General features: G+C 44.1%; 16 protein-coding genes across 16 annotated transcripts in view; 8 read left to right on the top strand and 8 right to left on the bottom strand.

Moving 5' to 3' along the window:
• Window positions 1-5,944: 5,944 nt before the first annotated feature.
• Window positions 5,945-6,854, bottom strand: SERLADRAFT_366534 (uncharacterized protein; the record flags this gene model as incomplete). The annotated part of the gene is made up of 4 exons (XM_007315005.1): window positions 5,945-6,235; window positions 6,280-6,534; window positions 6,595-6,752; window positions 6,806-6,854. The coding sequence occupies 4 exons, from the start codon at window positions 6,852-6,854 to the stop codon at window positions 5,945-5,947; spliced, it is 753 nt and encodes a 250-aa protein (XP_007315067.1).
• A 286-nt stretch (window positions 6,855-7,140) lies between these two features.
• SERLADRAFT_459725 (uncharacterized protein) lies at window positions 7,141-7,771 on the bottom strand (the record flags this gene model as incomplete). Its single annotated transcript, XM_007315006.1, has 3 exons — window positions 7,141-7,496; window positions 7,551-7,706; window positions 7,757-7,771. Coding segments are annotated over 2 exons (474 nt in total), but the record flags the coding sequence as incomplete, so codon positions are not given.
• Window positions 7,772-8,742: 971 nt separating this feature from the next.
• Window positions 8,743-9,815, top strand: SERLADRAFT_406248 (uncharacterized protein; the record flags this gene model as incomplete). The annotated part of the gene is made up of 4 exons (XM_007315007.1): window positions 8,743-9,033; window positions 9,099-9,221; window positions 9,275-9,709; window positions 9,741-9,815. The coding sequence occupies 4 exons, from the start codon at window positions 8,743-8,745 to the stop codon at window positions 9,813-9,815; spliced, it is 924 nt and encodes a 307-aa protein (XP_007315069.1).
• A 5,624-nt stretch (window positions 9,816-15,439) lies between these two features.
• Window positions 15,440-16,752, top strand: SERLADRAFT_459727 (uncharacterized protein; the record flags this gene model as incomplete). Its single annotated transcript, XM_007315008.1, has 1 exon — window positions 15,440-16,752. The coding sequence occupies one exon, from the start codon at window positions 15,812-15,814 to the stop codon at window positions 16,199-16,201; it is 390 nt and encodes a 129-aa protein (XP_007315070.1).
• A 166-nt stretch (window positions 16,753-16,918) lies between these two features.
• Window positions 16,919-19,238, top strand: SERLADRAFT_459734 (uncharacterized protein; the record flags this gene model as incomplete). The annotated part of the gene is made up of 6 exons (XM_007315009.1): window positions 16,919-17,476; window positions 17,536-17,576; window positions 17,653-18,000; window positions 18,063-18,274; window positions 18,422-18,475; window positions 18,556-19,238. 6 exons carry the CDS (start codon window positions 17,229-17,231, stop codon window positions 18,634-18,636), a joined length of 984 nt encoding a protein of 327 aa, XP_007315071.1.
• A 1,505-nt stretch (window positions 19,239-20,743) lies between these two features.
• SERLADRAFT_459738 (uncharacterized protein) lies at window positions 20,744-21,402 on the bottom strand (the record flags this gene model as incomplete). Its single annotated transcript, XM_007315010.1, has 2 exons — window positions 20,744-20,920; window positions 20,977-21,402. One exon carries the CDS (start codon window positions 21,324-21,326, stop codon window positions 21,039-21,041), a length of 288 nt encoding a protein of 95 aa, XP_007315072.1.
• Window positions 21,403-22,227: 825 nt separating this feature from the next.
• SERLADRAFT_459739 (uncharacterized protein) lies at window positions 22,228-23,556 on the bottom strand (the record flags this gene model as incomplete). Its single annotated transcript, XM_007315011.1, has 3 exons — window positions 22,228-22,662; window positions 22,721-23,183; window positions 23,233-23,556. The coding sequence occupies one exon, from the start codon at window positions 23,110-23,112 to the stop codon at window positions 22,768-22,770; it is 345 nt and encodes a 114-aa protein (XP_007315073.1).
• Window positions 23,557-25,150: 1,594 nt separating this feature from the next.
• SERLADRAFT_459745 (uncharacterized protein) lies at window positions 25,151-27,067 on the bottom strand (the record flags this gene model as incomplete). The annotated part of the gene is made up of 9 exons (XM_007315012.1): window positions 25,151-25,565; window positions 25,621-25,689; window positions 25,743-25,990; window positions 26,049-26,146; window positions 26,205-26,444; window positions 26,504-26,567; window positions 26,616-26,700; window positions 26,764-26,819; window positions 26,870-27,067. The coding sequence occupies 7 exons, from the start codon at window positions 26,917-26,919 to the stop codon at window positions 25,876-25,878; spliced, it is 708 nt and encodes a 235-aa protein (XP_007315074.1).
• A 23,256-nt stretch (window positions 27,068-50,323) lies between these two features.
• On the bottom strand, window positions 50,324-51,891 carry SERLADRAFT_366542 (uncharacterized protein; the record flags this gene model as incomplete). The annotated part of the gene is made up of 6 exons (XM_007315013.1): window positions 50,324-50,684; window positions 50,729-50,902; window positions 50,954-51,057; window positions 51,107-51,170; window positions 51,387-51,575; window positions 51,797-51,891. The coding sequence occupies 6 exons, from the start codon at window positions 51,889-51,891 to the stop codon at window positions 50,324-50,326; spliced, it is 987 nt and encodes a 328-aa protein (XP_007315075.1).
• Window positions 51,892-54,123: 2,232 nt separating this feature from the next.
• Window positions 54,124-54,680, top strand: SERLADRAFT_459747 (uncharacterized protein; the record flags this gene model as incomplete). The annotated part of the gene is made up of 2 exons (XM_007315014.1): window positions 54,124-54,210; window positions 54,265-54,680. A coding segment is annotated over one exon (330 nt), but the record flags the coding sequence as incomplete, so codon positions are not given.
• A 2,833-nt stretch (window positions 54,681-57,513) lies between these two features.
• On the top strand, window positions 57,514-57,972 carry SERLADRAFT_338139 (uncharacterized protein; the record flags this gene model as incomplete). Its single annotated transcript, XM_007315015.1, has 1 exon — window positions 57,514-57,972. A coding segment is annotated over one exon (459 nt), but the record flags the coding sequence as incomplete, so codon positions are not given.
• Window positions 57,973-62,670: 4,698 nt separating this feature from the next.
• On the bottom strand, window positions 62,671-63,384 carry SERLADRAFT_459750 (uncharacterized protein; the record flags this gene model as incomplete). Its single annotated transcript, XM_007315016.1, has 3 exons — window positions 62,671-62,934; window positions 62,986-63,123; window positions 63,153-63,384. 3 exons carry the CDS (start codon window positions 63,279-63,281, stop codon window positions 62,812-62,814), a joined length of 390 nt encoding a protein of 129 aa, XP_007315078.1.
• Window positions 63,385-63,572: 188 nt separating this feature from the next.
• SERLADRAFT_381091 (uncharacterized protein) lies at window positions 63,573-63,917 on the bottom strand (the record flags this gene model as incomplete). The annotated part of the gene is made up of 2 exons (XM_007315017.1): window positions 63,573-63,794; window positions 63,859-63,917. The coding sequence occupies one exon, from the start codon at window positions 63,759-63,761 to the stop codon at window positions 63,582-63,584; it is 180 nt and encodes a 59-aa protein (XP_007315079.1).
• Window positions 63,918-63,963: 46 nt separating this feature from the next.
• Window positions 63,964-64,240, top strand: SERLADRAFT_366545 (uncharacterized protein; the record flags this gene model as incomplete). Its single annotated transcript, XM_007315018.1, has 2 exons — window positions 63,964-64,143; window positions 64,193-64,240. 2 exons carry the CDS (start codon window positions 63,964-63,966, stop codon window positions 64,238-64,240), a joined length of 228 nt encoding a protein of 75 aa, XP_007315080.1.
• Window positions 64,241-66,656: 2,416 nt separating this feature from the next.
• SERLADRAFT_413586 (uncharacterized protein) lies at window positions 66,657-68,698 on the top strand (the record flags this gene model as incomplete). The annotated part of the gene is made up of 1 exon (XM_007315019.1): window positions 66,657-68,698. The coding sequence occupies one exon, from the start codon at window positions 66,657-66,659 to the stop codon at window positions 68,583-68,585; it is 1,929 nt and encodes a 642-aa protein (XP_007315081.1).
• Window positions 68,699-69,375: 677 nt separating this feature from the next.
• SERLADRAFT_434779 (uncharacterized protein) overlaps window positions 69,376-70,207 on the top strand; it is a gene marked incomplete at both ends in the record, with an annotated part of 1,689 nt that continues 857 nt past the window's right edge. Inside the window, one exon of the mRNA XM_007315020.1 lies at window positions 69,376-70,207. This exon is cut by the window's right edge and continues 857 nt beyond it. Within this exon, the coding sequence (XP_007315082.1) occupies window positions 69,376-70,207 (832 nt within the window).

Below are 70,207 nucleotides of genomic sequence, written 5' to 3' on the forward strand. Positions count from 1 at the left end.
GTTCTGTTGCAGCATTGGCAGGCTTGTTTGCCCATGGTTCTATGTTCTTCAAGGCATGTTCCAGTTACGTGAAATTAGCCAGATACTTGTTACCTCACTGCACGGTCACATTTGCAGGCCTCATTGTGTTTGTTTGGCTTTATTTGGCTCCGTATTGTTGCCTGGTTTGTGCCACATGATCCCAGGCTTATATCCTGATTCGGTTATGGGAATAGCTTGCCATATACTTCTGTCATTTGACTATTATATGGTTGCGGATGAGTTGCGGAGGTTCTGCTGTCTGAACTGTCTGAACCTTTGATTACAAGTGGTAATCCAAGGATCTAATAGCTAGATAATAGCTCTCACTCTCACATGCTCTGTCCACGGGTGCAAAGTTGTAGCTGTACATGTAAACCCAGACTCAGAGCATCACAAACTGGAGTATGCTTTTTGACTGATAAACAGACAACTGAGACTTTTGTTTCTCTACTGTTTATTTCATTACAGTCTGTGTATTAGGAGTCATAGATAATAGCCCTTGCATGTTTGTTCCGCGGGTGTGGAGCAGTGGCTGCACATTTGAAGTCAGACTTGAAGCTTCAAAAAGCAGAGCACACTTTTTGACCTGTAGATACATGAATAAGATTTTTTTTGTTCTATTGTTTATTCTGTCAGAGTGCTTGTACTAGGAGTTGTAGATAATGGCCCTCGGATGCTTCTCCTCTCTTCCGCGGGTGGTGGCTGCACAAATAAACATTGGACTTGAAGCTTCAAAAACCGGAGCACACTTATTGACTAATAAACCTTGTTGAATGTGTCTGCGGGCGAGTACAGTTATTGGGAAACAACATGCTTAACTGGGCAACAACACCCATATTGGGCCACAACACTGAGAAATAGGCAATATTTTTCAGGAATAGACAACCCAATTGGGTGACAACATCCCTAATTGGGCAATAACAGCCTGTTTGGAAACCGAGTGGGATTCGAAGGATAAAAGAGCTAGCAATGAAATAAGTAGTTCATGGTAGAAATAGAAGGTTGCACTTGAGCGCAACCTATGATTAGGAAGTATGCTACAATTGTGTTCAGAGCTGAAGACGACTGAGAGAGAAGACATGGTCAAAAGAGAAGGTTGCGCTCGGGAAAGAATGTTGCGCTTGGGAATAATGCCTTTTAAGGCAGTTGCGCTCAAGCGCAATATGGTTGTTCACCCTGAACTACTGGAAGTAGATTATTAGGCGCTAAGATGTTGATGTGATCGGAGTAAGGGTGAGTTTGTTACAATACACAATTTTTGGACCTTTAATTTTCATTCTCCTCTTCAACTTTCTTTTGTAGTTTTCACACCCTATGCCATGTGGCACTTCCCATTACTGTTCAAACTCCACTTCCCACGCTGTGCTGCCTTTTCTATTTTTAGATACAAGTATTTCACGCAGTGGAGCTGGTCGCACGGGCTGTGCCCCATGACATCATCAGCCACTGCCTCCATCAACTATACAGTATACATGTACAAACAAACCTGTAGTAGTATATATACCCCAATAAATCAAGGAGACTCCTCAGCAAGTCCTCCTGTTGTTTACCCACAACTAACTTGGTCCTATCTTAAGGGTAACCACTCCCCTCACTACCTTTATAGCTTTGTCTGAGTTGTGCGCCAGAGTACCAAAACTTTGGTTGTTACAGTTCACAGCAAATAACAAGAAAAGGACTATGCAGACGGTGTTGAGACAACGATGATGGGGATGATAAGTGTGAGGCAACAATAAACTATAACAAAAACAAAACCTGTCTCCTACTGCACTTGCAGGGAGTAAGGGGTTCAATGAGCCTGGTTATCGACAGATGCTAGAGAATATAGCAAGTAGAGGATGTAGGAGTAGAACTCAGAGGTTTCTGATAAGAGGTAAAGCGGGTAATTCAAGTAATAGAAAACTAAAGAACTATACATGAGATGTGCAAGGTTTTTATAGCTATCCATCCGTCCCTCAGACCAGAAGGGGAATAAACAAAAAGTGGTCTAAGGAATAAATCGACCAATAATAAAAAGGAATACTATTGTATGACTTTGAATAATTAATCAGCAGGTGAAAGAGTTGTACTAATAATAGGTGTTGTCACGCATCTTCAGGAACCATATCCTCATGATGAGGTACGATCCTGACTAAAGTGTCTATTAGTATATCCAGGCACTGATGGGGCTTGGAGCTGGTTGGCAAGATACCTACTACCAGCCTTTACCCATTGTGCTGGCTAGCTGGGAGTGATACCCAGTCTCTGATCTGCGATATAATATGGTAACAATGATTGAGAAAGCCTGTGAGGGCTATGAGCAGTAGAATAGCAAATAATACCTCTAGCCCTAGAGCCAGAGGTGTAACGGGGAAAGTGTTTGAAAACCAAGACATAGAGAAAATAAAAATGGTCCTTACAATAAGGTGTGAGAATATTTGCGAGGAGTTTTTGGGCAGGTTTGAGGCAGGGCTAGTGAGAAAGTTGGAGTTAGAATTTACAGGAGCAGCCAGCAGATGTGCACAGACCAGTCGACACATAGTGTTGTTTTGTAGTTCTACATGTTAGTTTTGGTGATTCTGCACCTAGTTGTGCTATCTATTTTCCCTTCTTTCTAAATCACTTTCCTCTTTATTCTTTTTGCTCTATTGTTCAGTATTCACTGAGCATTCTATAATTTCGCCTTTGTGGCTGATTTGTTTACCTTTCTTTACAAAACTTCGGACTAGTATTGCAGAGTCCAGTATTCCTATTCTTTAGTTACTCATACTAGACTCTAGGTACTATACACATTCTGTACTCTCTGATAATATAGTTACTCATACTGGACTCTAGTTTTGTCCCTGTTAGCTCTCAGCAAGAGGCTAGACACTTCCCAGAAGTTCTCAATTGAACACTATATGGTAGTTCTATAGCACAGAGAGTATACAATTAAACTATGAACTGACAAGGAAAAAAAATGGTCCAAATTTGACAGTTTTTGAGTGAAATGTTGCGCTCGTCATTGTCAACAATGAGCATGCTTGTATAGGTAATGATAGAGACATTGAACACGGTGCAAGCAAAGCATGAGAAGGTATTACTTAAGTCTCAGTTAGGGTTAGGACCATATTGTCAACCTACAGTCTACTCTTGAGTGCTGCAGCTAGGATTGAGCCGCCTAATTAGTGAGGAGGTCACGCTACAGCCCATTTACTAATTAGTAAGGTTTTTGGTGTCACATAGGTGTAAGTCATACAGTCAAATTATAGTATTTTTGGATTACCTTGTCTGCGCCATTTTTTTTTGTTGTGCCCTAGAAATATTATATAATCAGCTGAATTACCAAAAAAGGACCGGAAATAGGAATCCTGGATTCCATCGATAGTGATGATATGTGGTCAACCACGAAGAAGGTTGGGAGAAGGGCAGACTGAGCCAAACTGAACCTGGTTTGCTTTCCAGTGAGAGAGGCTTTGTTCGGATATGTCAAGGATCTCGCAGATGTCGGAGGGTATGTACTGATGTTCGATGAGCCAGAGGGCTTGCTCTTTGATGTCTTTGCTGATAGCACAATACACCATGACAGTAAGTACAAAGATTGTTATAGATGGAATCCGGGATTCCTATTGCCTGTCCTTTTTTGGTAAATTAGCTGATTATATAATATTTCTAGGGCGCAACAAAAAAATATGGGGCAGGCGACACAGACCCGGCTGTTCAAACGCTCACGGTCTACCACTTTAGGATGTATACAGCATTTAGCCACATTGCATTCACAGCTGGCTGGAATTAATTCAGAGATATGGTTCCTAGAGACTATCTCATTGTATTTCAAAAAAATTACCACCACCAAAAATTGAACCAAAGGCCTTGTGGTCAGTCAATATTTTGAGTAGACAACTAAACCACTGAGCCACAAGATGAATAAAAATTACATTCAAGGTATTTAAATAAATGTATAAAAGTACCTGTATAGTGTGTACAAACTATACAAGTGGATTATTATGGTTTAGAGAAACTATACCTACTTGTTGGTTATGATATGGTTTTATACCACTATATTATTTTTTACCAATATGGTTTGAAGAAACTATATCTGAAATAGTATCTGACAACTATACAATAATATGATTTTAGGTGACTATATTGTGTGAAATGGTTTTTGTGCACTATTTTATTATTATGGTTTTGAGAAACCATATAAGTAGTATGGTGCTATAATACTGTTTGGATATGGTGTGGGGAAACTATATTGCTACACTTTTTCACAAAATTATTACAAGTCCATTAAAACTAGACAACTTTATAGGCTTATAGCATATAATTTTTAGACAATGTATATAGTGGTAATAGTACAGTGGTTAAATCTGGTTGTCTTGCTCTTACAATACCATGAGGCCTTAAGTTTAAATCCTGTGTTTGTATTTTTATATATTTTTATTTTAGTTTAGTTTTCTGCAACCATATTGATATAGTAATATATAACCATAACATTTGCAATGGTATATCAAAACCATACTGAAAAAACATGTATAGTGTTTATAAACCGTTTATCATAGTACAGTTTTATGCAACCATATTACCCAAATAGAATATATTCTATTTATTGAAGTATAGTCTTGTGAAACCATATAATCTAAATATGATATGGTTCTGATACACTGTCTACTAAAGTATGGTCCTATGAAACTATAGTATGTATTATAGTATAGTTTTAATATACTGTTTACTGAAGTATGGTCCCATATAACCATATTACTATACTACAGTACAGTTCTGACATACTGTTTCCTAAGGTATAGTCCTATATGATCATAGTAGTAATCTTACAGTATGGTTTTAATATACTATATACTAAAATATGGTCTTATACGACCATATTACTGTACTATGGTTTAGTTCTGATACACTGTTTACTAAGGTATGGTCTTGTATGACCATAGTAGTATGTTATAGTATGGTTTCACTATACTGTTTACTGAAGTACAGTCCCATACACCTATATTACTTTACTGTAGTATAGTTTTGATACTCTGTTTCCATGGTATAGTCTTGGAAAACCAAATTGTTACATTACAGTATAGTTCTAGTAAATTATTTATATAAGTACAGTTTTGTGCAACTATATCATTACTTTTGGATATAGTTTATATAGCCCATATCAGGTAGCATTCATATGGTGTGTATAAGCCAAAATATATAATTTGGTTTGTCTGAACCATATGAATTAATTCCAGTGGGCTGTGAACAATATCTGGCTTTAGTCTGTATACCATTTACAGTGTGGGAATGTGAGCGTTTGAACGGCATGCCATGTGTAGGCTATCCAAAAAAAATGGCGCAGACAAGGTTATTCCGAAAACGCTGTAATGCCTAAAGTCCATTTTGGAAGTGACGGTTGCCATATATAGGCATAAATACTACCCATAACTTGTACTGCTTATTTCTCATGATTGGAACCACCAATTTTCACGAAACAAAGCTCATTAGTCTTGTAGTATAGTACACTATCATATAGAAGCCTTCCCAGAACAAAAGAATATGGCATACAATTACCCAAAGTGGCTTCCATGGGTCCCTGACTTCCGAGCTGGAAGCTGAGCGCGAGGTCAATTTATTTTGAAGGGGCCGATGAACTTTATTACAATTTTTTATCATTGTTCATTTATTTCACGGGGTGTGACTATGATCAGAAATTGCTGAGTAAAGATTGAGAGTCAGGATCAATGTAGCAGCAAGAAATATTGTTATCGGTCATGTACACGCCACGTAATGGAATACAGTGTAAGCTACAAGTACAGGGCAACATGGACACCTAATCACGGGAAAATCTCCACCTCGTTAGCATCAATGGCACTCTCCATTGCCAAGCGCGCGGCTTCTGGTGGTCGGTAGAGCCCAACTACAAAAACTGTATAGAATATTGAAATCTCCGGTGTGCCTGTAGATGCGCGAGCTAGACCTAACGCCTCCTCTTTTCCTGCATTGTTGGTGATGTTTGAACCTCTGAGTTTGATCTTTTGCGTGTCAGGAATCTATCTAAGGGGCAAAGAATAACATTGCTCGCATCTTCGTGTGCATATGCATTGTGCACATTTAACAGATTCTTCGCAGTCTCCCTATGAACGCTTTCCAGGGTATCTTCAAATTTGATGGTCATAATTGATTCCTCCGCCGTCCAATAGCTTTCTTGCAGGTGAGACGCAAATTGGCGAAGAAATTTACTAATGGGCTTGCATGTCTTCGCGACCATCTTGCATTCATCCCTCCATGCCATGAGAATTGGGTGAAGAAAACCAGACGCGAGCTCTGGCCAAGAACACCGGGAAAGATTGCTTGAAGTGTGTTCCGCTGGTTACCCGGGTCAACAGTGGGATGGTTCTGGTCAGTATAATAAAAGATGACCCATAACAAGATCCACCACACAGATTCTATGTCATGCAACCCATTCATCCGAAAAGGAGGAGTGCTAAGAAGCTTTTCACCGTAGCCCCACGTTATAAACAGGTAACACTTAGCATCTACTTCCACCGCCATGAAATGGGGAGTGCCCTGCCAATTGGCAATCAGTGGGTGAAATCAAATTGAATGTTATCGTCGGATTAATCTCACTGTTCGCACGTCATGAGACTTATCAGAATAGATACATTTTGCATATTCGAAATCAGCGAGTTTGCCAGTGCACTGATTGTTGTTATTGGTGATCCATAATGCATTGCCAATGCTGACATCACGATGCACCCAGCCTACTTTATGCATGTAATATAGGGCTGATTCTGGCATAAGCAAACGAATGCAAGAGAGAAAAGAGGAAGGAGCCAACCTTTAAGCGTGTCTTTTAAACAACAAATGATATTTGCTAGGCTGGTCATATCCTTAAGGGTAACGCCCACATCCTCAAAGACGGTGCGAGAGTGAATTCTGCGTGGGATGGAACTATTATCATTTAGCGCAGGGACATGTAATATGGGCCTGGCGCTAAGTGGTATATGTCCGTCGCTGGGTGAATGCTGCTGTGAGGAGAGGTCCATGCTGCTATCAATGGTGAACCACTGAAAAGTGCAGCTGGCCCCACCCTCCATGGGGTCAAAGGTTGAATCGCAGATATCACCAATTGAAACATCTTCGTAGGCTAGAACTTTCAAGAAATATTTCTCCGCTTCTGCTGCTTCATTTGCAAACTCTTGCCAAATAGCCAGCAGAATCTGCTCTAATATGGCGCCCTCTGTATCACGGTCAAAATCTCTCCACGAGTCTTTTAAAGCAACCTTCTTTCCAGTATCGTTATCGCGTGCCTCATATACGCAAGTTCCACGGCCAACCATAGAGTCAGCGCCATAAGTCGCTATTGGCCGTGTCGTGGTAAACGTCATGAGCCGATCCTTGTGATGAAGAGAGAACCTGTAACGGGTTTCATCCTGGATCGAGATGCGCTCAATAGTGGGATCCCATCCAAGACCCACGTCAGTGATGGATCCAAATGAGTAAAAGAGGGAGATGACATTGTCGAAGTCCTAAGGGTTAACAACAGTGAGTGCCGAGACATACACCATAATACATCGACGCACACTGAGGAAGTCGATAGGCTCAGTAACCACAAGGAAAGCACGATTGCTCAACCACAGTCTCAGGTTCGTGTTCTCAATCGTGATACCATATGCAAAATGACGACACGGGTCCTCTCGCATTATGTTATGGAGGTTCCAGATTATCTTCTGTTCGTTCTAAGAAAAAAGTTGGAGAGTTGGCGTGGAAAAGGATACTTCTGACTTACATCCCTGATGTCCCCTGGATCTAGTCTCTTCTTGAACTCGGCGGGTACAGCAACGTCAAACCAGTGGACCTTGTCCTCTGCGGGCAGCTTGGCAGTTTTTGTTTTGATTAACTTAAGGTACCCATCGGGACGGGAGGTATTTTTTCGATCTGAGTTTGGCATGGTATATCCGTTGTTGTGATAGCGTACTAGATCACTCGAAGTTCCCCTCAAGATCCCATTGATGATATCACCCAGAGGACGAAATATGACTTCTTTGAACTTGTCAGACTTGGCGGGTTCAATGTCAAAGCCCTTCCATTGTTGAGCTGCTACTCTATCGATAACAACTCCATTTCGAATGATAATTCCGTCTTCCTCCAATTTTGCACGTACTCGAGCAACTTCTTCTTGAGGAACACTTGCTTTGAGACGATTGAATGGAAGTTTGGAGACCTTCCTCAAGTCACAGAGAACAGCGGTGCGAGACAAGTTAAGGTCTCCCGTACGGTAATCACTCTGCGTAGTATAGCGGGTGACGGGATCTGTGTCTGGCAAAATTGACAATGGCTTTGTGGGGGGTGTCTTGGGATCAACTGTGGTGGCGGACATTGGAGAGCTCAAAAGTGCTCGACTCTTCTGAAGGAGAGGAGGTCTTGTCGCACAAACCACCACTCTGTCAACGTTTCTCTCACGGTCATGTGCCCCTTTCATCGTAACCCACCTGAGTCACACCACTTATCTACCATATTAGTAACGTAGCTGTGAATGTTCCTGTATAAATGCTTTAGAGTCCATATGGGAATCATTTTCCGAGCGCTTTAGCGAGAAATTCTGTTTTTCAATTTTCATGCCAGCGTGCCACAACGCCACCCATTGGCACTCAGACCAATACCGCCATCTACCTCACCATGCCCCAGACCCATCTCATGAAGAGGAAGCTATCTTCACAGTCAACAATCCAGGACCTCCATCTTAAGCACAAACGACTTTGACGCTCACTGAAAATGCAGCCTATTCTCCCCCAATCTGGCCCTGAAGGAGCTTATATCAGCTTTGCAATCAATAATGCCCCTCCAGCAGCCGCAGATGCATCTGATACCTCGTCAAGCAGGGCTATGTGGCCAGACAAGGACCAGGCCCTGCCCATAGATTATATTATAAAGAACTGGAAAGAAGTATGCCCAGGCCAAACTTTCCAGAAAGACTTTTGGAACAAGGTAGTAGCATATTTAGCGCCGCACCACACAGTAGGTGCACCCAAAACAAGGAAGCATTGTAGTGAAAAATGGGGAAGGGTGAGTCCAATGCACAGTCTGAACACTTCCAAGGTAATGTGCCCATCATGATTTTTATCCCGTAGATCAAAACTACGTACAAAAGCCTTGAAGGACTGATCAACCACGGATCTGGTATGCATTATGACTCGTCAACGGGTCTCACAATCACAGCGGAAAGCGAGACCCAGTGGAATGATTCCGTTAAGGTATGCAGACTACATAGTGATCACCTGGGTGAGTCAACTTACACGGATGCTAGCAATATCCACTGGTAGCACCCTTTAAGACGAAGGGGTGGGCACTGTTTGACAGGCTCACACCATTACTGGCCGGTGCTGGCGCACAAGGTGCCCATGCTTTCCGTACACCTCAGGTAATAACAACGGGAGCAGCCATTTCTGTCACCTCGGCTCCTGCTTCAACCACCATCATTGCACATCTGTCAGGCAAATCTGCTGATTCAAATATTACTGCACATGTAGCACCCGGAACACCATTGAGTACTCCATCTGGTAGCACTGCGGGGCCTGCTATACTGTCCAATACACCTAATGTTGTCGGAGGCTGGCTTGGTGACCTCCCTTCACCCTCCTCCATTCTACCCCCTTCCTCCTCATCTGTACGGTCGGGCATGTCAGTTTCTTCGAAGGGGAGCAAGGGAAAGCGTAAAGACCGTCAGCCAGACACCGTTTTGGTCAGCATAAGCCCTGTTACTACAAGTACAGGCACTGGCCTGGACACCTCTAGCGCCATGTCCATCTCAAGCCAGGCATCCACAAATCCTCGCATCCTCGCCATAAATAGACTCTCTGGAGTACTCGACAACCATCTCACAAACATTGTCCCCGCCATCTTGGATATACGTGATGCTGTGAAGAAAGAGCAGCAAGTGCTTGACCACTGTCATGCACCAAAGTTGATTGGTAGCATGGACAGGTGTCAATAACGAAGCAAATATTCAAAAAGACTCGCCTTTGCGCCACACAGGCACAGTGCCACATGGAATAGTAATTAATATTGCCTTTTTCAAACTTGTGGCTGATCAGCACCACCTCTATTAGGCAATCCAGTCATGCTCACCTTTGCTTTTCCATTCAGTACTTTCGGCATTTCGGCATTTCGGCAAATTTTTGCATCGCCACTGGCTACACATTGCATTGTGCCCTCGCTTTTGTCGTTTCCCTTACTCCCCTTCCTTTGCCTAGCCCCACCATGGGCCCCTTCCTCTCCTTTTTATTCTCACCTGACGGTCGTTTCTGGATCCCCATTCTAATCCACTTTTTTGTCACCTCCACCCTCCTCCTCCTCATCTTATTTGCACCCCCACCATTTCTGATGTCACCACTTCCTATCCGCTTCCGTCGCCAATCCATTGACTACCACGTGCCACTGCTGATATCAGCAAAGCCCCAGCAGCCGGTCCAAATAGGGCAACAGGTCCATCTTCATGATATCGATCTGCCATCATATACTATCAAAACATCGGTCGCTCGTCTTGCCTGGTTAGAGCGTGGGTGGGTAGTTTTTGAGCTGGAGAAGGTTCATCCCCTTGTGTCACCCATGTTCATTGCTGTCCCATTCACTTGGGTACACTTATCTTTTGTCCATCGTCTTCGCTACAGCTACACCTACCACACGCTGCCTGGGACTCACTTGTTCCAAATTGGAACTACTCCTCTCCCTCCCTCGTTTGATCAGGTGGTCCAACACAACCAGTCCATTGGTAAGGCCATGGAACTGTCGGATTTGGACTAGGTGGTGGACTGGTGGCTCCAGTTTCTTTTTTTTTCAGCAGAACATTCATTTACAGTGCAATTATTTTTGATTTTTGAATCATTTTTATGGACACATATTTTTTAGAATGCCTGACTGACAATAAAGGAACTGTGTTGATACTGATAGTGTTTTGCCTTGCCCTTTTTTTACTGCATCTTCCCATGACATCATGATTTTCCTGCTCTCTTTTTGCTATTGGACTTTATTTTATGGCTGTACAAACCTGTGACATTACTTACACAGCATTCATTGTTCTATCCCTTTCTTTTCTTTATTTTGACAATTTTATCCTGTACTACCTATGCAGGATTCATCAGTGTACATTCCTTCCTTCATGTTCTTTCTCATTCTTTTTGCACAGCTATATTGTGCATAGCCTACCTTTCTTTTACTATATAAACCCCTGTACTTTACCTTGTAAAATAGCAACAAGAACTCCAATCCAGACTTCTTCTAAAATTTCAAGTTCACTACTGTGCTACTTGTGATCCAGTGTGGTCACAACACTTCCCACTGCTACCACTGTTAACTGCTGTCATTGTCATCCCTTTTGATTAGAGTCCTTTTTAGCACTACAGTTTGTGTGTCAGGAGCCTGCTATCACTGGGAACCTCGTTATCTCATCATTCTCAAACCTACCTTGTGCTACAATTAGCAAGGTAGTGCTTGTCTATTCTTGTCACAAAGCCCCTATCTTCTATAATTCAACTATCCCTCCTCCTCAAAACCCACACCCAGACATCTCTGGGTTTTACTTTGAAGGATTGTCATACATACCACCCCACGAACAACCAGAGCACCCACTGTTCTAGGAGGCAAAGCCCATAAACAAGTTCCGTGGAATCTGGGAGGATTGTGTGTTAGTTTGTTTCTGTGTGTGGTTTTCTAACAACAGTTCTCATCATTGACAAAGACTATGGGGATGTGGATATGGATAATAATTTCCCAGTTGCCTTGGGACCACAGGATACTAGGTTCTTTCCATTTGCATCAGAAACAGACTGGCGAGTCGCCTGTTGGGTGATCCAGGATGGAATAGGTCACAAATTATTTGACTGTTTGTTAGCTATTCCAGGGTGACAAAACCGGATAAACCTAGTCTCTGCTGAAGCAGCCATTGTTCTCCATGGAGCATAGCCATCACTCCATGGAGTAACCATTGTTCTCTTAGGAGCACAATTGTACTCCTAGGAGTCATTATACTGTAGCGAGTAGCACCTCCGACTATAAGTAGTAGGGGGTTTAGTATAGGAATACCTCAGTCGTTTCTATAGCTTCTCGGGCAGCGGCTGAGGTATGTTACATTACATTTATTAAAGATCACCTTAAACTAACATCTATTGTAGTTTCACTTAGATAAATAATAAAGTGGTTTCTATAGCCTCTCGGGCAGCTGCTGAGTTTCACTTAGTTTTATTATATACCACATCATTTTGTTTTGGTTCCGTCTTCACTTATATACGCTGTCGTTGTCAGGCAGACACCTCAGATCTTCTGTCAAAGTCTAAGGTAAGACACTTTTATGATTAAACCTATGAGTACTTAGCTTATGCCTCATTTCCAGTTTACTTACTAGGTACATTCTATATCAGATCTTCTGTTGAGTTTACTTACTAGATCAAACCCGAACAATTTCAGAACGGGATAAGAAGCTAACCAGTTTTGTGAACCAGGACATAAATTGCTATGAGCAACATCGTTCTAAATCGTCCTTGTGGGTGCAATATAAAATCGCATCCTTCTAAAACTGCCCCCAGCAACTGCTCTCGAAATACAAGAGTGATGTAATAGACAAGTCGAGGGAGACTCACAAATTTCAAAATGCAAAACAAGGGTGACAGAGGACAACGTGGCAACAATGATGACCTTCCGTGTTTTCCTCTGGTTTGTATCATGTAAAAAAAACCAAGCTGATGCACCAAAGCCATAACCAAATAAAAAGACCACAAGAAAATACAAACTCTTCTGCTCTATATTGCAGTTGTCCGAAGAACAAGTATTGCTAAAATACGGACAAATGTCAATGAATTTCGTTAAACCAGTTATGGGGTAAACTTCTGTGCCAACAACACCTGTAATGCCGAGCACTGTATGCGACTGTGAGCATAAACACTCCAGGCACAAGGTAACTCTAGACATGTATACCTTCAAAAGCATAAAATATCATCCTACATGCCTGTATAGTAGCATATAACGTGATCATGAGAAGAGGTAGTGGTTGGAAACTCACCGGGGACATGTTGAGGCCAAAATTATCTAGAGAAATGTTAGCTAGGTACATGAGTTTCACATAAACATTGACTACGCACAAACCATGTTCGCAATAATCACAACAAACATATAGTGCCGAGACAATAGGTACAGAAATTGAATAATATTCCAACGTAACTTGCATTTCCAAATTAGCTCGACTTAGGATAGCATTTTGGTAAACCAGACGTCAGACAGAGAAGTATAAAATCCTCACCTCCCATTCCAAAGTATTGATACAATCCAAGATCTATGGTATGGATATCTAGTGCAATTGACTTTCTGAAGATTGGTATGGTCCTTGATTTCAGGTTTCGCTTTAGCATTGATAGACGTACCATTAGCATATTAAACGGAATGAAATTGATGAATTGCCTTGTAAATCCATCTCTAAAAACAACCATGCTTACACGAACTAACTGGACTTGAAAAACCACAAAGGTCATGGAGGACATCATAAGGATGTTTGTGCCAGCCATTCCCAGGGAGAAAAAGTTTTCGGCAACACTTTCATTTAGGTTTAGTCTTTATAGGCTAGGCAACGAAAAGGATTGCTGCAAGATAGCCAGTTACAGTGGTGTTTCCCGTGCCCGGGTACCCATACAGCAACCATAGGAAGTACACTGTGTTTTTAATATATATCTAGTTACAACGAGAAACTCAGCTTTCGGGGAAAAGACTGAGACTATATTCGGATCCTACCTAGTTACAACGAGAAACTAGGTGTACAAGTAAGTAAAAGGTCTGTCAAGGTAGGTATATGCTCACCTCAGCTTTCGGGGAAAAGACTGAGGTGTGCTACGGTTGCTACGAAGATTTATAAAGGGAAAACAGAAGTAAACCTTAAGGTGAAATTGTCTCCATCAGAGCGCACGGGCCAGCTGATCTACAGCTCTTTCCTAGTTTGGCGCCCGCACCTTGTTCCTCTTCGTACAAGGCTTGTTCTCTCAAGCTTCTTGTGTCTTCTTCCTCCAACACGCTGAACCCCTCCAGCCAATGTATCTTGGGTCTGCAACACGGAGTAAACGAATGAAGACACTGGAAAAAGTAGGAGTACTGGGAAACATAAAAAAGCCGACCTACCTGATGATCCTGTAACCAGTGCCATATTCACAACCAGGAGTGTGAAGACTCGGAGACATGGTTTATTAGACATTCATGGTCATCTATGTGCAAAACTAAGACTGAGTAATTGAGGCTCTGTATTTAGCCCCTTGGTACATACCAGTGCTCCATATTATGCTGTAGACAATACACGTGCTGACATCGGGGTCAAATAGTCGCCACCGTTGATTGCGCGGGACAGTGCAGGAGAAGGGAGACTTGAAGGCGAGCAGGGTGTTTTCTTAATGATCCCGAGTGATGACCTCTCCGCAAACGTATTAGAGCCATGTTCACAGCCAGGTATGTGAAAAATTAAATTGACATGTTGAGAAAGATGATTGCAGAATGATGCGTGTGATCTCTACAGAAAAGTTTAACAGCAAATCAAGGTGCAGGATTGACAGCTACCATCATACACAAAGCTGATACTGAATAAGCGAGGCCTCACGTTCAGTCTTGTTGGCTATCTTGGGTCCTACTAAGTGCAGTAGGAAGCGGTACATAACCATTGACCCACACCGTGCTGTAGACAACACACGACACACTGACGTAGGGGTGGATCAATTACAAGCCTTGATGGTGCGGGACAGTGCAGAGGAAAGGAAAGGTGAGTAAGGCGTTAGTTGCCGAAACACGAGCGGTATCGTCAGCCTGGTAGCTTCTTGAATGAATAGACCAGACTCTTACGTTGAAACATGTATACTGAGATCGCTTTTCCAAGGTTTTTTTAGGATTACACACACTCCCACTTATCTCCCATGGTAAACCATATCTGTGGTGACGTGCTTGGCTTGCAGGACCATCCTTCCTGATGTAACTCGGACCACTTCCTCGCCTGAGTCGTCTGGCAAGTATCATAAAGAGCATTCGGTTCGGAACCTTTGCCATCAGAAGGGGAACCGAAAAGTATCCATTCCAACGATTATGGCTGAATTTCCGCAACCCTCATACAAAATTAACACAAGCATCGCGGACCTTCACTGATATTATATGAATGTTTGTTGATGAGTCTGCATCCGAGTAAAATTGACGTATTTTCACCTTTCCCTTCCACGCCCGCTCACCACTTTCATTAAGTTTGAAGCTATGACACGCGTGTCCAGTACTTCTCGTCTCGTAGGAGGCCTTCAACTTCTCTCCTTATGCGCCCTCCTCGTCGTGCCGACTGGTGCACTGCCCAATCCCCTCCCCTCGCCTACTATCACGCCAGCACCAGCAAGTCCAACACTCCCCACCATTCCCTACAACATAGGCCCACTCCGCCAATCTATCGTACCCATCCTCGGCATCGACCCATCCAGCGGTGACCTGGAGGTTGGCGGGATTGGAGGGCATGATTTGCCTGGTGTGATCTACGAGCATGGAAATGGGGACGCTGAGATCGGGAAGGGAGGACTGAGGCAGGTGTGTTTGACTCAGACGTGGGAGATTGCGGTGAGTGATTGATATTTTCTGGTGAAAATCGGTCAGGAAGATGATGATGAATTGCCGTGATGTTGTGACCAGTCTATTAGCTTGGCGTATGGCCTAGAAATTGGGAGTGGGTGTACGCCTAGTGCGGTACCTACGCTGTAGACAATGAAATGTTGGGTGGTAGGAGCGGAAGAAAAAGTGACTGGCTGGGTGATTGGAGGGTAACCCAAGAGGACAGAAAGATCTTACCAAAATGACGGTTAGGTATCTCGAAAACTCGTTCATTGCCATACTTATCTGTGAATTTACTAAGCCTTATAAACTAACGAGTAAACATGGGATCACCATGAGTCTTGTATCACAATGCATAACACATACAAGCCCTCTGAGAATCGGCACTGGCGGTGAGCTCAAATCTCTGTTTTATTCCTCCAGTGAAAGCCTGAACCTGTGTGAACGGTCTCCATATGAACCAAGGGCTACAAGTTCAGGGCGGCACCTGCGTTGGTATGCCACGATGCATTTTGAGTGGTCGACATATATTGCAGTGGTCGGACAAGAAATCGACTGTGTATTGCCGAATGTTTTACTGCACTGGTGGACACTGGATGTATGCATCGGAAATGTTGTCCAGTTGTTGTAACGAGAACTCGAGATGGCTGGACAAACCAAGTAGAATGTATAGTGGATTAGCATACCTATGATGTAGACCGTGATACATAAAGGCGATGGCAACACCAATAAAGTTGTGATGAGAAGATAGATAAGGTCGCTGTGGGTTTTTATTAACCATGAGTGAAAGTGGAAGATCGAATTTCTTCATTCTGAAAGAGAAATCCTATCGCCCATTGTCATTCGTCAGGTCTGGAACTTTGAAAGTTGCACAAACTCCAGTGACACATTTATCCAGGTTTGAAGCCGCGATAACATCGAGCGACTGATTCGAATGACATCTGAGAGTAATGTATGACTGTCCTCGTTCATATATGACAGAGGGTATGGATGCTGCGCCCTTGGATTCTACGTGGCGCGCCTAGCACAAGACGACCCCAGGATGCCGTGATCACCGCAAAAGAGAACATTGGCAAGTAATTTAACGAAGCAACGTTTCGAGGGTGCGATATGGATGGAGATCGCCGAGCACCACTTCGTCGTCGTCGTCGTCGTGCTTGTCATGGTCGCGGGGCAAGTGTCGAGTTGTTCTGATGGGCCGAATCGAGGCAATATAAGAGTGGTGCTCACGTGAGGCCTAGACCTGCGCCATAGCCAAATTCGCACTCCAAAGGGTCCGTCGTTATCGTTTCTGCTGCTGCGGACGGTCAGTGGACAGCATCAATCAACCTGTTCAAACCTCGCTGGAAAACAAAGTGGCGCTAGACATACGGAGAAGTCTGTTGCTACAAGCTGTACACTAGCAGTCTGTCAGTCTTCTTTCACGTCTCTCTCTCTGGCGCTGACACTGACTGTACAAAACCCATTTTCATATCTTTTTCTCTTTTAGTACCCGTGCAATCCCGTGCCTTGCCTCTCCTTTCCCTTCCGACTTTCATATCTCTCAGCTTGATTAGCATCCTTTTTATAACATCTCTCGCCGTCATTCCCTGCGACGGTGACAACGACACATATCACCCTGTCCTCACCACCCCGCATACCCATACCCACATATCACAATGCCCGCAATTTGGCAACGCCATCCCCGCTACTTCCTCATCATCGTCATCATCGTCTCTGCTACCTTCTTCCTCCTCAGCCCTTACCAATCCTCCCTCCAAACCGACCCCGCACTATATGCAGCTACCATTCGCGACGACAGCCTTCCCGCTCGTGTCGAGCGTGCTGAACGGGTTTATACAAGGATGACGGACGATCGTCGGGAGTTGATCAAGAAGCATGGTCCTACGCCTGCTGATATCCTCATGTGCGTCCTTCCCCAGGCTGATAATGTTACTCCTTTGGCGTACCTTCGACTCTCCCCAGGTTTCCCCCAGACAAAGATCCATGGCCCGCATACACCGTTTGTAAGTCCATCATCCCCTCTTTTTTTCTACCTACCGCACTCCTCTCCTTAACACTTCTTACATTCAACTTTAAAAGGGAGTTTTTTCCCCGCCTCTTTCCAATGCCCCCACGAGGTCGAACGCATCGGCTCTCTCGGTGACGGCGGAAAATGGACCTGTGGTCTCTCGCGGCTTGCCCAAAAGCCAGACTGCATCATTTATACTTTTGGCATGAACTATGAGACCTCTTTTGAAGCCGAGGTCCTCGCGCGCACGCGGCACTGCCAAGTCTGGGGGTACGACTACCGTTCCAACTCGTTCGGCGCACACATCAAAAATAATTATCGCGCCCATTTCTACAGCTTCGGATTGGCGAGCTTCGATGCACATGGTCCGGGAGATACGAACAAGTTGTATACGCTGAAGAGTCTTATGGAAGCTAATAGTGAAATTTTTGTCTTGTTTTATTTTTTTTTATCAACTGATTGTGTGATGTCTGTATTCTAGAGCACACGCAGATTGATGTCCTCAAAATCGATGTCGAAGGCTGGGAATTCGAGGTATTGACGCAGATCCTCGCGCCCTACATCGCATCCGGCGAGCCTCTCCCCTTTGGTCAGCTTCATCTTGAGATACACACTTGGGAGAAGAAGTTTGCTGATGTGCTCACATGGTGGGAGATGTTGGAGCGCGCAGGACTGAGGCCGTTCTCCACGGAGGTGGGTACTTGCTTTCCTAAAGGATTGTATTTTGGGGTCCTTTTAGAGGACGTTTTATTTTTTGGATAGCGGTCACTTTTTTTTTTCTTTTCTGGGGAGGTTGTTGGTGTCTTCTATTGGTCTCAAACTAATATCGTCTCCCAACAGCCCAACTTGGTATACCAGAACTATAATAAGGATAGAGACACAGACCTGGCAGAGGTATGTCCCTTTCCCACTTTTCCTTTTTGTTATCGCATTTTACTTACTTACTCTACCCACCCGCTCCTTCAAACTCGCAGTATTCCTTCCTCAACGTCAAAGGCTCTAATATCTTCATATCCGACCCGCCAATATTGTCTCTAGACTCGGATGTACTATAACATTAGTGTTAGTGTCATGTCGCGCGTAACCAGTACATATGGTGATATGGTGACTATTTGAGGGCGTGGCATGGCCTAACTTGGGGTAGCCTGAGGGCTGGTTGTAAACAGCAATGAGAATGTGGAGATGTGAGGTGGAATGGGCATCACGTATCTTAAGTTTGGGAGCCAGAGGCTGCATATAGTACACAAGATGCTGGGACCCATACCATCACACAGCAAAAAATCTTCATTTCTTCCGTCTTGTCCCCGTTCCTCCCTATCTATACACGTGTCTAGCTAGATTTTCTTCGTTACATGGGTATACTAAAACAGTATTATTGGGGATGATAGCAATGGTGACATACTGGTATTGAAGGAAGGTGTGATTATTTGTAATGAATGAATGAGTAGACTGAGGGGGGTCATCGATGCGCCCCTATCGACTACATGTATGTGCGTATACTTCGCGAAGAGTGCATACTTGATGCTGAATACACGGATTCCAACGTATCGACCTCCAGCAGCTAATGAGATAAACAGGTTCCAACAACAGCAAAAAATATATGTATACGTGCTTACTTGCGTACTTGACAGAAATAAATAACCTACTGCAGACCTCCGAGTCAAGGTCCAGTGTCGCCGACGTCATAATCTAAGCGGACTTTGAAATGTGAATATATTCGATGAATATAAGAAGTGCGATGTCTAACTTCCTTCATTTTCCCCCGCCTCATAACAAGCGCACTTCAGTCTTGCGATGGGGGTATCGGAGCATATTGAAATCTTGCGCTGGGGCTGTGGTAGATGGGAGGCTTCGACCTTCCATGCACGCTTCAAGGATTACTGCAGAGTTTATGGTTAGGATTCGCGCATTATCTCCCATGAATAGTGATGAGGGCACTCAGGTACGCTCATGTGTTTAACTCTCACAGATTCAAAGGCTGATTAGCTCTCTTCGTTGGCCTCATTCACATGTGTAGTTTAATCTGACTAGTATTTGCTCTCGATTGCCAGTCTTCCAAGTTTTCTTCGTGCATAAAGATCTATTATTCAGGGCTCATAACCTGTTGATCAGGTTATGGACCTTGAATAATCGTTTTTCAACGCATTAATCGCCTCTCTGTTGTAAAGAAGTGGTGAAAATTAAGGTGCGCTCATATGCCCAACCTCCCACAGATAGTTTATTTCATCAACATCTCCGTGGGTATCACTCATGTGTTAGTTGAGTAAAATCAATCGTCAGTGTCAGGATTTTCCCTGCATTTACGACACCGATTATACAGGGCTCATAACCTATGGTTGGGTTATGGACCTTGAATAACCGGTCTTGTGAAACATCGCGTTATGCTCATAGAAATTCACGATCACATTACGAGCATACTGGCTCGGCAATGGCTTATTGTGAAATTTAGGTATACGAAGGGAATAAACCTCCATGCTCCGTCACCTCTTTACAACCGAGGCAGCCAGATATTTGACAATGAGACACTGCAAGGCAGATATGCATAATCTTCACAAATATATATCGACTCATTTTAACCTTGTCATGATCTTCTTCCATGACAAGTGTTAGTCAACTAGCGTTTGCTCTCGATGGTTTCCAAAGTCTATTTGTCCATACAAACTGTAGATTTTTCCAATGCACATATCGTGTCGTGTTGATAGAAAATTATGATTATGATAACATTGCAACTACACATATTGGTGGCGACTTTTGGGTATAGGAAATGAATGTCAGTGTGATCATTTATTGTTTTATCTTGCTAGTGCAAGCTGTCCATTGCCATTTGTTATTTACAGGGATCGTCTGAAGTAGGAGGACACTTCTATTTGATGTCCCTACAAATACTTCATATATTATCTGAGGCTTAAAAAGATTCAGTGGTATGCATAATATCATCCTATCGTCCACAAGTCACAAAGGTTATGTTGCGTTAGTAGAATGCCTCCCACGTTTTTAGTGAGTCGATGATACAATATGAGAGAGCTCCCATACATACGGATCCCGATACAGTCTTGCTAATAAATATGCTAAATTCTTGTTGTAGACAAGGAAGACTGATCCGATCACACAGAATAGAACAGAGAATCCCCATGAAATACGGCATGATAGAACAAAATTTATGTATGAACGTTCGATTACAACATAAATAAAATCCTCACATTGGTACCACTCCATAACCACCACTTATTCTAAGCTAGGTATGTGTAGCACTGGAAGCCTAGAAAGTGTGGATGATGGAAACAAGCATAATGATAGCATTAAAGTTAAAACATTCGAACGAATCAAATAGGAGGAGATCTGCGCGAATAGAATATTGTTGGTAGCAGCTTGCTTCAAGAGTGACTGAAACGTACCATAACTCCGATAATAATACCTGACATCGTGATCATATACTGCTCCATAAATCACCAATCCCTCAACTTCGACGCTTTGGTAAGGAGGGAGTGCCTCCCATATACCCATAAGACGACGTTAAATTCGCAAATGCTTGTTCATAATCTTTAGGCTGTGGATTCGAGTGTGGCTGAGACGAAGGCGCTGGAGCTGCCGGGCTGGCAGTTTTGGGGCTGTTACTCTGGTCTTTCTGTTTACGCTTTTGTTTCTGTTTCTGACTCGATAACAAGGGCGTGGTAGATGACACAGTGTTTGTGGATTGCAAGGAAGTGGTGGAGGGATGTACGCCAGAGGAAACGTTGTTATTCATGGTATCAGGTGTGTTGTATGGGAGCTCTAGGGGATTGTGTTCAGAATGAGTCGAGAATGGATGATTATCCCGGATAGAGTCTGCGTACATGAAGTTGTTACCTTTATATACTCGGCAAATAAATTGAGAGCAACTAGTAGTCCGGAACGAACCAACTAATCAGTTGACGATGGCGATGATCCGCTGTAAGAGTACGACTGCGCTGCAGTAGGGTTCTAACTTACAAATAGGATTCCATATGACTCGACCCAATATCATGCCTAAGATTAGTTTTGATACTTATGTGTCTCTTTTCCTGAAGAGCCTGCAGTAAGAAAAATAGATCTGCTTGACATCGTATGATAGTAACTGTCATACGATCCATGGAAGGAAAGTATTTCACCACATACCATTGTCACAGCCCCGTTATTCTCTGTGAGGAGAAAAACAAGGGGTATTAAAACTCAGCGAAGTGAACATACGCGCTCACTTTCAACTCCAGCGGCGACGGATTCGGGGGAATCGAGTCATATTCTATTTTTTTTGTCTGACTCGAGCTGGATCACAAGGTAGAACGACCTTATCATGCTGCGCAGCGCTGAGGAGACTTGAAAGAAGATTGTAACTCCATTCCCGTGCCTCGATTTCACAGGATGGGCACTGGGTTTGATGGAGAAATGCAGCTGTGCAGGCGGAACCGCCTGCACAGAATCCGAGTCAGCCTTTTGAAGTGCTGGTACCTGCTGAAGTAAAAGAGCAATTTTGAGATATTATCTTGTGGTGAGGATACCAATACAATAGATCAAGTGTCATAGCAACTGGGTTTAACGGACTTTGGACTAGTGGTAGGCCATAGTTCTCGTGGATACGTGTTCAGTGGTTTGAAGTGCATATTTCGACTCAAAAGCCTACCACCCTGAGTGCTGGTAACCTGTATCATATATAAAACGACACTTAGAATACGAATTGGAGGTATGCATATAATTATAGTATTTGTAAAACACCGACAAGGCGACTCATTGAAGACCAAAAATGTATTAGGATTAATCATAGACAGGTAGAGCATCCTACGGTAACAGCCAAGAATGTATGGTAACTATTATGTTCTCTAGACAGCAAGTATGATATAAAAATCACTAAGGAGAAAACATCATAGAACATGGAAGCAGCGAAAGATAGACTTCTTGTAAATTTTTCAGTCAACAACCACTGTTTTTGACACTGTGAATCGATTAAGGTGCGAGGAATAGACAAGAATACGGCCAATGAGAAGTCGAAGAGGTCTGTACACGTTGAGTGACCTTATCCTCAGCAATAACAAGTAGCATGATGTCGAATATCTTGTCAATGATACTACCTGAATAAGGAGATTGGTTTAGGATTTCACTAGACACAGATGAGCTGCCGTGACACACCATTGTTGAGATATTTGATAAATTCCATTTTCGTCTATAAATCCGAGTCACAGCTTACGGGAAGCATTATTTGGGCCTCCACCAAAGCCATATGATGACGACAGCTGGGCAAATGCGCCCTCGTAGTTTTTGGAAGGCGATGAAGGGTCCGTCACGGGCAAGGGTTTTAATTGCGAAGGCGATGGTTTTGCCGACGATCTGCGCTGCAGCCACTTTGGCCACTTCTGTGCAGAAGTAAAGATTGGAGTTGGAGTATGACCATTTACACCGTAGGTTGACTGGAGCTGTTCGAAAGCAGACTGGAAGTCTTTTGGCGGTTGGGATGATGTAAGAGGCGCAGTTGATGAGAAGGTGGTTGTGGAGTGTAGTGATGTGGTAGATGAGTTCTGCATAGTGGTGGTGGTTCTGCGGTTATTAGTAGGTAGCCTGAGTTTGGTGAGTACGATTTATATATGTTTTCAAACTAGTACCTGACATCAGCTCATACACACACAGCCATCTTTGAAACTCACCCTGTGAATATGTTGGCATCGTTAAGGAGCCATCAAGTGTGGCTGTATTTGCGGAGGCAATGCGCATAGTTGTCTGAATGACTCGAGAGCCGACCATACATAGAAACTGTGCTGCGACTTTGATGGTGATGATATCATGTCTTGGAATTGCAAGTTAATCAGAACTTCACACTGTGAAACAGGACCAAAGTATGATGTGTTGCTGGGGTTGTGTTTTTGAAAGTGTAGAAAATACCAAAAAATACAATAGGAACTCTCCCTCGTAGCACTGCTCTGTTTCCTTGTTGCAAAAGCGATACGACCGTCACGGGGATCGCATCGATCATGATGCAACGATATTCTTGGTCGTGGAGATTGGTCACGCACATTTTTCAAAGTCAGCGAATGGACCGTCTGACTCAACTCGAGCATCCGAGTCTATCTCTTCATTTGCCTATGCCAGTAGGCAAAAATACCTTCTTCATTCCCTATAGGGAGGTCGAGCGATTGTGATCAAACCACTTGGAAGATAGTTCGGTTTCATCCAGCACCAAGCGTAGCCAGTCCCAGCTTCGAGAAAATACTCTTCATGAATGATTTATGATTCGGTCCTTCTGGAATTGAGACAACCCATGTCGAGCCATAACAGTTTTCAATTGCACTTTGTGGTATTGCACAACACGTTATTATTGTATCGAGGTAGTCCAAGTTCAATTCTTCAAACCATTATGCCTTCGATGGACCCTAATTATTGGGAATTTTCAGCTCTTGTTGCTAGATTGCAAGCATGGTTGGTGGCTAACCTTGCATCCATACCATATCAATTCCGGTGGATTGGGTCATATTTTTATTTTGTGGTCACATAATGTCGTCATTGATCTCGGTTTCTGAGTGGCTATTGAACTGAGCAAAGTCTTCACGAATTGCTATGCTACTCTTGGCTCTGGCTTATGGGCTGGTGCTTATCATGAACGAGGTTGCCTTCGGATGGTTTCCATGTGGCTATAACTTGTAGCCTGACATATAGCTGTGCACAATGTTCGGCTTTATATCTTGTACCCTGATAGTGGTAAACAACGGGTTAACCTGAGATAGATGCTTGCTTCTCGACACAGTTTTGGTGCTAGGAATAGCATTATCTGGAGTAGCGTTGAGATAGCGAGAACGGATCCGGATCAGCTGCGTATGGGCCTTCACCTCGTGACATGTTTTCCTTCTTGTTATGGAGTTTTGATTTGTTTCTATACCATTAGTTGCAAGTGTAATCGTGGGTCACACCATCTTCGTCTCTTTAGAATGGTATATTCGAGTGGTAGAAGGAAAGGTTTGACGATGCGCATGTGCCATGGTAATTTTCGAATAACAAATGTAGCCGTCCACCATTGAGCGAGAGAATTTTCGAAGGCGCCCGGAGCATGGCGCCCCCATCCAGGGTCATCTCCAGACAAGATACACTTTGCTCCGTCGGGACCGTATTGACCGCATAGTCCATCGTAAAAGATGTACTGGTCAGGAAGAAAATGCGTTTGAGACGCTACTACGGTCGACGTACGCCCTTGCTGTGTGCCATGTTGCCTATCCCGCCTAGAGAATCCAGGAAAACAAGGGGAATCTTGTACCAAATGGAGAGTCTTATCTTGCATGGCAACGTGACAACGATTCAAGCCCTTTTAATAACTTGATGTTGCAGACGCGATTGGTTGTGTTTAAAGTCATGGGGTGGTGGTAGGTGCCTACAGTGTTCGGTGTGTCGTCTGGATTACGGTTCCGCCTTTTGATAACCAGTTAATTTCCGTAGGTATATAAAGCGGACGCTGTATGGAAAACAAGATGGAAGTATGAAAAGAGGAGAAGGGGATTCCAGTTCAACTGATTCAACTCCGACTAGTATTTGATGTAGTTTGTGTCGCGTCGGCGTCAGGTGACTTTGATATTTCCTGGATGCGATGTGACGAAACGAGACCTCTGATCAAGGTTCACATTTTCGATACGTCCAAAGCACTGGGGATGGGCTCGACGTTAGAACCCCCGTATTACGTGTTAGTCTCCCAATCATCACTTCACAGCAGCAGCCCAGGGCCAGTTTCAAGCACTCTAGGCCATCCAGTCGTCGAATACCACTATACCGACGACTCACCACTCTTTCTACTACCGCAGTCTTCCGACGAACATGTTATAATCCTTAACCACGATACTACCCCAGACACCACACCGACAGTCAGAAGCATATCTCAGAGCTTCGCTGTTGGGAATTTCAAGGTTTCTGATGCACCTGGAGCTGGTGCTGATACGGAGGAATCAAGTGGAAATGACAAGATGTATGTTTTGGATGTGATTAGTACTAGTGATCAGAAGTGAGTGCTTTTGTTTGGGAGCTAGGTGGTATCTAGGTTGAAGCTTTGTATTCAGGAACATGCTCGAGTCTTCAAATGGTAGCTTGCAGAACCCACAGGCCGCTCTTGCTAAGTTCAAGCAGAGGTACGTCAAGGAATACATGACCTTCTCTCGTTTCATCTTGAATATTTTTCCAGAAATACGGTGTTGCGTCGTGTTCTCAATGAACACAATATTTGACATTTGATCATTGAGCGGGTATCATTTTGTCCAGCTGTATTCTATAGTACCTGCATGTTATATTGTACTTAATCATGAGAAAGCACATCGTCATCTTCTCTTATTGGCTTTGCTGCGATTTCGGGGCTGAGGAGATGTACCCGCCTGTAGTCGAGCCACTGAAGAACTCTTTGGTTCTTCGTCAGAATTAAGAAGCATAGACAACCTATGCGATGAAATATATGAACATAGAAATTTCTTGAGCAATTCGATGGCTTGCTTACTCCGATTTCTTGTGACCATTCTGCCCAGAGTTAGAATTGCCGTTGAGACTCGCATGACGATCCTTAACCTCTTCAAGCATCTGGGGATCCAAGGTTTTCTGCAAGAAACGACCATGTATTAAATGAAAGTATCGTGCACGAGAGAGAGCAACGTACTAAGAGATATGGCATGCCGAGCATCATAACTCCTGTGAGCACCGCAATCAGCATCATAGGGTTCTGGAACATTCCCATCAGGTTGAAAGACTCGTGTGGGACGAAATATTTGTATTTGTGTCGTGCCATGAAAGTAACAGGATAGGGAAGCGTTACGGATGATTGTGAAACCAAAGGAGTGCCCAGGACGTACGACCAGACTTTCGGCGGCGAATCTAAGTCGGAAACCTCTAGACGCAACTTGTAGTGTAAAGAATATGGGTCAACAACCAAAAAAAAAATTATGACGAGTTACGCACTTGGTCGAATATATAATCATGAGAGGATACAGATAGCACGTATGTTCCTGGTACGACGTCCCGCCTGGCGAAAGTTTAGTTTCCGGTATGGTGGAATGAGTGTAAAACACACATCAGAAATGTCCCATTCTGCGTGACAGTAGCAGATAGCCTACCGGCGTCCAGAAGTACTTTGGAAGCACCAAGTGCGCCGAAATCTGAAGATGGGTAAGCCTTTCAACAGTTCAAAATCCAACTGTGGTTTCAAGAGCACTACGTACTGGGACACAAGTCATTCCACTGTATTCTTCCATGTACGTCTAGCGCAGAAACCACACTGCAATATGATTGGCGTGAACAATATGCGGTTGTAATGTTTGGATATACCTTGTTATTGCCAGTAGGAGACAGACTAGTAACGTTGCAGTGCGAGCCATGGCGAACTCTTTTATATTGCTGTCGAACCGTTGAGAAGACTGCCTTGTACTTCTCAAATTAATTCGCAAAAAGAAAGGGCAGAAAGTCAAAAGTGCTGAGGGGGTGTCGATACTGTTTTTTCAGATGTCGACTCAGAGCTGACGCTGTGCCTACAAAACTGGCCACGTGTCGCGGCGTTACAGTCAGGTGCTTGTTAGCAGAACAATTTTATTGTATCAATGTTTCGATGAGTCCACTCGGACGTCTGCCCTTTATCGAGGCAATAGTCTTCCAAAGAAGAACTTGAACACAGGTATGAGTCGCTCAGACTACTCTTGAAATCGAAGCTTGAAACCCAGTGAATGGTTTTTACTGATTATAACTTCCGGAAGATTGCTTTCATGCGCCGCTGGCAGTACTCACCTATCCCGGGCCCACATCGTCGTGTGGATAATATCTCTTGCGTCAAAAATATCTCAAAAAACACCATAGTACACCAATACATCTTCCAGCATGTAATCTGGTATATAATTTTGTCTGGATGCTATGGCTTGGAAACGATTCCATTTGGTTTGTTGTGTCATGGATTTAATGTTGACAGTAGGTCAACTAGTCTTGAAATCTATAATGAACATTGCGTTCTTGAGCTTGGGGGCCCTCTTCCGTCGCGGGGCAGTTGCTTTTTTCGGCACTCCTGATGGAGCCTTCTTCTTTCGATGCATGGTGTCTGGCACTGGAAGAGGAGTAGGAGCAGCTGGCACTGGAGGAGGAGGATGAGAAGCTGGCACTGAAGGAGGAGACAGCGGTTGTGTGTCTTGATGTGGCTGAGATGGTGGAAGATGTCTTTTCAGATTTGGGCGATTCGCTTCACCCAGGAGCCCCACAAAGTTATCAGTAAAGGGTGGGGGCCGATTGCCTGTTTTCTGCACGGATTTGTTGCCGTCTGATGATGCAACTGGTTGTTCTGATTGAATCAATTTGTTTGCTTTAGTGGGAGATGGTGAAGGTGGGATCAGATTTGACCTTGCATGCTCAGTTTTTGTAAATGGATTATTAGTGTGTAGAAAAAGCGATCAAACATCGGTTCCAAATTGGGCCAATGTTGTTTGTGCCTGGAAGGCCTGAAATTGGATTTCATTAACATGAGATCGCAACAGTGTTCCGCCACGTCATGAAAACACACCGTGTGGGTGCAATGGAATTGGCGGATTACTATCGCATGACAATGCGCAAAAAGAATCACGTGACTTCCCCTCACATCACCAATAATGACACAGTGAGCATGCACCGAAATCACTCGGTGTGACATACCAAAAGCACAGCGCTGAATGGAAGCCTACTATGGCTATGCTCCGGACCATAATTGGGAGTGAAAAGGTAAACAATGGGTCTAATATTGCGTAACTATTTCTTTATGGAATGAGCCAAACCATCTCGTTCTATAATATGGCTGTAACATCATAATCACAATAAGCCTATTCTTTGACTGTTGCAGATAATTTTGGCTGTCCCAGAGCTGCCACTTATCTTTCCCTTTGTGTGACAGGGAAATGCAATCCCACAAAGACTAGCAATGAAGAGTAGATAAAGACCAAACAAGTATATTTTTACCTTTTGATTCTTTGCTCAGTCTTGGAGCACACCGGTGAAAGTTTTCCATTTGCATCTCTGGTGTTAGACTGTCGCAACTTGCTATTTTGGCAATTGCTCGTAGTGTGATACACTCTTGATGGAAGGTGTGTAAGGAGAAGGGAGATGGTAGGGCATAAGAACGGTAAGTGGAAGAGGAAGAGAGACAATGAGCAGGCGAAGAAGCAAAAACGAGACCACCACGCACGCACATGGTGCAAATGCACCAGCACCCATCCACTCCCAGCAACCAGCTCCCCAAGGTTGGCGACACCAACAAGTTTCCAATCTCATCCACTTCCCCACATCCCACCACCACACCACCTTTGACCACCACCACGGCCTCCCTCGACACCACCACCACCCGCGCAAACACCACAAGTGCGGACAACCAACGCAAGGAGGAGGAGGAGAAGGAGGAGTAGGAAAAAAAGGAGAGGGGAAAGAGAAGAGAGGGAGTAGATGACAGAGAGAGGAAATAGCAACAAAAATGCTACCCCCACCTTGACCCCTTCCCCAGCCCCTCCCTCCACCACATTGTCTCAATGACAACACCGCAACCCACACACGCCACCCACATACTAGTGCCTTTTGAGGAATGTATTTAATTTTGTAAACTAGTGCCTGTGTTAGGAATTTATTTGCTTTTGTTGTGCCTATTGTGAACCACCAGATGAGGGGTTATGAAACAAATAATGAGTGTCAAAGCTCAGACTCAGACTGAGATCTCACAGAGACTCGGACCTCAAACTTTGGCTAAGATCTCATTCTCACCCAGGCTGTTACGATAACACAATTTCCGGACATCTCCTGACCTTTTTATTCTCCGCTTTAACTTTATACTTTAAGTGCCACGCGGCATTTCCCTTTCTCGCGCCGCGTTGCCTTTCTTTTACTTTTAGACTTAACTCTCTCACGCAGTGGAGCTGGCCATACGGGCTAGACCCTATGACATCATCAGCCACTGCCTTCATCAACTGTATAGTACACATGTACAAACAAACCTGTAGTAGTATATATACCCCAATAGATCCAGGAGACTCCTTAGCGAGTCCTCCTGTTGTATACCAACAAACTCTCTGCAGCTTAAGGGGTAACCACTCCCTCAACATCTTCCTTATAGTGTGTTCTTGTGTGCGCCAGAGTAACTAACTCTTGGTTGTTACATTAGGACTCGCTCTTCTACTCTCTCGCACGTGTGTGCAGAAGTCCCATCATTTGGGCACCCGGACTCCAGGGTGAAGGAGATTGGTTAGCGGTTAGGAATATCCCACATAGCAGATAGGTGCGCTCCTAGCGACGGCCTTGTAGTGCTTTAGGGAGAAGAACCCAAAACCTGTGATACGCGGCCCCCAGCGTTAAGGGGAGTACTTAGCTCAGCAGCTGGTGTGGAACCACTGTTGATTAGATTTAGAATACAAACTTTCACTTTCGAATACCTCTGACCAGGCCGGGCACTTGCCTCCGCCAGTCTGGAGAAGGGTTGACAGCTTAACAAGCGGACCACCCCCTGACAACCGTTCGGACCAGGGTTTATTACGTTTACATTTTATATACATTTTCAAATACTATAGTGTGGGTAGTCGGAGATTGAGATCCGATACTCAGCTGGGAAGAGGTTGATCCGCAGATAGCAAGCGGGGACCCCCAGTTACCTATTTTTACGTTACCAAAAGAGAACAAGTCGACATGTCGTCGCAACCCCAAGACATGAATGCGCTACTGCACGCAATGCGTACGCAGATAGCTGCATTAACCTCGCAGCTCGCCGAGATACAGGCCAACCCCCCTGTAGCAACCCCCTCGGTAGAGAAAAAGTTTAACAAAAAAGTCGAAGTCGTCGCTGACCCCGGCGCCTTCGAAGGAGACCAAGCACAATTTGCCGAATGGTGGATCAAGCTCCAGATTTGGGTCAAGGCGAACTGGGACGCTTTCGCCGACGATTTTGAGGTAGCCACTGCGGTGCTATCTCGCCTAAAAGGACCTGTGGCGGGTCGATACGCCCAAGTAAGACTCCAGGAATGCTACACCGCGGGTGTGTGGCCTACCTGGGATGATCTCAAGAAAGAGATCGAAAAATACTTCAAACCGCAAGCTGAGCGTGACTGGGCTCGGCAGCAAATCCGTTCGTTCAAACAGGGAAACCTGAGGACGGACGATTACGTCACCCGGTTCCTGGCCCTCTCCATCCAAGGAGGGTTAGGTAACGAACACGCAGTAGAACTGCTGGAGCGCAATGTGAACCCTCGCATTGCAGAGCAGATCTACCTGCAGGATACGAGAAGTGACGACCTGGCTCTGGCAGCCGAGGAAGTCCGACGAGTTGGTAGGGACATGGAGCTCTACGCTATGCACCAAGGTGGCGGGTCCACCAAACAAACCACCACACCCCAGAGGCGCCCTGGGTCATCAAACCAATATCATAATCACTCTCACGGGTTCAAGCCGTTCGGGCTGCAGCCAGGACAGGGTGCTCCTATGGATATCGGCGCGGTCCAAGGTGGACAAATGCGCAGATTCAAGGGCAACTGTTACAACTGCGGCCAAGAGGGACACATGTCCCGAGACTGTAGAAATGGGGCGCAGGCTGCCCAACAAAAAAATAAAGGGCGCCAGGTGCACCAATTAGAAAACGAAAAACCGGATGATCGGCTCAACTCTTTGGCCGGTCGTTCTTACGACGAAATCCGGGCCTTCTTCTATGACCAACAGGTCAACGAAATGAAGGCTCAGGGAAAAGAATTTGGGGCTTAGGTCACTTGGGTACCTTAGCTCCTGGCAAAAATGAAGTAAACCACAACAAAGTGGCCCCTGCTCCGGGGTGTTGCAGGAGCAATAACGGAATAACGGGGATGGCTCCCCAATTTGTAAATAAGTTTTTAAATTTGTTATCAGAAGTATGTACTTGTATAAAGAAATGTAACTGTAATATTTATGATACTACCGCTGCACCAGCGTCTCCCTTGGAGCGTGGCCCCGGCGAGACAAACACTAGGGTGCTTGATTCTGGTAAAACAAAAATAGAAAAACATGTGTCATTCAAAATCTCTTCTTCTTCTTCTTCTTCTTCTCCTTCTTCTTCTTCAGAGCCACCCTTTCCCGAAATCCCAAGGCGTGTGTTGATGCGCACATATTTATTCCAAAAGGAGATTCGTTTAGACGTTGGCGTGGAAAACCTTGCCAGGGGCAAAGTACACTCAACGAGCGCACTGCTTGATTCAGGCGCTAACGGGATCTTCATAGATCAGGTCTGGGCGGAGCAAATTGGACTCCCCCTTGTGAAATTAGAAACATCTATTCCCGTCTATAACGTTGACGGTACGCTTAACGCAGGTGGCTGTATTACACACAAATGTTCTTTTGTGGTCGAATACCAAGGACACAGAGAACGAGTCACTGCCGAGGCTACCCAACTAGGGAAGATTAATTTAATCTTAGGCTGGACCTGGCTATTTAAACACAATCCTGAGATCAACTGGCAGACAGGGGTTGTCACATTGTCACGTTGTCCCCAGGAATGTGTAAACTTGGGTAAACCAAATCATGTCCGTCACAATGAGCGTCTCGAAAAGTTAAACGCTAGTCACGTTTACGAGCTCAGATCTTTAGAAAAGATCGACGACGATGATGATGAGGTGAAACCTGAGGAAGAGATTAAGAGGCTGGTACCTCCCGAGTACCATGACTTCTGGCAAGTCTTTTCGAAACACAAATCAGAGCGCTTCCCAGAAGCTAAGCCTTGGGACCATGCTATAGATTTGAAAGACACCTTCAAACCAAGAAAGGGACACATGATACCACTCTCTGCTCCCGAAAGAGACGAGGTATCTAGTTTCATAGACGAACAACTTAGGAAGGGTTACATCAGACCTTCCAAAAGTCCTATGACGTCCCCGGTGTTCTTCATTCCTAAAAAGGATGGTAAAAAGCGAATGATTATGGACTATCGTTACGTGAATGAGCACACAGTTAAAAATGCGTATCCGCTGCCTTTGATTAGTCAGCTAGTGGACAAATTGGCTGGCGCCAAAATCCTGACAAAGATGGATCTCAGATGGGGGTACAACAATGTACGAATCAAAGAGGAAGATGCTTGGAAGGCCGCGTTCACGTGCCACCGAGGATCTTTCAAACCCCTTGTTATGTTCTTTGGGTTGACCAATTCACCGGCGACCTTCCAGAGCATGATGAACGAGATCTTTGCGGATATGGAAAACTGTGTCGTCATTTACATTGACGATTTATTAATATTTACAAAGTCGGACGATGAGGCTGAGCATGACAGGATCGTGCAAGAAGTCCTTCGACGCTTACAGGAACGGGACCTATTTGTTAAACCCGAAAAATGTAATTTTAAAGTGAAGGAAGTAGACTTCCTTGGTATGATCATAGGCCAGAACGGAATCAGGATGAACCCTGAGAAAGTTCAAGCTATTTTGGAATGGCCAGAACCTACTCGCGTTAAAGGAGTTAGGGCTGTCCTAGGCTTAGGTAATTTCTACCGAAGGTTTATTGAAGACTTTGCAAAAATCACGAGACCGTTAAACGATCTCACCAAAAAGGACCTTGTTTGGCATTGGGGCGCCAAAGAACAGGAAGCTTTTGATAAGCTCAAACAGGCATTTACAACAGCGCCCATATTGGCATTCCCTGAATTAGACAAAGAGTTCCGGCTAGAAACCGACTCTTCTGACTTCGCCACTGGGGCTGTTCTATCAATCAAATGCCCTGATGATCTTTGGAGGCCTTGTGCCTGTTTATCACATAGTTTGTCGCCTACAGAGCGTAACTATCAAATATACGACAAGGAGATGCTGGCCATCATTAGAGCTTTAGAGCACTGGCGGCACTACTTAGAAGGTGCTAGGCACCAATTCGAAATTTGGACCGATCATAAGAACCTAGAGTACTTCATGACGGCCCAAGACCTGAACCGAAGACAGGCCCGCTACGCGATGTACTTGTCAAGGTTCAATTATAAATTAATTCATAAGCCAGGAAGCTCAATGGGGAAAGCAGATGCTTTATCTAGAAGAGAGGATCATGCCAACGGCATTGAAGATGACAACAAAGGTGTCACCCTGATAGATCAATCAAGGGTTGCCAATGTTAGAATTGGGCAAGATTCCGCTCTCCTGGAAGTCTTCAGGAAAGACATCTCCCCAGAGGAAAAGGCGCGCCTTGACGGCAATGAAAATTATTTATGGAAAGACGAGCTCTTTCATTTTAAAAACAAAATCTATGTGCCTGAGTCCGCAAGGATCAAGACAATAGATAGACATCATGACACTCCAGTGGCTGGGCACCCTGGATGGCAACAAACGATGGAGTTGATCTCCAGAAACTACATGTGGCCTGGCATGGTCAAAGACATACAGGAATATGTAAAATCCTGTCTAAGATGCGCCATGGCCAAGAATTCCCATCAACCGCCGGCCGGTAAACTCATGCTGAACCCGATACCAGCTGGCCCCTGGCAGGATATATCGGTGGACTTCACGACGGATCTGCCCGAGTCAAACGGGTACGATTCAGTAATGGTGGTAGTAGACCGCTTCTCCAAAGAAGTGGTATTCATACCCACCAACAAAACCATCACCGCCGCCGGTACGGCAGACCTATTTAAGGATTTCGTATGGTCAATCCATGGGTTACCAGAAACGGTAATCTCCGATAGAGGACCGCAATTCGCTAGCGAATTTACGAAAGAATTATGCCGGATGCTGGGCATCAAACCTAAATTATCCACGGCGTTCCATCCGCAAACTGATGGACAAACGGAGAGACTCAACCAGGAGTTGAAACAGTATCTCCGGATATTTATTAACGACAGACAGACAGATTGGGCCAAGTGGCTAAAGATAGCCCAGTTCTCTTATAATATTAAACAGTCGTCGGCTACAGGAAAGGCACCATTCGAGGTTACTAGATCGTACCTCCCCAGAATGGGTGTAGAACCTGGCAAAAGCAAAAACGAGGCTGCTGGGAACATGGCAAAAGACATGAAGTCTGTCTTGGACGAAACGCGCAAAGCGCTATTTAAAACTGCGGAGCAGATGAAAAACAGGGCAGAGCGTAGACGCTCCAAGGCCCCTGATTACAAGGTCGGCGACCTGGTCTGGTTAGACACCGACCACTTGAAATTAAAAAACCGGCAGTCTAGAAAACTGACCGAAAAGTGGATCGGCCCTTACCGGATTAAGGAAGTCAAACCTAATGCGGTGGAGCTGGAACTCCCAAAACGAATGAGGGTGGTACCCACGGTTAACATTAGCCGTGTGAAACCCTACAAAGGACCGCTGCCGGGACAGCGCGTAGACCGGCCCGGTCCGGTATTAGTCACCCAGGAAGGTGAAGAAGAGTTTGAAGTCGTACGGGTGGTAGATGCACGCTTGAAGCGTGGAAAATTAGAGTTCCTGGTCCTATGGAAGGGCTATGGAGACGAGGACAGAACGTGGGAACCTGGAAAACTCCCGTGACGCTGTTCGCGAATTTTATTCTAGGAATCCCTCAGCTCCCAGGAAGCTTAGAGGCATGGATTCAAACCTTTTTAATTCCCTCTTTCAACCTATGCCCGAAAATTTTACCACTACTTCCGGAATTTGGTCTCGCCTGGAAGTCAAGCCTTAGAAGGGGGGTAGTGTTACGATAACACAATTTCCGGACATCTCCTGACCTTTTTATTCTCCGCTTTAACTTTATACTTTAAGAGCCACGCGGCATTTCCCTTTCTCGCGCCGCGTTGCCTTTCTTTTACTTTTAGACTTAACTCTCTCACGCAGTGGAGCTGGCCATACGGGCTAGACCCTATGACATCATCAGCCACTGCCTTCATCAACTGTATAGTACACATGTACAAACAAACCTGTAGTAGTATATATACCCCAATAGATCCAGGAGACTCCTTAGCGAGTCCTCCTGTTGTATACCAACAAACTCTCTGCAGCTTAAGGGGTAACCACTCCCTCAACATCTTCCTTATAGTGTGTTCTTGTGTGCGCCAGAGTAACTAACTCTTGGTTGTTACACAGGCACTCCCAGACATTCCCTAGAGCATGGAAATAGGTCACTCGTGTGCTCACAAGTGGTAGCAGACAATAGCAGACAATAGCAGGCCGTAGCACGCAACAATCAGTTAGCACACTGCATGCAACTACCATAAAAGGAAGTTGCAACTGGTTGCAACCTGGTAGTGTAAGGTACACTACTGGAAGTAGATTATTAAACTATACTATAATACACACTATAGTTCCATAGAATCATACTTTAGTAGACAGTGTATCAGAACCATATCATATTTAGATTATATGGTTTCACAAGACCAGACTTCAATAAAGAGAATATAGAAACTATATTATATTTGGGTAATATGGTTGCATAAAAGTATACTATGATAAACAGTTTATAAACACTATACACATTATTTTTAAGGATATACCATTGCAAATGTTATGGTTATATAATACTATATTAGTATGGTTGCAAAAAACTAAACTAAAATAAATATATATATAAATACAAGCACAGGATTTGAACTTAAGACCTCATAGTATTGCAAGAGCAAGGCAACCAGATTTAACCACTGCACTATTACCACTATATGTATTGTCTAATATTATATGCTATAAGCCTATAAAGTTGTCTAGTTTTAATGGACTAGAATAATTTTGTGAAAAAGTGCAGCAATATAGTTTCCCCACACCATATCCAAACAGTATTATAGCACCATACTACTTATATGGTTTCTCAAAACTGTAATAATAGAATAGTGCACAAAAACCATTTCACACAATATAGTCATCTATAACCATATTGTTGTTTAGTTGTCAGATACTGTTTCAGATATAGTTTCTACAAACCATATTGGTAAAAAGTAATATAGTGGTATAAAACCATAACCTAACCAACAAGTAGGTATAGTTTCTCTAAACCATAATAATCTACTTGTATAGTTTGTACACACTACATAGGTACTTTTATACATTTATTTAAATATCTTCAATATCATTTTTATTCATCTTGTGGCCCAGTAGTTTAGTTGTCTACTCAAATTATTGACTGACCACAAGTCCTTCAGTTCAATTTTTGATGGTGGCAATTTTTTTGAAATGCAATGAGATAGTCTTTAGAAATCATATCACTGAATTAATTACAGCCGGCTGTGAATGCAATGTGGCTAAATGCTGTATATGTGACAACACCAACAAGACACAGTCTTGGGGCACTGGAGCACAATGAAAACAACACTCAAAAGAAGAGGAAGAGGTGGGAGTGGTTACCCATTTGGTTTCAACAAGTTAGTTGTTGGTAGACAACAGGAGGACTCGCTGAGTCCTTCCCCATGTATTGCTCCTGTATGTATACTAAAATACATGAGGTACTGTACAGTTGTAAATAAGGTTTAAAGTCCGATGTCTGGCATGTGACCGGTCACATAATGAGTCTAGACACTGGTCAGGTGATGTGTCACATGATTGGTCATGTGACTATGAAAAGTCGAAAATGTTAAAGTAAATGGTCACATGACTGGTCATGTGACTTGGAAAAAGTAAAAGTAAAAGTACAAAAAAGTGAAGCGTAAGTAGGTGCTGGTATGTCAATTGTAACAGTATATGTCCTAAAGTAGTAGACTGTGAGCATCTGAACAGCCAGATCTGCATTGCCTGTTCCAAAATTTTTGAGTTTACACCAACATAAGTTTCTCTTTCCCCTCCGCTTGGAGTTAGCCGCTTGGTTCTCTTCTCTGACTGCAATGGCCAGCACGCAAAGTAAGTGTGATATATAGCGGATTCTAATAACTAACATATTTTTAGATTCCGAGTCTATTGCTGGCAACAACACACATCCTGGTATATTATTTCCAAACTTCAAGGAGATGGGCGAGATGGTGATTGAGTATCACCATATGTATGTTTTTATTTATTTATTACTGTTTTCCGTGCATTAATTTAGCTGTTTCTATAATAGTAAAAAGATGACTAATAACCAACTCGTTGTGCTTGTCAAATAGTTTGATTTGAAAGCGGAGAAGGAAAACAAAGCCAGTTATATTAAATGTCTAACAGATTTTAGTGCCGATAAGGCACAATGGGACATTTGAGTTTATTAAATATTATGAGCTGTTGGTTTTGTTGACATATAAGGATAGGAAATGAAAGATTGTGCGCATAGCACATAAGGGCCCTCAAACAAAGTTGGTGGAAGAAAATTCATCATCTGTAAAACCAAAGTATATAAAAGTCTCCAAAAGGAGACATGCTCTAAACAGTGGGGATAGAAATGCTAACACAGAGGCTATTGTAATGAGGTCAGAGCAATTGGCTAGTTGTGAAAAAATAGCACACTCTGTAAAACTAATTCAATGGGTAAGTGCTTACAGCTTATGTAGTATACTATGACAATATATTAACTCCATACAGGCTACTAATATATTGGCCATGGACTCCAAAAAGGCTGGAGTGGTAGAAGTGGATAACAGAGCTTATGTTACGATAACACAATTTTTGGACCTTTCCTTCATTTTCATTCTCCGCTTTAACCTTGTATACTTTAGCTTTCACACATGGTGCCATGCGGCACTTCCCCTTTTGTTCAAACTCCTCTTTCTTGCGCTGCGTTGCCTTTTTCTTATTTTAGATACAACTTTCTCACACAGTGGAGCTGGTCATGCGGGCTAGGCCCCATGACATCATCAGCCACTAACTTTATCAACTGTACAGTACATAAGTACAAACACTCTGTAATAGTATATATACCCCAATAGATCCAGGAGACTCCTCAGCGAGTCCTCCTGTTGTATACCAACAAACTCTCTGCAGCTTAAAGGGTAACCACTCCCTCATCACTACCTTTATAGTGTGTTCTTGTGTGCGCCAGAGTAACTAACTCTTGGTTGTTACAGCTCATGTTTTTTGCTCATCTGCTCAGGCTGCTGAATCACCACACATTGTTGTTGATTCTGCTAAGGTGGTTAATGCAAATAACCTAAGATAAATGTTTGATATAGCGCATTAATGGGAATACTATTGGACTGATTGTGCCCATTTTACTCCATTGCTTAAATTCTTGGTTCTGATTGTTTATTTATCTTGTAGGAAGCAGTGCCAATTTATCCCAGCGAAGCAGAGTTAGTGTTTCACGATACATGTTTTATATTGGTGTTTGCTGCGCTGTTTATTATGCTGAGTATATATATTTCCTGCAAATAGTACATAATTATATGACTGAGAATGTGCAGTACTTATACAAGCATGTAAGCATATTATGCCTGGTGAGTCAGTGTTTCTGAACCAATTGGGGAACAGTCGGGGAAAAGGTGGGGAACGGGTGGGGAACGGGTAAGGTTGGTCTTGAAGTAGCAGATGAGAAGTGTACTATTCATGTGTGATGTCACTTGTTAGGTATCCCATTTTCTGTGCAAGGTTATCTAACACAAAAGGGATCCTAACATCACACATACTGTTTTGAAGACATAATAAGGACTTGTGATATCACATATCACACATATTGGTCGACAGTGAAAGCCCACTCTAGTCTTATTGTACATTTTGCATGGTGACACCATTGTAGCACAATAATTATCTTGATTACTGAAAAAAAGCTACCATACAATGGCCAGCACAAAGATATTTGATTAATTGTTAACTTGTATGCCCTATAGTCAATGGTTTGGGAACCGGTATGGTATAGGTAGAGAATAGGTATGGGAAAGGAACTGCATGTTCCCATGGTGCCCTGTATTTGGCTTATTGGCATTCCTCATAATCACAGTTGTCACAGAGCAAACATTGGTACTTGTGTGATATGTTGCAGAGCATTTCTTGCAATGGCTGGTTGAATGGACCCATGAACATGTAATGTACTTAAATAACAATATGAAAGTATAATATGATCATTGGGGAATGGCTTGGGAACCGTCATGGAATAGGTGGGGAACAGCTAGAAAGTGGATGGGGAATGTCAAGAATATGACTAGTACTTGTAATCAATGAATAGTTAGGCAGTGCTTGGGCAACAGATAGGGAAATAGTTGGGAGTGGAAGGCATCATGGGATTATTACTGGAAGTCACATGACTCAAGGTGTTCGCCAGCAAACACCTGAAGACACAATAGGGAATTGTGATATCACATGTCACATTTACTGTTCACCAGCCACAAACACCCACTCTGGTACTCTTGTTCATCTTTCAAGGTGACATTATTGGTGACTGTAGTAATGATAATATAGGATAAGGTGGTGATCGAACGAAGCCGCGAAGCTGCTGAGTGAGATTGGTGGGCTGGAGGTGTGATGAAGAGATACCAGACTGCTCTCAATGGAGGTAGACGAGCAGTTTCAGATTTTATTCCTCATCAGTGGTATCTAATATACTGTTTACTGAAGTACGGTCCCATATAACCATATTACTATGCTACAGTACAGTTCTGAAATACTGTTTCCTAAGGTATAGTCCTATATAATCATAGTAGTAATCTTACAGTATGGTTTTAATATATTATATACTAAAATATGGTCTTATACGACCATATTACTGTACTATGGTATAGTTCTGATACACTGTTTACTAAGGTATAGTCTTATATGACCATAGTAGTATGTTATAGTATGGTTTCAATATACTGTTTACTGAAGTACAGTCCCACACATCCATATTACTATACTGCAGTATAGTTTTGATACACTGTTTACCCAGATACAGTCTTATGCAACTGTAGCAGTGTATTACAGTATGGTTTTACCACACCAATTATCAAAGCATAGTTGTATATAACCATATCACTATAGAATGGTTTTAATACCCTGTCTCCATGGTATAGTCTTGGAAAACCAAATTGTTGCATTACAGTATAGTTCTGGTAAACTGTTTATCTAAGTACAGTTTTGTGCAACTATATTATTACTTTTGGATATAGTTTTCACAGCCCATATTAGGTAGCATTCATATGGTGTGTATAAGCCAAAGTATATAACTTGGTATGTCTGAACCATATGAATTAATTCCAGCGGGCTGTGAACAATATCTGGCTTTAGTCTGTATACCATCTATAACGAAGGGGACGGTGGTCCCAAAAGGCACGTGGGAGCACATTTTTTCGCTTAGTTCTGCTCGTTTGGTTTTCTGTGGCACCACAGGTGTGGAAGGTGCCGCAGGCACCTGACAGTTGCAGCAAAGCTGCGACGAGTGCAACTCGTTTACAGTGTGGGAATATGAGCATTTGAATGGCATGTATTGCTGCCGAGGTGTATCAGCTGCATTTTCCACATTTGGTGTTTGTGGCTGAATGTCCAATAGTAATCAACAAAACATGCGTACAGCTACTGAGTCATTTTCCAGTCGTTATCACAATCCTCATGGTCTCCTCAAGCTTGATATTTAGGCTCAAGATATAATATGAAGACATATATTCGCCTCAGGACCCTTAGCAATGAGTAGCTCACTTATCTAATATCACACTGTTTCATATGTAGTGGTGCCACATCATCAGGCTGTGGTATAAAAGATTGGTCACTGTAACTTTTCTTTTTTACCCTCTTAGTCTTTTCCATCATAGGGCGGTGTTTGGGATGTTCAGCAAGTTTCTGTCGCCTCAACACTTCCATGTGCTCCAAGTGCTTAAAGCTTGAATGTGCTGGTCCACAAGATAAAGAGCACATTATTGTATGTACTCGCTGAGTCCCTCCCCATGTATTGCTCCTGTATATATACTAAAATACATGAGGTACTGTACAGTTGTAAATAAAGTTTTAAAGTCTGATGTCTAGCATGTGATTGGTCACATGATGAGTCTAGACACTGGTCATGTGATTATGAAAAGTCCGAAAATGTAAAGTAAAGTAAATGGTCACATGATCAGTCATGTGACTTGGAAAATGAAAAGTAAAAGTACAAAAAAGTGAAGCGTAAGTAGGTGCTGGTATGTCAATTGTAACAGTAGTCCACTGCTAATAATGACTTGTAGATTGCCCACCTGCTTCACCAGTTGGTACGGGCCATTTGAACACCGTTCAATCTGCAGTGTCAACAAATTCATCAGAAAACAGCTAGCCAGTTCCGTCTCAATCAAAGAATGCAAAATGCAGCATTGGCAATCGCATTGGCACTGAACAGGAAGGTCTCTGCACTAAAAGCATCAAGCAGAATGGCTTTGGTTGATGTGGACTTTACTGTGCTAGTATATCATCCTGGTTCTTCTACAGCAACCAAGCTCAGTGTTCCGTCTTCACATTCTACATTTAATACCTGTGACTCAGCTAGAAGTGCACTACAACAGCTTGCGCTCAAGGCAAAAGGCTTATACTTAAGCATACCATCTACAGAGTCACGCTCTGACAATGTTATTGATATCACAACACAATGGGATCCGCACCCGTGTACAGTGATTCTGGACCTTCTGGGCATGCAACCAATCAGTATGCTTTCCAAGTACGCCTTGGTAGCTTAGTTGGTAAAGCACCAGACCATGAAAGCTGGAGTCCCAGGTTCAAGCCCTGGCCAATGCATGTTTTCTCATACTATAAACAAATGTCATGATTTGTCAATTGATGCAATGTTTGACTGGTATGCTAATGTCTAGCTAAATGAACAAGCTAACCTTAATCTCTATCAGGCATTCTGTGAAGTTTTGTGTAGTTTGGTCCGCTAATAATGTGTCTATGATTGAGGAAACCCATTACACTGATCAAGCAAGCATTGAATAGCTATATGGGAACCTTAAACAGTGTCAATTACTTTCTGACAAAGATGCCAATGCAAAGACACCTCATTTAACCCTTAGGTTATTTGGGTATATGCCAGAGGTAGGTGATAGTTTTAGTTTTCCTTGTTTGTTACAACAGGATGATGAAGTTGACCAGCTTATTCCTGCAGTCAGATCTGTTGGCGTCAGCACACGCCGAAAGCGGAAAATGTCTTCAGGTGAGTCTCTTAGTTTTATTTTTATAATAGTAGGCTTTAGGATTACTTCAGGTAAAACATCAGCGCAGCCGCTGTCATGCACCAAAGTTGATTGGTAGCATGGACAGGTGTCAATAACGAAGCAAATATTCAAAAAGACTCGCCTTTGCGCCACACAGGCACAGTGCCACGTGGAATAGTAATTAATATTGCCTTTTTCGAAATTGTGGCTGATCAGCACCACCTCTATTAGGCAATCCAGTCACGCTCACCTTTGCTTTTCCATTCGGTACTTTCGGCATTTCGGCATTTCGGCAAATTTTTGCGTCGCCACTGGCTACACATTGCATTGTGCCTTCGCTTTTGTCGTTTCCCTTACTCCCCTTCCTTTGCCTAGCCCCACCATGGGCCCCTTCCTCTCCTTTTTATTCTCACCTGACGGTCGTTTCTGGATCCCCATTCTAATCCACTTTTTTGTCACCTCCACCCTCCTCCTCCTCATCTTATTTGCACCCCCACCATTTCTGATGTCACCACTTCCTATCCACTTCCGTCGCCGATCTGTTGACTACCACGTGCCACTGCTGATATCAGCAAAGCCCCGGTGGCTGGTCCAAATAGGGCAACAGGTCCATCTTCATGACGTCGATCTACCATCATATACTATCAAAACATCGGTCGCTCGTCTTGCCTGGTTGGAGCGTGGGTGGGTAGTTTTTGAGCTGGAGAAGGTTCATCCCCTTGCGTCGCCCATGTTTATTGCTGTCCCATTTACTTGGGTACACTTATCTTTTGTCCATCGTCTTCGCTACAGCTACACCTACCACACGCTGCCTGGGACTCACTTGTCCCAAATTGGAACTACTCCTCTCCCTCCCTCGTTTGATCAGGTGGTCCAACACAACCAGTCCATTGGTAAGGCCATGGAACTGTTGGATTTGGACTAGGTGGTGGACCGGTGGCTCCACTTTCTTTTTCTTCAGCAGAACATTCATTTACAGTGCGATTATTTTTGATTTTTGAATCATTTTTATGGACACATATTTTTTAGAATGCCTGACTGACAATAAAGGAACTGTGTTGATACTGATAGTGTTTTGCCTTGCCCTTTTTTTACTGCATCTTCCCATGACATCATGATTTTCCTGCTCTCTTTTTGCTATTGGACTTTATTTTATGGCTGTACAAACCTGTGACATTACTTACACAGCATTCATTGTTCTATCCCTTTCTTTTCTTTATTTTGACAATTTTATCCTGTACTACCTATGCAGGATTCATCAGTGTACATTCCTTCCTTCATGTTCTTTCTCATTCTTTTTGCACAGCTATACTGTGCATAGCCTACTTTTCTTTTTACTATATAAACCCCTGTATTTTACCTTGTAAAAAAAAGAACAAGAACTCGATTCCAGACTTCTTCTCTAATTTCAAGTTCACTACTCTGCTACTTGTGATCCAGTGTGTTCACAACCCTTCCCACTGCTACCACTATTAATTGCTGTCATTGTCACTTCCCACTTTTGAAGTCATTGTTATCCCTTTTGATTAGAGTCCTTCTGAGCACTACAGTTTGTGCGTCAGGAGCCTGCTATCACTGGGAACCTCGTCACCTCGTCATCCTCATCGTTCTCAAACCTACCTTGTGCTACAATTAGCAACGTAGTGCTCATCTATACTTGTCACTAAGCCCCTATCTTCTATAAACTCAACTATCCCTCCTTTTCAAAACCCACACTCATACATCTCTGGGTTTTACTTTGAAGGATCCTTATATGTACCACCCCACGAACAACCAGACCACTCCACTGTTCTAGGAGGCAAAGCCCATAAACAAGTTCCATGGAACCTGGGAGGATTGTGTGTTAGTTTGTTTTTGTGTGTGGTTTTCTAACAGCAATTCTCATCATCGACAACGCCGACAATGTGAAATAATGAAAACCATGTATTATCATACCCCAATACAAATGGTATTTCCCATCATACTGCAAATGGCGAGAATGACTGCATGCAATCTAGTGCCCCAAAGTATGCTAAGTTAGATAGCATAACATAATCATGAGTAGACATACTATCTGCAACTGTTTGCCGCCGCCGTTCTACATATAGCATGCTAAGCAGATTGCCTGTGCCAGACTACCTTTCGTAACATAACTATACAGGCTGATAATTGGCAATGTTAGTAGTAATAGCACCTGAGACAAGGTTGGAAAGTACCGACAAGTATTTCCCATTCTTTGTAGTCCGACAAAGCCATATAATAGTCGGCAAGTTGTGCTACTCTCCTGGCCTGGGACAGAATGGGAAGCATTGAATAGCATGGGGTATGCGGCTGACTGTGCTTTCCATATTTTGTGCAGCAGTCTGGCTTTGGCTACCAGTGATGCACTTGCATGCAATCCTGTTCCTCCTGTTATGAGTACGTCTGAACTGAGATCCTACCAGGAATTTGGAGATGCTCCAATGCTGCCGAGATTTGGAATAGACTATGTTGGATAAAGCTATGTATAGTGGTTGTAGTAAATCCGAAATCTGCTGAGCATGCTGGCTCCTGCTATGGCATGACAAATTATTAGTATACTTTTCGGCGTTCCCTGATGGCTCTGCCCTGTCTTTTATCTGCTCTGCAGCTCTAAATAGCACCTTGCACATTTCGTCTAAGACAGACTTCATGTCTTTTGCCATGTTCCCTGCAGCCTCATTCTTGCTTTTTACAGGTTCTACACCCATTCTGGGGAGGTACAATCTCGTCGCCTCAAATGGTGCTTTTCCTGTAGCCAACAACTGCTTGATATTATATGAGAACTGGGCTATTTTTAGCCATTTGGCCCAATCCATCTGTTTATCATTGATAAATATACGGAGATATTGTTTCAACTCCTGGTTGAGCCTCTCCATTTGTCCATCAGTTTGCAGATGGAACACCGTTGATAATTTAGGTTTGATGCCCAGCATCCGGCATAGTTCTTTTGTAAATTCGCTAACAAATTGTGGTCCTCTATCAGAGATAACCATTTCTGGTAACCCATGGATAGACCATACAAAATCTTTAAGTAAGTCTGCCGTACCAGCAGCGGTAATGGTTGTGTTGGTGGGGATAAATACTACTTCTTTGGAGAAGCAATCTACTACCACCATTACAGAATCATACCCGTTTGACTCAGGCAGATCCATTGTGAAGTCAACCAATATATCCTGCCAGGGACCAGCTGGTATCGGATTTGGCATAAGCTTACTGCCCAGCGGTTGATGAGAGTTTTTTGCCATGGCACATCTCAGATAGGATTTTACGTATTCCTGTACGTCTTTGACCATGCCAGGCCACATGTAGTTTCTGGAGATCAACTCCATGGTTCATTGCCACCCAGGGTGCCCAGCCACTGGAGTGTCGTGATGTCTGTCTATTGCCTGATCCTTGCGGACTCAGGCACATAGATTTTGTTTTCAAAATGGAAGAGCCTGTCTTCCCATAAATAGTTTTCATTGCTGTCAAGGTGCGCCTTCTCTTCTGAGGAGATGTCTTTCTTGAAGACTTCCAGAAGATCGGAATCCTGCCCAATTCTAACATTGGCAACCCTTGATTGGTCTATCAGGGTTACACCTTTGTTGTCATCTTTGATGCCGTGGGCATGATCCTCTCTTCTGGACAAAGTGTCCGCTTGCCCCATAGAACTTCCAGGCTTATGAATTAATTTGTAATTAAACCTAGGCAAGTACACTGCGTAGCGGGCCTGTCTCCAGTTCAAGTCTCGGGCTGTCATAAAATACTCCATCTTGGGCTGTCATAAAATACTCCAGATTTTTATGATCAGTCCAAATTTCGAATTAGTGCCAAGCACCTTCTAAGTAGTGCTGCCAGTGCTCTAAAGCTCTAATGATGGCCAGCATCTCTTTGTCGTAAATTTGATAGTTGCACTCTGTAGGTGACAAACTATGCAATAAATAGGCACAAGGCTTCCAAAGATCATCAGGGCATTTAATTGATAACACAGCCCCAGTAGCAAAATCAGAAGAGTTGGTTTCTAGCCGGAACTCTTTGTCTAATTCTGGAAATGCCAGTATGGGCGCTGTTGTAAATGCCTGTTTAAGCTTATCAAAAGCTTCTTGTTCCTTGGCGCCCCAGTGCCAAACGATATCCTTTTTAGTGAGGTCATTCAATGGTCTTATTATCTTTGCAAAGTTTTCAACAAATCTTCGGTAGAAAATCCCTAAGCCAAGGAAGGCCCTAACTCCTTTGATGCGAGTAGGTTCTGGCCAATCCAATATAGCTTGAACTTTCTCAGGGTCCATCCTGATTCCGTTCTGGCCAATTATCATACCGAGGAAGTCTACTTCCTTCACTTTAAAGTTACATTTTTATGAATAGGTCCTGTTCCTGTAAGCGTTGAAGGACTTCTTGCACAATCCTGTCATGCTCAGCCTCATTGTCCGACTTCGTAAATATTAATAAATTGTCAATGTAAATAACAACACAGTTTTCCTTATCCGCAAAGATCTTGTTCATCATGCTCTGGAAGGTTGCCAGTGAATTGGTCAACCCAAAGAACATAACGAGGGGCTCAAAGGATCCTCGGTGGCACGTGAATGCAGCCTTCCAAGCATCCTCTTCTTTGATGCATACATTATTGTACCCCCATCTAAGATCCATCTTGGTTAAGATCTTGGCACCAGCCAATTTGTCTACTAGCTGACTGATCAAAGGCAGCGGATATGCGTTTTTAACCGTGTACTCATTCAAGTAACGATAGTCCATAATTAGTCGCTTTTTACCATCCTTTTTAGGAATGAAGAACACCGGGGACATCATAGGGCTTTTGGAAGGTCTGATGTAACCCTTCCTAAGCTGTTCATCTATGAAACTTGATGCCTCATCTTTTTCTGGAGCAGAGAGTGGTATCATGTGTCCTTTTCTCGGTTTGAAAGTGTCTTTCAAATCTATAGCATGGTCCCAAGGCTTAGCCTATGGGAAGCGTTCCGGCTTATGTTTTGAAAAGACTTTCCAGAAGTCATGGTACTCTGGAGGTACCAGCCTCTTAATCTCTTCCTCGGGTTTTACCTTGTCATCATCATCATCAATCTTTTCTAAAGATCTGAGCTCATAAATGTGACCAGTGTTTATTTTTTCAAGACGCTCAGTTTGACGGATGCGACTTGGCTTACCCAAATTTTTATACTCCTGAGGACAATGTGACAATGTGACAACCCCTGTCTGCCAGTTGATCTGATTGTGTTTAAATAGCCAGGTCCAGCCCAAGATTAAATCAATCTTCCCTAGTTGATAGCTTCTGCGGTGACTTGTTCTCTGTGTCCTTGGTACTCGACAACAAAAGAACATTTGTGCATGATACAGCCACCCGCATTAAGCATACCATCAATGTTATAAACGGGAATAGATACATCTAATTTTACAAGGGGGAGTCCAATTTGCTCCACCCAGACCTGATCTATGAAGATTCTGTTAGTGCCTGAATCAAGCAGTGCGCTGGTTGGGTATACTATGCCCCGGGCAAGGTTTTCCACAACAACGTCTAAACAGATCTCCTTTTGGAACAAATATGTGCGCATCAACACACGCCTTGGGATTTTGTTGGAAAGTGGCTCCAAAGAAGAAGTATTGAAAGAAACATTTTTTTCTACTTTCTATTTACCAGAATTAAGCACCCTAGTGTTTGTCTCGCCAGGGCCACACTCCAAAGGAGACGCTGGTACAGGGGTGGTATTATAGATATTCTCAGTGTTAACTCCTTCATCATCTTAACCCACTGAATCAGCGCTCAAAGCAGCTATATCGTCAGGAAGGTCCAAGACAAATCCACAGTTGCAGCTTTGCGTACAAGTACATACTTCAGATAACAAATTCAAAAATTTATTTACAAATTGGGGAGCCATCCCCTTCTTTCCTTTATTGCTCGTGCAACACCCCAGAGCAGGGGCCACCTTGTTGTGGTTTACTTCATTGTTAGGGGGAGTGAAGGCACCCAAGTGACCTACGCTCCGAATTATTTTCCCTGGGCCTTCATTTCAGCAACCTGCTGGTTGTAAAAGAAAGCCTGGATCTCGTCATAAGAACGACCGGCCAAAGAATTGAGCAGATCATCTGGTTTTTCCGCTTCTAATTGGCGCGCCTGGCGCCCTTGGTTATTTTTTTGGTGAGCGGCCTGCGCTCCATTTGGACACTGTTGGGCCATGTGCCCCTCCTGCCCACAGCTGAAGCAGGTGAATCTGCGCTTTGTCCACCCTGGACCGCGCCGATATCCATAGGAGCACCCCGCCCTGGTTGCAGCGCAAAGGGTTGGAACCTGTGAGAGTGATTTTTATTTTGGTTTGATGACCCAGGGCTCCTCTGGGGATAGTTGTTTTTGGTGGTGGTCCCGCCACCTTGGTGCATTTTGTAGAGCTCTATGGCCCTACCTATTTTTTGTACCTCCTCCACTGCTTGGGAGAGGTTGTCACTCCTCATATCCTGCAGGTAAAGCTGTTCTGCAATGTGGGGGTTCACATTGCGTTCCAGTAGCTCCACTGCATGTTCATTACCTAGTCCCCCTTGAATAGAGAGGGCCAGGAACTAGGTTACAAAATCATCCGTCCTCATGTTTCCTTGCTTGAAGGTACAGATTTGCTGACGTGCCCAGTCATGCTCAGCTTGTGGTTTGAAATATTTTTCGATCTCAATTTTGAGATCATCCCAGACAGGCCACACTCCCACAGTGTAGCACTCCTGCATTCTAACTTGGGCGTATCGACCCGCCACAGGTCCCTTTAGTCGAGATAGCACTGCAGTGGCTACCTCAAAATCATTGGCAAATGCATCCCAGTTTGCCTTGACCCAAATCTGGAGCTTGATCCACCATTCGGTGAATCGTGCTTTGTCTCCTTCGAAGGCACCAGGGTCAGCGACAATTTCGACTTTCTTATTAAACTTTTTCTCCACCGAGGGGGTTGCCGCAGGGGGATGCGCCTGCAGCTCTGCGAGTTGCGTGGTCAATGCCAGGATCTGTGCACACATGTTGTGCAACAGAGCATTGACATCGGTTTGTTGGGGTTGCAACAACATATCGACTTGTTCTCTTGTGAAGTATAGTAAAAACCTTAACCTGCAGATCTCAATCTCCGACTACCCACACTATAGTATTTGAAAATGTATATAAAAAGGTATTCATAATAAACCCTGGTCCGAATGGTTGTCAGGGGGTGGTCCGCTTGTTAAGCTGTCAACCCTTCTCCAGACTGGAGGAGGCAAGTGCCTGACCTAGTCAGAGGAAAGAGAAAGAGAAGTTTTGTATGTAAATTCTAATCAACAATAGTTCCACACTATTGCTGAGCTAAAGTACTCCCCTTAACATTGGGGGCCGTGTATCAAGATTATTGTCCCTTCTCCCAAAGCACTACAAGGCCGTCACTAGGAGTGCACCTATCTGCTATGCGGGATATTCCCAAACAATAATAGTATCCCCTTAACCCTGGGGTCCGGATTTGCACAACGTGTAAGAGAGTAAAAAAAGAGCGAGTCCTAGTGTAACAACCAAGAGTTTGTTACTCTGGCACACAACTAGAACCAACTATAGAGATAATGATGAGGGAGTGGTTACCCTTTAGGTTTCAACAAGTTAGTTGTGAGGATACAACAGGAGGACTCGCTGAGGAGTCTCCTTGATCTATTGGGGTTTATATACTACTACAGGTTTGTTTGTATGTATGTACTATACAGTTACTAGAGGCAGTGGCTGATGATGTCAGAGGGCGCAGCCCATGTGACCAGCTCTACTGCGTGAGAGACTTGTAGCTAAAATAAGAATACAGGCAGTGCTGTGCGAGAAAGAGGAGTTTGAACAAAAGGGAAAGTGTTGCATGGCACGGAGTGTGAGAACTACAGTAAAAGGTTAAAGAGGAGAATGAAAATTAAAGGTCCAAAAATGTGTTATCGTAATAGATATTCTGAAAAGAGAGTTCTGTAAAGCCAAGTCCGTTAAAAACCTCTTGAGCTTGAATGCTGTACTCGAGTGTTGCAAAATGTTTAAAATCTTCACCACCTATTTCTTCCATCAATGCTTTGATAATAGTACAATCTACTGGTTGTAAGCAATTTTCAGCATTGTAATCTTTGTACAAAGCATATACTATGTTTGGTGAGACACCAGATAGCAGTAACTTGTCTTTATCATGTCGGACTACATGAGTATTGAAGTGGTGCTTCAAGTTGTTGAGTTCTTGCTGGATTAACCTCAGCCACAACCATTGTACTAAATTACTATAAGTAACACTGGATTAATAGTGTTGCACTTTTAGAGTTCAGTGAATGTGTACTAATGATCATTATTCATTGTATATCCCATGACCTGTTTCCCAAAAACCTTTACATTATCACCCCATTGAATCCGCAATAAGTGCCAGCCATGTTCAATTATAATATTATGGACACTTTTCAGGAATCCGTGAGCAGGAAGCTCATCAGGTGAAAGGTGGGGTGAGAAGTACTCTCTGTAAAATAATGATTATCAACAAATTGGTACAGATATAATGTGATCATGCCGCAAAGCATTAGTGTACCCATACATTTCTGTAGTTACACTCCCACAATCTGTTGTATTTTGAAGAGGCATACCTATTTGGGGGTTAACAACTAAGTGAATGAGCTATATAACTGTAATCATACCTTCTAATTCATACACAAGAGAAAGGTACAGGATACCCAATAGTAGTCTTCAAGCGGTTGTTGGGTACTACCCAGAGACCAAGCCATTTCCCACTCCACTAATCACAAACACCCTAAATAGGAAACCTGATTAATGTGAGTTTGTCGTGTCCATCCGAACTCCACTGGTGATGTGGCCCTAAAGAGACTAATGCCTGCCGACCTATTTTTTTGCTCTTGGGCTCACGCTGAGCAAAACCATCTCTAGAAATTAGTTTTAGTTGTTACTGGCTACACATTACACTATGAAAGTAAAACAGTAAACCCTACCTTATTAATAAATAACCTGTCTCAGCAACAATGGCTTCACAAATAATACAAGGACCACAACAATTAAGAGGATCCTGAGCAAGTTGATCCATCACAAGTTGCCGTTTTTGCAAAACTGTTAATGCCTTTGTTGTATTGGTACTGCCAAGAAGTCCAAGCTGCAACCTCCGGCGAGCTACAGTAGCTTCACTGAAGAATTAACAAGTAAGATAGAGGAACAGAGTAATCAATCCAACGTACCTCGTAGATATACCATGCTCAGATGCCAGGAGTTTGCTGATGAGCTTTCGGCCAGTGATGTTATCATGGTGATATTGTGTAAGGATAGCATTTACATGCTGGTCATCCTTTGGCCCTGGAATAAAGGTCAGGAGACTAAATAACCTTTCATCATCATAAAAGCAATATACATACGACAGTTCTTGTACTGATTTTGGCCAATTGTTGGTTTTTGAACCTCCAGCAAAACATCTTCAGAAGCATCCAAATTGGCGTCTACATCCATTGTCAGCAGGAAAATACTTTGATTTATGCTTACTGGAAACAAGCTTATATAGCAAAAAAAAAACATGCACAGTGCACATGTATACGCAAATTTGAGCTGAGACCATGAGGATTGTGACAACGACTGGAAAATGACTCAGTAGCTGTATGCGCATTTTGTTGATACAGTGGTCATTTGGTTACGGTTGGAATTTTAAACACTGCGGAACACGGCATCTTAGTATATTCAACAGCTGCTTTTATACCTCTAATTTGCCCATGCAGTGTGACCGTGATTGTTGTGAGTATCAATATTATTATAAAATGTGCTTTGCAAGTACAGGGAAAATTGGTGAAGACAAAATGTCACAAATATGGAAAGGAAAATAGTTACTACATAAAACTTGTACGGCAAAGTTCGCAGGCAGGCCAGGGATTGAGTGCAGGGGGGTACAAGGCATATGTCAGCTGGAAATATTAGGTAAGCAGAAAGTCACGCTTACCTACTTTGCATGCTCAGTCAACCTCAAGTGGCCAGAGTAAAAATAAATTGGGTTTTAGCTGATCTGTGGAGTGAGCGTTGTGATGGAATAGATCCAGAATAGTGGCTGCAGCGTTGGACGAGATTGAGCACCCAGTGAGCGGTAGTAAGGAAAAAACCTTGTCGTGTGTGATGGTGTGACCTGTAACTAATAACATGGCCACAGATCCGCATAACTGTGCAGTACTAAAATTTCTATGGCTGTCGCACTATAGTCAACTAACCAATCCCTGTCATTCAGCTCTGATAATCTGGCCATACAATGTTGCTAATTTGGTGGTCATATAACGGTATAGCAACCCTGGTGCCGTGGATAAAATGTGAGTTTTTATTTTATTCTTGTTTTATGACTTTATCACTTGTTGCCACAGTTGCCACCCACATTTTACGGGCAGTCACATATTGTAAGTTATTATATTATCCGTGTTTACTGATTCATCCAAGTATTCTCGCTTTTGCACTGGCATTATCATCTCTTGTTTCCTGCTCGTTGATTACTTTTCTGTTTTTTCAATGTAAATATAACAAATACAGGCTACCACATATGAGAATAAGCACAATATACTACATTCATTTTTACAGATATGGTCATGCCCTTAGGAATATTCAAAGAGACCTATCGAAATTGTCGGTCATTGAAAGAAATCAGATGCCGTCGCCGGCATTCCAACCATAACCAAACGACCACCGTACATTGATTACTATTTGGACGTTCAGCCACAAACACCGAATGTGGAAAATGCAGCTGATACACCTTGGCAACAGTAGGCATGCTATGTGTAGGCTATCCGAAAATTTCTTGAAATTTCTCGGCGAAAGCCGTCCAGTCACACAACGTGATGGGAACGTCAATTATGGTCGTAGAAATTTCTGCTTCAATCTGGCATATGTGACCTTAGTGTTACTTTTTGTTACTTTTGTGACGTCCAAATTGTATCTCAAATACAAACTGACTAGGAACGACAGTATCATGATAGTGCTGGCAACAAGGTAAAGCTGGATTACCCATTGCTGGAAGGACAAGTCCAACGTCCACCACGACAGTTGATCCCAAGACATCCCCACAAATTCCATTGTAGCCCGCCATACTATGCAGAGCAATTACCGTACGGGAGACCTTAACTTGTCTCGCACTGCTGTCCTCTGCAACTTGAAAAAGGTCCTCAAGCTTCCATTCGATCGTCTCAATCCAAGTGTTCCTCAAAGAGAAGTCGCTCCAGTACGTGCAAAATTGGAGGAAGACGGAATTATCATTCGAAATGGAGTTGTTATTGATGGAGTAGCAGCTCAACAATGGAAGAGCTTTGACATTGAACCTGCCAAGTCTAAACAGTGCGAAGAAGTCGTATTTTGTCCTCTAGGTGATATCATCAATAGGATCTTGAGTGAAACTTCGAATCATCTAGTACGCTATCACAACAACGGATATACCACGCCAAACCCAGATCGGAAAAATACCTCCCGTCCCGATGGGTACCTTAAGTTAATCAAAACAAAAACAGCCAAGCTGCCCGTGGAGGACAAGGTCCACTGGTTTGACATTGCTATACCCGCCGAGTTCAAGAAGAGACTAGATCCAGGGGACATCAGGGATGTAAGTCAGAAGTATTCTTTTCCACACCAATTCGCCAACATTTTTCTTAGAACGAACAGGAGATAATCTGGAGCCTCCATACCATAATGTGAGAGGACCCATGTCGTCGTTTTGCATATGGCATCACGATTGAGAACACGGACCTGAGACTGTGGTTGAGCAATTGTGCTTTTCTCGCGGTTACTGAGCCTATTGACTTCCTCAGTGTATGTTGGTGTATTATAGTGTATGTCTTGGCACTCACTGTGGTTAATTCTTAGGACTTCGACAACATCATCTCCCTTTTTTACTCATTTGGATCTGTCACTGACGTGGGTCTTGGATGGGATCCCACTATTGAGCGCATGTCGATCTGGGATAAAATTTATTACGCGTTTGCTCTTCATCACAAGGATCAGTTTATGAAGTTTACCACAACACGGCCAATAACGACTTATAGCGCTGACTATAAGGCTAGCAGTGGAACATATGAGGCACGCGATGACATTACTAGAAAGGTTGCTTCAAAAGACTCGTGGAGAGAAAGCAACCGTGACGCAGAGGGCGCCATGTTAGAGCAGATTCTGCTGGCTATTTGGGAACAGTTTGGACATGAAGCAGCAGAAGCGGAGAAACATTTCTTGAAAGTTCTAGCCTACGAAGATGTTTTAATTGGTGATATCTGTGATTCAACCTTCGATCCCACGGAGGGTGGGGCCAGCTGCAGTTTTGAGTGGTTAACCGTTGATGGCAGTGTGGCCCTCTCCTCACAACAGCATTTACCCAGCGAAGGACACGTATCATGTGTCCCTGCGCTAAGTGATGATAGTCCCATCCCACGCAGAATTCACTCTCGCACTGTCTTTGAGGATGTGGGTGTTGCCCTTAAGGATATGACCAGTCTAGCAAATATCATCTGTTGTTTGAAAGACACGCTTAAAGGTAACCAACTCCTCTGTTCTTTCTTGCACTCACTTGCTCACGCCAGAATCAGCCCTATATTACCTGCATAAAGTGGGCTGGGTGCATCGTGATGTCAGCATTGGCAATGCATTATGGATCACCGATGGCAATCAGGGCACTGGCAAACTCGCCAATCTCGAATATGCAAGATGTATTCATTCCAATAAATCTCATGATGTGCGAACGGTGAGATTAATCCGACAATAACATTGATTTCATCCACTGATTGCCGATTGGCAGGGCACTCCCCATTTCATGGCGGTGGAAGTAGATGCTAAGAGTTACCTGTTTATAACACAGGGCTACAGTGAAAAGCCTCTTCGCCCTCCTCCTTTTTGGATGAATGGGTTGCATGACATTGAATCGGTGTGGTGGATCTTGATATGGGTCCTCTTTTATTATACTGACCAGAACCTGTTAGTTTTGGTGATTCTGCACCTTTGTGCTACCTATATATTTTCATTCCTTTCTCTATCTATTCTTCTATCATTCACTATTGATTGTGTTTTCTATTATTTCCCCTTTGTGGCTGCTTTGTTTACCTTTGTTTACAAAACTTCGGACAGTACTGCAGAGTCCAATGCTTCCTATTCTCTAGTTACTCACATTGGACTCTAGGTACTGTATACCTGTCATACTCTCTAATAATATAGTTACTCACATTGGACTCTAGTTCCAGTCCCTGATTGCTCTCAGCAAGTGGCTAGACACTTCCTTCAAGCTTTGTTCTTAATAGGTTATGAGCCCTGTGCTCTAGCCATCTTCCTGACCTCATATCTCACCATCCAAGTGTCCTACTGCTTATCCATCATAACCATGGTCTTCTGGGACTCTTATTATCTCATCCATCACCTCAGATTACTCTGATCTCATCTTGATCTCCAACAACAACTCCTTGTTGCAAGTTACCCCCATTTCGGACGCTTTTTTGGTCTTATCTGCACCATATCTCACCCAATCCTTATCCGATCGTCCTGTAACTTCTACCATCGTCTTCTACGGCCTAAATAACCCTAGAAGACCTGTCAGAGCGGTTGGATTTGAGCTGGATCTTTCTGTGAGCCTTCATCATCATTTGATCACCTTTTGGCCCCCTATTCCATATCTCCACATCCTGTGCTCGGATCTTGGCCCTATTTGAGCCATCTACTACCCTATACTATTGCACTTTACACCCTCAATTTGGGGGCAATCCATCCACTCCATCATCCTCTGTGAAGTTCGCATTTTTGGCACTTTCACCCCTATTGGACCCCTATTGCATATCTCCACATCCTGTGCTTCACTTCTTGTGATATTTGGGCCATCTATTACTCTATAAAAATGTTCCCTATACCTCTGATTTGGTGGCAATCCATCCATCTTATCTGTCTCTGCATCAATTTCGACTTTTTGCCCTATTTTTCGCTTTTTGGCATATCTGGTGTGTGCATAAAGCTCCAATCTTCTCTACTCTGTCCATTATCAGATAGAACAAGCCTATAGACTGTGAAGCTCGCCTGCATTGCCTCAGTTTGCTGTTGCCTAGAGCCTCTCTCAGTCTGCGGTGTTTGGGGAGCTTAAGTCACTTTGTTGACTCATATACAAGCCCTATTAACCAACACTGTCTCGAGGCGATTTCTCTGTTAATATCAGTGTGGAATTGAAAGGGGAACACAGGTGTAACCCTGTAGCAGCACTAGGAAGCCTTAGCACCCTCCTGGATCGCTTTTGGACGCTTTTTGGACGCTATTTGGACCTATCCTTGCGCTTTCTGACCCTCTCCATATCCTCTCTCTACCGCCTCACCATCTTATCTGCTCACCTCCTACTGTTGCCCATTGTCTTTGCCACTATTCCATCGCCTATAGCCGTCTCCTACATCATTTATCATTGCTCTATTGTCTTATACAACACCCATCATGTCTGACTCTGATCCCAAGTTCCATCCCTTGTCTGGCACTAACTACCCCCAGTGGAGTGGTGAAATGCAAGCTTGGTTGATGACCAAGGGACTGTGGAGGCTCGTCTCTGGCGCTGAAAAGTGTCCTGGGACTGACGCTGAAGCCATAGAGAAATGGGAGTTGAGAGCTGAAAAGGCTGCTGGTGCATTATACCTCAATGTCACCAAAGAGCAGCGCATCCATCTTGATGGCATCATTGATGATCCTGTCAAGATCTGGGAGAAACTGGCAATTGTGCACGTCTCTAAGAAGCCTGGGACGAGATTTAATGCCTATGACAACTTCTTCTCTATCAGAAAGAAGGAGGACGAGTCCCTGCAGTCTCTCATGACCAGAATTGACGAAGGCATGCATCAGATTCAAAATCTTCGTCCTACTGGCTTCTCATTGTCTGAATTGGACGATGAATTGACATGCATGGCCATGATTAGGGCGCTTCCTGATCAATATTCCCACTTCACTTCATCTCTACTACTTCTGGGCACCTTGGACAAGACCCAGCTCAGGGATGCTTTCCTTGCTGAAGAGGTCAATCGCCGTCGTCGTGCTGAAGTCGATTCTGCCTTGCATTCTTCGTCTACCACTGCCAATAGCACCTGCACCCATCCTAACTGCCATCATTGCAACCAATCCACCACCTCCACTCGCGTTCAGTGTGATTTCTGTGGTTTACTTGGTCATACCCAAGACAAATGCCACAGATACATTGCTAGTCGCCAACAGGCAGTGGAGGGTGCTAAGAATCGCTACAAGCGTGGCAATAAGGCTCAGGCAGGCTCCAGCAACTCTCAGAATACCTCTCAGCAGCCCAAATCTTCGCCCAACAATGCCAATTCATCTACTGTGGTCACTGAATCAGCTGGGAATGCAAGTCTTCGTTCCATTCATCCCTCTGATCCTAATTGCCCTCTCCAACTTGATGCTGACATTGATTGGAATGCAGACACAGGCGCCACTTCTCATATGACACCTCATTGTCATTGGATGCACCACTATACCCCATATCGTGTGCCAATCAAGCTGGCTGATCACACTGTTGTCTATTCAGCTGGTGTTGGTACTGTGGTGTTTAATCCTGTGATGAATGGCAAAGTGGCTATGGCTGTGGAATTCTCTAGAGTGCTCCATGTACCAGATCTTCGAAATAATCTCCTCTCAGTCTTGTATTTAACTCGTCAAAGTGGTTTCAATGTCACTATTTCGTCTCATTCCATGTCCTTTATGCGTGACAACACTCTCTTGTTCACTGCAACTATCAATGACAACAATGCAGCATTCCTTGATGGATCTACTGCTGCTTGTGTTGAATTGGGACATTTTACTGCGACTATACCACTTGATTTGATGCTCTGGCATCGCAGATTGGCTCACCACCATCATGCTGATGTCAAGAGACTGATACAGAGAGATCTGGTCACTGGGCTTACACTGGAATCCAAGGCTGCTCCTGATCCTGTCTGTGAACCGTGCTTGTCTGGCAAGATGCATGCCAATCCATTTCCCTCATCTGATACTCGCTCTGCTCATCCTTTGGACCTCATCCATTCTGATGTACACTAAGTCTCTTCCCCCACATTCTCTGGTTATCGCTACTGGGTCACCTTCATTGACGATCACAGTCGATTCCGTGTTGTTGTGCCTCTCAAGGCCAAGTCAGATGTCTTTGATGCTTTCAAGAGATTCAAGGCTTAGCTGAGACTCAATTGGAGTGTAAAATCAAGGCTCTGCGCGATGACAAAGGGGGAGAGTACATGTCCAAGGAATTTGAGCAATTTGCAGATGACCATGGGATTGTCAGACAGCATACCACCAGGAATCGTCCTCAGCAGAATGGTGTGGCAGAGCGAGCAAACAGACTTCTGACTGAGCGTATCACTGCCATGTTATCAGAGTCTGCATTGCCTAACAGCTTCTGGGGTGAATGTCTGTCCGCTTTGGTGCATGTCTGGAACAGGTGTCCCACTGATGCAGTGGCCCATGCCACTCCATTTGAGTTGTGGTATGGACACAAGCCTGACATGTCTCACCTTCGCGTTTGGGGCTGCACTGCCTATGTGCATGTGCAAAAGGACAAAAGAGGCGTTTTTGGCTCTCATATGGAGAAATGTGTGTTCATTGGTTACCCTGAGGGGTACAAGGGATGGAAATTCTACAATCCTACCACCAAGCGCACTGTTATCTCTGAGAGAGCTGATTTTGATGAGCGCTACTTCCCTGGCTTGAAGAGGCCTTCTAACAATGTCCCGCCTCCACCTCCCACTCCACCTTCACTATCCATGCCATTGGGCCTGATTGAGGATGTCCCTGCACCAGGTCCAGGGGGAGATATGGGCCCACCAGCCTCAGCCATTGCCTGACAATGGGCCTCATTTGGACCTTGATGCAAAACCACCTGTGAATCAACCTCCTGAGCTTCCAAATCACCCTCCTCATCGCTCACCTTTTCCTGACTTGCCTATTGCACTGAGACGCCCTGTAAGGGCTAGGAGACCACCTAGACCATGATGGCTTCAACACAGACAACCTACTCCTGCCATTGAGAGTGATGACAGTGATTCTGATGCAGTTGATGATGAAGTAGCACACTTTGGAGACTCTGCTGAGCCTAGGTCGTTTGCAGATGCAATGAAGCGTCCTGATGCAGATAAATGGAGAGAGGCAGCCATGGAAGAGCTTCAAGCTCATGAGCACAATGGTACTTGGTCACTAGTGGAACTACCTCCTGGAGTCAAGGCTATTGGTGGCAAGTGGGTCTTCAAGATCAAGCGCAACTCAGATGGCACTGTTGAGCGCTACAAGGCCAGATATGTGGCCAAAGGTTATAACCAGCGCCCTGGCTTTGATTTCCTCGAAATATTTGCACCTACTGTCCGCATATCATCCATCAGAGTTGTCCTTGCCATTGCAGCCATCCACAACCTCCATTTGCGCTCCATTGACATTTTCCATGCATTCCTGAATGGAGTCATGGATGTCAAGGTCTACATGCATCAGCCAGAGGGATTCCATCAGGGTCCTCGCAATCTTGTTTGCCAGTTGGACAAGGCCATCTATGGGACAAAGCAGGGAGGCAGAATGTGGAACCAGAAGATGCACACTGTGCTTGAAAAACTCGGATTCAAGTGTACTTATTCAGACTCTGCCATCTATGTCTTTAACAGAGCTGATGTGCGCATTATCCTGCCTGTCTTTGTTGATGACATGACACTGGCATCCACTTCTACTTCTGCACTTGACCAAGCTGTCAAGGACCTCTCCCTGCACTTTAAGCTTCGTGATCTTGGCCCTACTTCTTACCTACTTGGCATTTCCATCACTAGAGACCTAAGTAATCGCACCATCTCCCTCTACCAACATCAGTAAACCCTGGACATTCTGGAGCGCTTTGGCATGAAGGACTGCAAGCCTGTGTCCACTCCCATGGATCCTGGTTTGCGCCTCACCAAGGACATGTCTCCCAAAACATCCAGTGATGCTGCTTTGATGAAGGACATTCCCTACCTTGCTGCTGTTGGTGCTCTGATGTATCTGGCCACTACCACTCGTCCTGACATTGCCTACACTGTTGGAGTCCTTGCCAGATATAACTCTAATCCTGGTCTTACTCACTGGAGCGCTGTCAAGCACTTGTTCCGCTACTTGCAAGGCACCCTTGATCATTCCCTTGTCCTTGGTCCTGATCCTAATTCCACTGAACTCTTCACCACTTTCTCTGATGCTGATCATGGTGGTGACAAGGACTCTGGTCATTCTACTGGTGCCTATATTGTCAAGATGGGATCTGGTGCTATCTCCTGGAGCTCCAAGCTTCAGAACATTGTTGCTCTGTCCACCACTGAAGCAGAATACATTGCTGCTGTTGAGGCTGGCAAAGAGATTTGCTGGATGCGAAATTTGTTAAAGGAAATGGGCTATCCTATCACCTCTCCTTCCACCCTTCATATTGACAACCAATCTGCCATCTCTGTATCCAAGAACCCTGAGCACCATGGTCGGATGAAACACCTTGATCTGCGATGGCATTGGTTGAGAGATGTTGTTGACTCTGGGCAGATTGCTCCTATCTTTGTTCCCACTGCTGAAATGCCTGCAGACTTGTTGACCAAGGCTCTTGCCAAGCCTAAAGTGGAAGTGTTCAGGAAGATAATGGGACTTATTAGATCAGGGGGGAGCTGATGCTTGGGAGGTGCAGCATCAGGGGGGAGTGTTAGTTTTGGTGATTCTGCACCTTTGTGCTACCTATATATTTTCATTCCTTTCTCTATCTATTCTTCTATCATTCACTATTGATTGTGTTTTCTATTATTTCCCCTTTGTGGCTGCTTTGTTTACCTTTGTTTACAAAACTTCGGACAGTACTGCAGAGTCCAATGCTTCCTATTCTCTAGTTACTCACATTGGACTCTAGGTACTGTATACCTGTCATACTCTCTAAAAATATAGTTACTCACATTGGACTCTAGTTCCAGTCCCTGATTGCTCTCAGCAAGTGGCTAGACACTTCCTTCAAGCTTTGTTCTTAATAGAACCACCCCACTGTTGACTCGGTTAACCAGTGGAACACACTTCAAGCAATCTTCCCCGGTGTTCTTGGCCAGACCTCGCGTCTGGATTTCTTCACCCAATTCTCATGGAGGGATGAATGCAAGATGGTCGCGAAGACATGCGAGCCCGTTAGTAAATTTCTTCGCCAATTTGCGTCTCACCTGCAAGAAAGCTATTGGACAGCGGAGGAATCAATTACGACCATCAAACTTGATGATGCCCTGGAAAGCATTCATAGGGAGACTGCGAAGAATCTGTTAGATGTGCACAATGCATATGCACTGTTATTCTTTGCCCCTTAGATAGATTTCTTCCACACAAAAGGTCAATCTCATAGGTTCAAGAACGCAGGAAAAGGGAAGCGTCAGGTCTAGCTCGCGCATCTAGATAGCCTACAGATGGTATACAGGCACACCGGGCATTTTGATTTTGTATACGGTTTTTGTAGTTGGGCTCTACCGACCACTGTCCAGAACGTAGGTGGGCACCAAGTTTACATGTACTTATTGTAAGGAAGAAGTGACGTGTAATGGCGTTGTTAAGGTTAATCCGCTGTGATGGGTGACTATATACTTGTACATTTATAGTTCGCCTTTACCATTATCTTGCTGTAAATTTCTTTCTGTCGTCGTAGCGAGAATAGGCTGCGCTATGTGATAATTAGTTGTGCATTCATAGTTCGTCTTTACCTTTGAATTTTATTTCTGCAGTGTATAACGAAAAGGCTGTCAGCCTGTGCCCTACGATTATTGTGTGAACTGACGACGACGAGATCAAGCGACAGCTAAAATGACGTGTGTTATTGGGCAGTAGGTGACCAGGGTGTGACATCATGAGCTGAGGGGAAACAAATAGTACTGTTATGTTATGATACGACTCACATTGATGCTATTATCTCGAACCAGATCGTTGGCAATATGCTTTCTGTGACTGAAGTCTGAGAAATTTTGAATATATGGTTTCTCGTGCAGATTGAGGTGGAGGGACCGGGCTATGGTGACTTGCAAATCATACCTAAAGTGGTAGTGGGAGCACAGAGTCGGGCGCTGTGAGTAAAGTAGCGAGGGCACTTGTACGTGCGGCAGCGGTGGGAATGGTATGACGGAAGTGACTGAGGGAGCCCAGCGAAGGTGCTTGGGAATAGCGCTGGGTATATAATGGGGCTTGGCAGGTTTTAGATTGGGGTGTGTGTGGGGTGGACAGTGAGGGATTTGGAGTGGACGAGGAGCAAGAGAGCCATCTTTCCCTCAAAATTCACACTTCTGGAGTTCAAGAGCATAGTGTCAGGTCTGTCGTTGTTGCTACAGACAAGCTATTCACTAAATTCTTTCACAATTATATTCTCTATACTATATTCTACATCTGACAATTTTCTAGCTACCTGTACAGTGATCGTTGAGCCTCTGGAGGCCCAAGTGCATATCTCTTACTGGTTGCATCCGGTGTCCAACGATAGTAGAGGCGGCGAGGGCGGGGATTCGCGAGTGTAGGCTTGGAGAGCTGTTTGGATTGCAGTTCAAAGTGACAGTCATTCAGTTCTCTCTTATATACCCTGTCGCCTTTTCTCTTCCCTCGTGTCTCTTCACTCGCGACCACGACGATGTCCTCCAAGCCCACGAGTCCGTTCAAGTCTCCCAACTCGTCTTCCTCAGACTCGACTCCCCGCATCTCCTCCCCGCTCAACCCCTCCTCTCCAAACACCACTCCCACTCGCAAACCTGTCCCCCGTCTGACTCGTATGCATTTCCTGCTGTCTTCGCAGGTGTCAGTGGCATGGGTCTCACCACCAGTGCACCTCCCAGTGTCAGCACCTTCGCTTTCAACATATTGGACCTTCTCCTTGACATCTTCCCTATCCACGATATCGCGCTGAGTATCCACTCCTTGGCTCTGACTTCAACGGGCAAGCCATCTTGTACTATGAAGTTTCCATCGTCGCATTCTTCTTGTAACTTCAATTCTGCGCAGTAACCCCGAACAATCTTTCGCCATTCAACATCTTGAAGATGGCTGCATGCGAAGATCACGGTCGATGCATAATCCGTTCACTTTTCCCTACATTGGCTTCGGACCATATTGAACACACCAATTTATCTTCGAATCATCCTGCATTAGTTTCATGTGTTTGTTTGCCTTGCCCATAATGTTTAACCATTGGTCGACTCGCACGAAAGTAAAACTGGATTCACCGGATTTTGATTTTCTTTGATAGGCGAACCTGTGCCAAACTTTACAGGCTGGGCAAATGGAGTCTGAAGGGATGTACCCCCTTCCATTGGAGGTTCTGCGAGTCTCCACTGGAAAGGGAAGCGCAGGCTGCGCGGCATGAGCAAACATCACATCTCGCGATTCATCCAGAGGTAAGAAGCCTCTGGTTCCTTATGGTCTTCCCGCTTGAAAAAAGCTGCTAATAATATACATCAGTGTAACAAAAACTACCTGATGAGTCACAAACTAACGCGAAAATATATCTGTTTTTGCAGTTATTCTATCGACATACCCCTCCGGAGTGTGTGAAGTGCAGATGTGATGGCCAATGATGTACCGACAGCGAACAAATCGACCGGCATCCAAACAAGGATGTCTCGAAAATGCAGTGACCAAATTACTCTTTCACCCAATATATGCATGGCGTGTAAGATAACGACGTCATACCCGTACTTCAAGGTCATAATTTGTACCTACTGGAGCGGATTTAACTCGGTGAACGTGAGTGCCCTTCTTTGACTTCATAATGCGCAGCTCATTCTTGAGCTAGGCGCTTACGACTGATATTTGTGCCAACAACAATTCATTTTTGAGATGACGCGTATAATCTCGTTCACCCTGGTGGTACACTGATAAATCTAAATCAGTCTAAATTGGGGACTTCATACCACGATCGCCAGTTGTACCTAAACTGTTTTTCTGATTCCCTACCTTGTATGGCACATACATGTATTTGGTCGGAGATCATCCTGGCCGCATGTTAATAAAGCAAAAACTAATTCGCATTTCTATGCCGGAAAAAGCTAAGTTAATTTCACCCTTTTCCGTGTCTAATAGAAGGTCGTCCCCGCATCTTTTCATCTTGCATCCTTTCTTACCGCCACACGGACGCGATGAACTTTTGCAGCATGATGATTGATGATTATTTCTGGCTTCCTACGGCAACAAATAGAACACCCGGCTTTCCCCTGGTCGGACCTAAAGCGGTTAGCAACATATCCCGACGGCTAACATATAAATTCATTATGATGTACACACCGAAGAAATGGGTCAAGACAACCGCCAGTGGCGATAGGATTGGCAAAACAGCCCACCATGCCTGTCTGGATTTTATTTTTGGTGGGCTCTAAATTAAGAATTAGGGTTAGAATCGAGGTGATTGACTTTTCCCGGTTTATCAATACATCGAACGGCGTTTGATGCGTATGAGTGCACATTTTCTTAAAGTTATCACCACCGAAAATGTATTTTTGTGAGAGCTCTCTTCGCTATATTTGCGTTTGACCTTTTCGTATCTCTTAGGAGTCTTATCTAGTGCCAAAACCTAAATGGATGGAGCCCAGCACAGACAGCATATTGCCACGATCAGGGGCATCATACCTTGATACACCGGGTAATGGTCTAAGTAAGAAAACCAAAGTTGAACGACTCCTTAGAAGGGCTATTCAAATTATAATTTTGTTCGTCATGCTTATAGAGAGGACGTTCTATTTTCGCTGCCCGCGGTTTTTTTGTGCTCTTTCACACTGGCCGGACCCATTGCCTGTTCTTCTCGTCCTTCGTTTCTTACTGATTATCTTCTCTTTTTACGGAAATGGTTGATTGATTGTGGCATCCAGCCCGGCGCGTTCAATGATCCGGCGGAGTAAAAAGAAGGCGTTGAAGGTCACTTGCACCACGTACACGAGTCATCTGCCACAGTTATTGTGCCAACAATAGATGATAGCATAAACATCCTGTTGAGAACGCTAAGTCACATTCTTCCTCGACCTCCTCCCATGCTTATCACATCTCCTGTCATCGTATTCTTACCACTGATCCTGTGACAGACATGCACGTTTGCGCAAGGTTATGGTCCGTCGCCAACCTTGATGTATAAGGTCCGCTGTATGGGCGCGTTATGAATTTTGTTTTTATCCAGACGACGGCGAAATTTTTGACGCTTTTTGCGACGTCGGCGGCGTTATGATATCCCAGTAGTTTGGCGAGCCTTATGCGCATTGAGGGTCAAAGACACTCCGCTACGAAACTTTCATAGCCCAGGAGAGTTTAAATGATACCAGATGTATGTCGCCTCAAATAAAGTCGTTGAAAAGGGACATCTGTGTCTATCTCGGGCATATGTGGGTAACAGCATTGTATGCAGAAAACTGCATTATCGAATGGACCGCCCACACCGAAGGGTTGGCGATTCCGTGGTGAACAGTCTCACAAAAAATAAATCTGAGAAGATAGATGATTATTACATATGTTTTGTTTGAAGATGGATTCCACGTAGCGCCACTAACATTGCTACCATTATCCACGTTCAAAGACTTCGCATCCGAATGACCGAATGAGAGAAAGTGGCCGATGTTTCCAATCAGAGCCGGCACCATTCGTCAATGGGGCGCTGTGGCTGTTAGCAGAAAGCGCGTACCCCTCTGTAGTTACGTTCAGAAGTTAAGTTTTATGACCATAATAATACCAGACTTACACAAAGAATGAGAAGTCATATGCCACGAGTCGCCGCCTTATGGCACCGTGACCATTGTTTTTCGAAGGCTTGGTGGACCGAAAACTGCGCTCACTCCCGAGGACGTTCTTGAAGTAGTGAGTCCATATGATGAGTCTAAGCCGACAAGGTTGGAAGTAAAACGTAGTTATGAGATACAATATCGAAGTCAGACTGTGCAGTGCCAAGATGAAAACGTTTAGACACGGTGATTACACAGCCACAACATATGTGAGTAAACCTTGATTGCCTTTTTAGGTTAGCAAGGATGTGCAAGCTTTCCAAGCCGCAAGTGGCCAGCAGTAATATCTTACGAACGTCAACCTCTATAACATGTGTGGTCTATTGTGACACGTAACCTTGTCTGGCCTCTTGCGTTTCCGCTCGTACAAGCGCTAGGCTACAAATTAGAAATTGCCACCTTATTCGGCTCCTTTAAGTATCTCATTCAAACTTCAACTTTTCATCGCAACTTTTCCTTTTGTTTCCTCTGAGCCTTGCCACTCTTCAGACTATAGCAATGGCATTTCTACATCTATCTAAGGCAGACCAGGAGATCTTGGATTCACACAAGCTCAAGTTGCCTGTACGTGCTACTTTTCTGATGTGGCTGTTGCCGGTGAATCAAAATCAGTCTAACCTCGTAGATGTTTGCCAGTACTGTCGTACATGGGTCTTTCCGATCAAAGACGTGCTGGGCACAAACTACATGCCATCTGTGACTCAAACATCTGAGATAAAGCAACTCGTACAGTTTGCGACAAAGATCCACGCTCTCCTTCCAGAGGCATTAGAAGATGCAAGAACGAGACTACAGAAGGCCGAGGAAGCACATAAAGAGGTTGAACATCTCATTCATGACGAGATGATCGCCTTGTTACAAGCGGATGTGTTGGAGGATATGAAATGTGAGGTCCCTGGTCTGTTGAGTGTCCGAGTCGAGCTGGAGAAGTATATCCGGGAAGGCGAGGCACTCATTTCTCCAGCTAGGCGACTACCGGCGGAGGTTATGTCTAATATTTTCGAACATTGTCTAGAAGAAAATGACGTCAATCATCACACAGGTCCTCGACCACGTGTATCAGAACCGCCGTTGTTGCTTGGAAGAATATGCCGTCCATGGCGGAGGATAGCCTTGGCCACGCCCCGGCTGTGGACATCGTTAATTCTTCATCTTCCTCCAGAATTGACTTTGTGGCACGCACCCCTGCGAGCACACGTCGAAGCATTCGAGTTCTGGCTTGAACACTCAAGGTCACGTCCATTACAGCTCACCATTGTACACGACAAGGGTCATTCTGTGCAGCGCCCAGTATACGAAGTCGAGTTTCGCGACTGTTCCCCCGAGTACGAGCATCTTCTGGAGATTGTCCAATCCAATGCGCATCGTTTAAGTGGCCTCTCTATCTTCATGCCTACTGTTTCCTTCGATTGTCCCGCTTTCATTGCGCTCACAGACCAGTCGTTTCCGCATGTAAAAACCATCAACATCTTTCCAACTGACATTATGGTGACTCCAGTAGAGCCTTCTCGGAGAATCAACCTCGATAACTCACCTTGTCTTCGATCACTTGGTGTAGGACTGTCATGGTATAGAATGACGAATATCCATGTCCCATGGGCTCGGGTAACACATTTGCACCTGGCTCATCTCATTCCGAACCTTGTCTCTTCAACACTCAGCGATTATCTTCAGGTGCTTCGGCAATGCAAAAGCCTCAAATGGTTTTCAGTAATAATTACCGATGGTATCTTCCAAACACCAGTGGGACCGCCGATTTATGCCATCCTCGAGACCTTTGAGGTCGTCGTATTAGGCAGTGGACGTCTCGTAGGAGGGTTTCTGAATGCACTCAATCTTCCCCATCTGCGACGCCTTCAGATGCAGCACATGTTTCCCTCAGGTCATCCTCAAGGACAGCAGCATTCCGCTTGCGGAATCGAAATCCTTAGTCTCATCCAACGATCGCGTTGTATGTTATGGTATCTCATCCTCGAGCATGTTCCAATTACAATCAAGGAGATGCTGGCGTGCTGCTTAGTATGTCCTCAGCTGACTCGCCTTGAATTACTGCCATGGCCACCACTGAAGCCGAATAATGAAGTAATTGAAGCACTCACCCCACAGTCTCTGGGCGATACAACTCCCATTCTGTGTCCACGTCTCGAAACACTGAAGTTCGGACTGATTAGTCCGTTCGTAAGTGTAGGGCTTTTAGACCTGGTGGCTTTACGCCACATTCGTTGGATTCTGTCCTCACCATTAGCGGTCCTAGGGCGCGTCGAGGTTGTGCTATACAAGAGCATGTTCTGCGAAGACCCTTCGGACATGGATAGCCGCATATACCAATTCAAGAAATCATTACAGCATTGTCTTCCGAAGGGAAAGGTCGAAGTTTCTTGGGCAGTGTCGAAGAGTTTCCATGGGCTCCCTTGGCTTCATATATGATGATCTAATTATATTTTTTTGCTTTCAAGGACATAATCAGGCTATCTGTTCATAAACATCGCACTAGTTTTTAGGGTTTTTGGTAGTTTAGGAAATAAATCAATATTAATATACCACTTCGTCCAACTGAGACCTGAGATCCTTCAAACTGCCTCCACATATATAATAAAAACGATAATGAACTGCGTCACAATCGGCGTTATTGTATCATATGACTGTGATAAGATTTCGTTCAAAGAGACAGCCTCGCGACGAGTGGCTGTAGTGGCTGCCATTTGGTGACATTTCTCATTTGTTTGGCAAGAAAAGAATCGGAGGAGTGAAATTGTGGCCAGAAAACACAGCCACCGAACGTGGACAGTGCCTTTATTGGACCTAGTGGCGCAGGTCTTCCATATCTGGCTAGGAATTATAATCCATTATAGACTTGACAAGAACGCACAAATCTTACAGACTTGGACCATATCCCGAGGTATATAAGGATGAAGTTTTCCGCTTGGTCTGTTTCTCGCCACTCTGCTGACTTCCACTTCTTACTCACTAACCTCGCTCCTGACAACCTTCGCTCTACTTCATCCACGGCTCATATCCTATGGTCTTGAGATATAAAAACCTTAAGCTGAGCGCTATTGAGTATAGGCTCCAGACGCCCGTACGTCTTTTCGTCGTCTTTCCTGCTCCCTGCCGCATGTTCATTTTTTGAAACAAGGTCTTGCTCTCTCGCGCTCTCGGGACTAATTATACTCCCTCAGCAGCCCAAATCCACGAAATCAAGCAATATGTATCGCACATGAAGGAGTTTCTCGCAATGCTGCCTGTGGTCATCCAACGCAGAGCTGATGATCTTCGTGAATTAGAAGAGGCACGCAGAAACCTCACCAGCGATGATGAAATCGTTGGCCTTCTGCAGTTAGAAAGTATCAAACATCTAAAAGATGAACTGCATGATCTACGAGAATTCGAGAGGAATGAAGGGCAGGCCATGGAGTACATTCAGAGCGCAGAAGCGCTGCTCTCTCCGGTGCGACACATGCCTCCCGAAATTATCTCACGGATCTTTGAGTGTTGTATTCCACCTGGTGGCTCACGTCCACGTGCATCAGAGGCGCCATTGGTTCTGGGGAGGGTCTGTCGTACATGGCGTAGAATATACCTATCTACTCCCTGTTTATGGACTCACCTGTCCTTGCACTTTCCCATCAAGGTGTCCAGGTGGTTCCCAACGCTGGAAAAGCACATTAAAGCCTTAACGTATTGGTTGGAACACGCGCGGTCATTGCCACTCTTCCTCAGCGTCATATATGATGCTGAGTCATTTATACGCCTTAGTGTCCCATCTAAAGAGCTTGGTGGGCGGTTTCAAACATATTGTCATCTAATGTCTGTTATCCAAGCCAACCTCGGTCACCTCGGGGGCCTATCATTTGTTATGCCCGCAATTGCGTTCACGCAGGATATTTTTGATGATCTCCTGAGGTGTCCAATGCCGGAACTCAAATATTTGCAACTTTTCCCCAATGATGTTCGCATTCCCTCCGTCGATTTGTCTCTCAAACTTCAACTCCAGCTCAATCATATGCATGCCCCCCGTCTCCGATCCCTCGCCATTGGCTTTCGATGCA

This window comes from Serpula lacrymans (assembly GCF_000218685.1).
Source record: "Serpula lacrymans var. lacrymans S7.9 unplaced genomic scaffold SERLAscaffold_3, whole genome shotgun sequence".
In the NCBI taxonomy this organism is placed as follows: domain Eukaryota; kingdom Fungi; phylum Basidiomycota; class Agaricomycetes; order Boletales; family Serpulaceae; genus Serpula; species Serpula lacrymans.